This window comes from Sciurus carolinensis, unplaced genomic scaffold (assembly GCF_902686445.1).
Source record: "Sciurus carolinensis unplaced genomic scaffold, mSciCar1.2, whole genome shotgun sequence".
Taxonomy (NCBI): Eukaryota; Metazoa; Chordata; class Mammalia; order Rodentia; family Sciuridae; genus Sciurus; species Sciurus carolinensis.
This window is the reverse complement of record NW_025920234.1, coordinates 291,270-363,358: the sequence shown is the minus strand read 5'-3', so window position 1 is coordinate 363,358 and position 72,089 is coordinate 291,270. Positions and strand designations below refer to the sequence as shown.

The 72,089-nt window shown below is 37.4% G+C and overlaps 2 protein-coding genes and 2 pseudogenes across 2 annotated transcripts; 2 read left to right on the top strand and 2 right to left on the bottom strand.

Moving 5' to 3' along the window:
* Positions 1 to 17,734: 17,734 nt before the first annotated feature.
* On the bottom strand, positions 17,735 to 26,968 carry LOC124975264 (vomeronasal type-1 receptor 90-like; the record flags this gene model as incomplete). The annotated part of the gene is made up of 3 exons (XM_047538059.1): positions 26,927 to 26,968; positions 18,189 to 18,384; positions 17,735 to 17,994 (listed from the first exon to the last, which is right to left on the bottom strand). Coding segments are annotated over exons 1-3 (498 nt in total), but the record flags the coding sequence as incomplete, so codon positions are not given.
* Positions 26,969 to 27,883: 915 nt separating this feature from the next.
* Positions 27,884 to 35,627, top strand: LOC124975263 (vomeronasal type-1 receptor 90-like; annotated as a pseudogene).
* A 5,603-nt stretch (positions 35,628 to 41,230) lies between these two features.
* On the top strand, positions 41,231 to 42,313 carry LOC124975268 (twinfilin-1-like; annotated as a pseudogene).
* Positions 42,314 to 60,352: 18,039 nt separating this feature from the next.
* On the bottom strand, positions 60,353 to 65,637 carry LOC124975261 (uncharacterized). Its single transcript, XM_047538058.1, is given in 4 exon segments — positions 60,353 to 62,001; positions 62,004 to 64,227; positions 64,261 to 65,243; positions 65,319 to 65,637. Coding segments are annotated over 4 exon segments (5,175 nt in total).
* Positions 65,638 to 72,089: the final 6,452 nt, after the last annotated feature.

Genomic DNA, 72,089 nt, shown 5'->3' with positions numbered 1-72,089 from the left:
ATCAATCTAACAAAATAGGTGATAGGCCTCTGCAATGAAAACTACAGGACACTAAAAACAAATTCAGGAAGAGTTTAGAAGATGGAAAGTACTCCCGTGTTCATAGATAGGCAGAATTAATATTATCAAAACAGCCATACCTCCAAAGGCACTATACAGATTTAATGCAATTCCAATTAAAATCTCGATGACATTCCTCATAGAAATAGAGAAAGCAATCGTGAAATTCATCTGGAAGAACAAAAGACCCAGAATATCCAAAGCAATTCTGGGCAGGAAGAGTAATGCAGGAGGTATCACAATACCAGATGTTAAACTGTATTATAGAGCAACAGTAACAAGAATGGCATAGCATTGGTACCAAAATAGACATGTAGTCCAATGGTACAGAACAGAAGACACAGAGACATACCCACATAAGTACATAATTACAAAGGTGCCAAAACGTAAATGGAGAAAAGATAGCTACTTCAACAAATGGTACAGTAACTTTATTCTCTGATCTCTCTAGACTTCATATCAGATAACATTGATTTCAACCCAAAGTTCACCAAAAGGGACCAAGAAGGACATATCAGTGTGCTTAAAGGAATTATACATCAACCACACATAACAATCATAAATATTTATGACCCAAACAATAAAGTATCTATGTACATCAAACAAATCCTTCTCAAATTCAAGAATGAAATTGACCACAATAAAAAAATACTGGTTGATTTTAACACACCTTTCTAGCCACTGGATATATTCTCCAAACAAATGCTAAACAAATAAAGTATAGAACTAAATAATGCAATTAATAACTTTGAATTAACAGACATAGAGTATTTCATCCATCAATGATTGAATATACTTCTTTCTCAGCAGCATATAGATCCTTCTCTAAAATAGACCATATCTTAGGCCACAAAGTAAATTTTAGCAAATACAAAAATGTAGGGATAATACCATGTATTCTATCAGATCACAGAGGAATGAAATTAGAAATCAATAATAAAATAAAAAAAGAAGTTACTCTACAGCCTGGAGACTAAGTAATACACTATTAAATGACCAATGAATATCAGAAGAAATCAGGGATGAATTAAAAACACTCAGAGGTAAATGAGAATATAGATGCAACATGTGAAAATATCCATGAGACTATGAAGGCAGTTCTAAGAAGAAAGTTCATTGCACTGAGCTCCTTTATTAAAAGAATAGAAAATCACCAAATAAATAACCTAACATTGCATCTCAAAGATTTGTAGTTCTTGGACTTCCATATTGTACCAGGTCTCATAAATCTTCATATAAATATGTAAAAATTACTAAGGAAACAAATATTCATTTTTATTGTTCCTTTCAGAGGAAATGTATGCCTTTAATGAGGATGAAGGATGATCCCTCAGGTTCCCCACAGAGTGGAGTCTAGTTCAGACTCTACCTGGGCTTCAAGTGTATTCTGTCTGCCTGCTATTACCTCATCCAAGCCTCCAGAACTGCCTCTGTTTTTCTATTTTTTTTTAATGTTCACTTTCATGTGATACAGAGCTTGAATCCAGAAATTTTCAGAATGGAAATCATGGAGTACATGAGTAGTATCATCAGGAAACAAGGTGATCCACATAAGAATGGAGTGGAAAAGAGGACATTGTATTGAGAGGAACTTCAGAGCCACAGGAGTTGTGGGACATTCTCACCCCAGAATTCAGGCACCACAACATGTGGAATGGGCATGAGATCATTTGAATTTCAGATCAAATGAGAAGTTGTGTTGTATAAATGATTGGCACATCTTTGTCAAGGGAACTTGGAGGAAATCATGAGCTCCATTCTCCCCAGATGGCTATTATCCAGAGCAGAATCCAATCAAGGGTCAGCTAAAATGTTCCACTAGGGACTCCACAGTCCTGTGCTCAACAGTGGGATCATGTCAGCTTACTAGAGACACTAAAAATGCAGGCTGTAGAGAGATGAGCTCACAGCACCCTTTCCTTAAAACTTGCAGGTTATTCTCAGGTTCACCAAGAGTCCTCATCCAAGCAGGTAAGTGTCTCTCAGTTCCACAGATGTAATGAGGGACTGTGTGGGGCATCTAGGATGGAAGGGGGCAAATTGGATCTTTTAGTTATGTTTTTCATGGCTTGAGAAGAAACATCCAACTCTAACCACTCTACTCAGCCCAGACAACAGTACTCTTTAAAATGCCATGTGGGAAGTTTTCCAAAATTATGTCATCCACTAAATTAGAGACAGAAAATTAGTCAGTATTTTCCATTGGAAATGTCAATTATGTCATATTTCTGTGTAATTTTCATCAGACAACTATAGCAGTATTCAAGTTATGTATGCTTTCTATATGCTCATGTTTCCCTGTCATATTTTATTAAAAATACTATGTTTCTTCCCTTATCTCCTTGAAAAAACAGAACTATTATTGATATTGAGGAAATAAATAATAATTTGACATACTCCAGAAGTTAATAAGGGTAACCTCATATTGCTGCAATCATCTATTTTAGATTCTCATAAAATCTTTCTTGTTCAACTTATAACAAATTGAAATTCATGCTTCCAGTCCAATGCATGTGCACTTCCAAATACCAAATTTCAAGCGAGAAGGCAGTGATCCTGATGAAATCTTCACATAAAATATTGTAAAGATAACTGAACCTGATGGTGGATACCTTTTCCTTGTTCCAAAAGACCCTGAAATATAAATTGAAATAGCTCAGTGGGAATAATATTTAGCTCCATTAATCTTTTTCTGTTTTATTATTCATTTGAATAATTTCCTTCACAATTCCATAACAATGAATATTTCTGAAAAACATTTTGATAGGAAGAATACTTGGAGAAGTTGGAACTCACCTGTTCAGTTCTGTGTTCTCAAGTTATATATTTTTAAGTCCCATGCACATGCATTTACACAAAACAACATAACAGTGTCTCATTTTCTTCTTTCCAAAGCAATATGGACTTGATTGCTATCATTATTCAGTTGATCATGGAAACAGATACTGATGAAGTTATGTTTCGGTTTCCCATTAATGGAAGTTTAGTGTCTTTGATGAAACTGCTTGGCAGTTTCCTGTTGATGTTACAAAAGTAATATTTCTTCTCATGTTTCTGAATACAGGCTTTAAATTATTGTTAGTGTCTTATGGGCAGTGTGAACCCTGAGCTGCACTTAGATTTCCAATTTAAGAACAAATGGATTATTTGCAGGCAGATTTGTCAGGAATACTTGTCATTTGTTTGCTCATACCTTCTCCAGGTTTTTCTCCTCCATATTCCTGGAGATTGTATATTTCCTGAGTCTTTGCACAGAGCATGGTACTGGTTGGGGATGACTGAGTCCTCCCAGATGTGCAAGCTGTTTGTCCCTAGTGCTCTTCATAGTTTCCCAGCTAGAACTGTGCCACAAAATAAGAGCTTGCTGCCAGAACTCATTTGTCCATTTTACCTTAGCAGACAGAAGGCCATGTAAGCGGTAGTGAAGTTTAACTGTGGGCCATGAGAAAATAAAGTGTGCTCCTTTGTTGTTGTTGTTGTTATCATTATTATCTTAATACCCAGGAATTGAACCCAGAAGTGCTTATACACTGAACCCCATCTTCACCCTTTTTATGTTGTATTTAGAGACAGGTTCTTGCTACATTACTTAGACATTTGCTAAGTTGTGAGGCTGACCTTGAACTTGAGATCCTGCTGCCTCATCCTCCCAAATCAGTGGGATTTCGTTAGTATCTATTTTTCATATCTATATGTTCCTTAACTACTTAAACCTTAAGACATTGTTTTTCAGATGATATTATGGTTTAATATATGAAAACACAAATTAAATCTTAATTATTACATATATGAGTAAATACATACATTGTCCAGGAAAATATTCTGCCAGTAAGTTAATACAAAATTTTCTAGAAGGTAAGGTGGGGGCACATCTCGGGTGTACAGAACATACCTAGAATATGTGGGGTCCTGGACTTGATCCTCAGCATTGCAAGGAAGCAGAATCTAGTATCAAATTTATACATGGACAACATGAGTCTGGAGAAATACAAGTGGTTTCTGAAAGGAGGGAAGAAAACCTGGCCTCCTAGAAGATTCACATTTCAAGGTTAAGTTGGATACTTTTCCTTTAATGAACACTTTACAATGGAGTAAACTTGAAACTATTTTAAGTATAATGCTGTTTACCAAAACGATTTCACATATTTGACTAAAAAAGTCCAAGTGTATTCCTGCTGTTATTTAATAACTGAAATTGGCTTGCATAGGACAAATTCTGACCTGATTAAAAATATTTTAAAAATATAACTGTATAGATGGATTCAAATAGTCCCACAGTTCCATCATTTTTCTCTGAACAGGAATTGCCAACAGATTCTAATATTCTGGTAATTTTTAACCTCTGTGAAATAGGGATAGATTTGACCAGATGATAAGAGAACTCTATGAAGTCTACCAACTTACATCAATAAGGATCTGCACAATTTTGAAAAATAGAACAATTCCAGCATAACCATTCTTTGCAGGAAGACTTCCATGTTTGGCACATATGCTTCATCCTGTTTAAACCACTGTGTCTCCAGCACATACATAATGAGACTGTGCTGACTATGTAGATGAGATGAACACAGAGCTCAGGTCATGGGCTTCTCAAGGTTGTATACTTATACTTTATGTGGATGATAATATAGGTACATTCAAGCTATCTGACTTCAGAGATTGCAATTCTTAGCATTTTCTCTGTGAATACATTAACAAAAGTACATGTGTTCATGAACAAAAGAGAATAAAGGTAACACAAAACCAATGTAAATATGCATTGTCTAAGACATTGATTCTCTTTGGAGGATTTTATTTCCAATGAAATCCCAATAATTTTAACTTACCAAAAAGTACACAGTCCTTACTATATTCCTGAAATTCAATCAAGATTATGGTCAGCACGAAAACAAGAGCTCACTCTTGCAGTAAGCCCTCACCATGAAAAATGCAAGGTCATAACAGGAAAAAGTTTCTATACAATGTGGTAATTTTTAATTTAGAGTGAAAAATTTTGTACTTTTTATCAAGTATAATCCAGACATGATTGGGAAATGGTGGAAAAAGTGTGAAAGAGGGAGGCTTCAAAAGGGCGCCAGGCAAAATTGAGTATCTGAGGGGGAAAAGGCTCATTGGAACAGGTCCACAAGGTTTCCTCAGGGACTACTATTGACTGAGTTGGATGAAACTTAATATTTATGATAATGAATTTCCTTACTTTTCTTCTCAAATATGTATTTCATGATTCCTTATCCCCAAAGATGGGAAAATACAAAAAATACAAAGATGGGAAAATACATGACATTATTAACATAAGAAACGCCTTTTACTCTGAAGTTGGGATCAGGATCTTGGCCAACACCATCCTTTTTCTGTTCCACCTCATCAAGTTTCTCTTTGACAGAAGACTCAAGAACACTGACTTGATTACTGGTCTCTTGGTCATAACCCACCTGCTGATGCTGCTCGCCATGGGGTTCATAGCTACAGACACTTTTACATCTCAGCAGGGTCTTTGGGATGACATTACATGTAAATCACTGATCTACTTGTACAGGTTTTTGAGGGGCATCTCCATGTGTGCTGCCTGCCTGCTGAGTGTCGTCCAGGCCATCACTCTTAGCCCCAGAAGTTCCTGTTTGGCAAAGTTCAAACATCAATCCCCACCTGAAAGCTTGAGTTCCCTTGTTTACCTATGGCTTTTTTATATGTCCTTTAGTGCTCACTTCTCAATATCTGTGGTTGAAAACTACAATGTGACCTCACACAGCCTGATATTTCTCAGTAATTCCTGCACTGTATTACCCATGGGTTACTTGCTCTGGCATGCATTTTCCATACGTTTCAGGATGTCTTTCTTTTAGGGCTCATGGTGCTCTCGAGTGGGTATATTGTGACCCTGCTGTGCAGGTATAGGAGGCAGTGCCAGCACCTTCACAGCACCAACCTGTCTCCAAAAGCCTCCCAAGAAGAGGGTAACCAGGACCATCCTGCTGCTCATGGGCTTCTTTGTGCTCATGTACTGTTTGGACTGCATTGTCTCCTCCTCTAGAACTCTGTGGAACAATGACCCTGTTTGTTGTTCTATCCAGATAATTATGTGCAATGCCTATGCCACAATCAGTCCCTTGGTTTTCATCTGTACTGAATAATGAAGTGAAATGCTTATAGTGGAAGAGGAGTAAATGTTATTCAAGATGAATAAATTATCTTAATTCACCACTGCACAGATTTGATACAATTAATCATGGAGTGATGCATATGCTCTTTGTTTTGAATGAGTAGATGAAGTGGGGTATTTAAAATGATTACTTTGAAATCTGTGAATGAGAAATACATCTCAGATTATTATCCAAATGTCTCCAACATAAACTAGAAACTTCATATTTCTGATTGATGATTCAAAGGGAGCTCTGAAAGGCAAATATCACTTATATTATCAGTATTAGTCCACATGTGAGAGAATGGAGCAATGCCTAATAAATCAATAGTCTCAGTAACCTCTGTTATGCCTAATAGAATGTAAATATCTCATAATACATTGGTCAAATGTACATTTATGAATACAACAAAAAATTGGATACAGGGACACAGATTAGCATTTGAAAACCATTGCTCATGGAAACAGTCTAATATCCACAAGCATATAAATGTATATCCACAAGCATATAAATGTATATATGGACATACCACTCAGCAGTAATTAGGAAGGTGATTCTGATGCAAAGGTAACTACAGATTAATCTTTAAGTTATAATGCCAAGTGAACCATCATTTACAATAGAATCAACACTATAAATCTACACCTAAATTGTGGAACTTGAGGTAGTATGAATAATAAAGACAATACAGCATATTCCAGCAGTTAAGGAAGGAGTGCATTTGGGAATTCTTGTTTTATGGATACAGAGATATATCAGGAAGCAGAAAAAGTGGGAAAGTAGTGGAGATTATGCTTGTACCCAAACTTGAATTTCCTTAATTCCACTGATCTGTATTTTTAAACGTGGTTAAATAGTCAATTTTATCTTTTCTGTATTTAATCATAATAAAATGTTTCAATAACCTTGTAGTCAATGGTGAGAAAAACATTCCCTGAAATTACAAAGAAAGGAGAAAGGTTTCTCAAAGTGCCAAAATATAATTTTGTAATCATTTGAAAATCTTTCTGCAAAACTGTGCCAAACCACCCATGCACAGTGACTTAATCCTAGCAGCTGGGGAGGCAGAGGCAGGGGAATCATTTTTGAATGTCAGCTTCAGCTAAGTAGTGAGACTCTACACAACTTAGCAAAACCTTGTCTCTAAATAAAGTTGGGAAAAGGGCTGGGGGTGGGACTTAGAGGTTAAGAGTTCATCAATGGTCTTACAAAAAAGATAAATAACCTACCACTCCATTCTCATGTAAAGGAATACTAACCAAAAGGGATAAGGTCTCACAGCAGCCCCATGAATGCCACAAACACTTGAAGTCTTTGTTGCTTCAAAACCTGCAGGCACCCAAGTCCTGAGAAGTTTAGGGAGCTGCTAGGAAATCTGCAACACTGCACTAACACAGAACAGAAGCCCAGCCATTGAAGTCCTCCCTCCACCCACAATGATGCTAAATGCATAAAGGAGGGCAAATGGAAGGTCCTGAGAAATGAGAATGGGTACATTGTGTTATGTGAATATATGAATGTGGCATCAGCAATCCCTCTATTTTAAATAATTATGATGCACCAAGAAAACCACCAGATGGATTCATCTGATGGTGATTCATCACCACCAGATGAGTTTCAGAAGAAATGCCTGAAACTTTTAAGTCTAGAAGTAAAGGAATGATAGTATTCACCATGAAAACATAAAATCAGGTCTTGATCCATTAGGAGTTGCCTTTTCTATTTCCTTTCCTTTACAGGGGGAGACAGAGATTAGGGTCATGTTTCGATCTTCCTTATATGGACATTCAGATTACCAATCAACAGTCATTGACGAGACTGTCTTTTCAACTATAGATTTCTAGCAGTCTTTTGTGAATATATTGGCTATAGATTATAGATACAGATTTATTTCCATTATCTTCACTGTGATATAAGGTATAAAATCCCATATAAAAATATGCAAACAGATATAATATATAGATATATACAAATATGAGTGTATAAATATATAAATAAAGAATGGTATTGCATAATACACATATGCACATGTATTTTTGTATACATATACATATATATTCTGTATATATTTAATATATACATGTGTATACATACATATATTTACACACATACATATATACATATATATTTACATGTATATATGTATAAGTTTGTGAGTGTGTTTATGTCAATACCATGTTGCTGGTGAACTAGATGCAGACATGAAAATAGGTATCTAATAGAACAAAAGAGGAAAAAACTTTCAGTACATTTCAACAATAAACTTACCAATATTCAATATCACAACCATGAACATGGGAAACAAAAGCCAAAAAAGTGCATGGAGATGAGATCCAACTCTAAAGCTTCTACACAACAAAGGAAACAATCCACAGAGTGAATTGACAACCTACAGAATGGAAGAAGATATTGGGGAACAATTCATTTGGTAAAGGATCAATATCCTAATGATAATGACCATAACAACAACAACAAAAAGTCATTCAATTGAAAAGTAGGCAAATGATTAAAATAATGAACAAATATAATTTAAATGTTCAATATTTTAGTCATAAAGGAAATGAAATCAATATTACAATGACATATAATCTTGTTCTAGTAGCACAGTTATTATACAGAAGAAACTACTAAATTGTGGTAAAGATGTGGAGGAATAAAGGAGCTCTCATAGTGAGTGGGAATAGAAATCAGTTCAACCATTAGGAAGAGAAGTATGCAAGGCTTTCAAAAAAATTTAAGTAGATCTACCAAAATGATCCAACATTCTCATTTCTGGATATATCCCAAAGGAATGAAATCATACATGATTGCCAATGTTTATTGTAGCAGTATTCAAAACAGCTGAAATTTAATAAGCCCAGGTACCAATCAACAGATGAATGCATGAGATTCACACACACTGGAATTTTATCCACCATAAATAAGAATGATTTGCTGTTATGTGAAGGAAAATGAAAGAAATGCAGGACCTTGTTAAGTAAAATACACCAGACACAGTAAGACAGGTACTACCTGTCCTCTCTCCTTGGTAGATAATAAAGAGTCAAAAGTCAACCTGAATGTGACACTGCAATTAATAGAGATTAAGAAAGTGTGGGGGGTGGATCAATAGAGACTAGATTTGATTAGTGAATTCTGCACACATGCATGGAAGGGTCACAGTGGACCCCATCAATATGCATGATTAACACATGTTAATAAAATAATTTGAAAGCACATTAAATTTAATAGCTCATTGGTTTAGTATTACACAACTGAGTAAAGAATCAAACCTCATCACTATAGAAGACCAACAACCAGAAGAATATGTAAGAGAGAAAGAAAGGGTATACAAAAATGGACAAGGAATCTAAATTAAGAAAATAATTAAATGAAAAAATAATTCTTATGTGTATCAATAATAACCTGGAATGTAAATTTCTCAATAAGAAACATAGAGTATAATGATATTATACTAGACTCTTGTCTACAAGATACATACATTCTTAATACAAATTCTGAGTTATGTAAAAATATTTTCTATTTTCTTGTTATTATAAACACCTTGATGATAACACACAAACAAAGAAATGTGCAAAAACCAAATATACAGCTCTATGAATGCAATATGGGAGACTCAGAAAGACAAGTAACATGTGTCCTCTCTCCTAGGGAGATGTTAAAGGAAAAAGTCAAAATTCAAATTGAATATGTAATAGAAATGAACATGAATTTTTCCTGGTGATTATTTGTATACCTCCAACTCCCTGCATGTTCAATGATTCCAAATCAAACAGTATTTTTTGTGTTTGGTTTCTTTTTCCCTTTTATCCTAGGACTATGTTTCCAATATTTTAACAAAATCCCAGAGGGCTTTCTGTGGGAATTTGGGTTTCTATTTCCCTGCTGGCAGCCTCTTTCTCTAGATCAATTTTTTGTTGTTGTTGTTTTATTTAGAAACTCAATCCCCCTTTTGGAGATTTCTTGCACTCATGTCTGTCACACTGTCAATCTCCAGGATGTCCTGACCACCAAGGAAGTACTTCATTCTGGAGAATACATTTTTCCTACCTTGTTCTGTGCATGGAGTTACCTGGAGTTACCTGGGGCCCTTGCTCACTTGGAATTTTTCCTTGTTCTACAGATCTGCTTTTGATTTGGAGTCTGATTTGACTCAAGAATCTGGTTTCCTCCTCCACACTGACACTGCTGCAAAAAAGGTAGCAGGTCTGTCTATGCGGATGTGGTCCCCTCTGCCTCCTAGATGATGTATGTAATATTACATACATTATGTAACTAATATTATTGAAAATATGGGGCCAGGGCCTCCAGTCATGACCTTTTGGAGCAGTGGAAATGTTACTGTGATGCATAGGGACACAGGCACTGTGCTTCTGGGGTATCAGCAAAGTTTTCTCAATCTCTGTTAAAACCTATGGACAGGGAAGGAAAATGGAAAGCACAGGTCCTTCCCATGTCTGTGTCATACCATAAGAATCTGTGACTGGATCCATTTTATTTTCTAAAGTGTTAAATCTGATACTTTCTTTGCCTTCTACCTGTAGGCATTTAATACCTAATAAAAAGTTACAAAATCTTTGTTTCCTGTCCATTCTATGTATATCCGTGCACCTCTGTATATGGCATGGTGTGTCTACATATGTAGTTGTGTCTACATCATACATGCTACCAAATTAGCATATAGATACATGAGTGTTTAGAAATTTTAATGCAGAGAATGGATTCAAATAATTTTCAGTTCAGGTGTCTTTAAGTGGTTAAATAATTAAGAGTAAAGATATCTTTAATATTGCTAATCCACACGATTTCTTGACCACTTGTCAATCAAGAGATCATTGATTTCTATAAAATACTTAAAGTATAATGTCCTCTGCCTTTAAGGATTTTTCTTTGGCAGGAATTACTGATTAAATTGTCAACTATACTTATCTGATACCTGGTTTTTTATGGGTAACCTAGGTTAAAAATATGTAAATGAGTTTTAACATAAATGCAATTGTTCTTCTTAAATGTGTTTTCATAAGTTGTCAGTAAATGGGAAAACAGTAAGTTTGCTGTTTCTGGGCCTCCACTGAAAACAATGTTACTAAGAATTAAAATATGAAAGGTATAATCTTAAGTGTGAAAAGTACAGTAGTTCCAGTTGTGCTTTAAGTACTGTGAAACAAAGTATTACAACTTATTAAAAATGAGTAATTTGTATAAATTCAGATATTTTTAATGATGGCTTCTGAATGAAAATTTAAGAAAGGGTCTCACACTGGAAAAGAAATACAAGAAAGTACAGCTATGAAAATATATTTTAGTATGGAAAAGTAGAAAGCATGATAAAGTAATATTTTTATGCTGAGTTCCAAGATGAAAAAGAGGACAAAATAAGGACATTCTACAAAATAACTTGTAGAACATCTAAGAAAGTTGCCAAAGGATTGTGGAAAGTAAATCTGAAAAAGTTCTTGTATGGGATTAGTTAACTTAATCAGCAGAAAATTGTGCATGTTTCTCATTCCTAACCTCTGATGTACTAATTCTCTATGTTTAGAAACAATGGCACCTTAAAATGATGATCTGCCTTTCACCATCAAGATAATTTCCTGTGTCTGCTAAACTTTTTTTTTTTCATGGGCAAAACATTTATGAGACTGGAGGTTTAAAATACAAGAAAATTGAATCTAACAACATGTCAAGAGAGATTTAACCCAGAAAAGAATGTTCTTTCACATATTCAAGCTGATATAAAGCTTATGTCCATTCCAGGGTGCATTTCCAACACCTCTGAACGGACAAGAAATGAAGGTACACACCCTTTCATAACCCTACAGTGCTTTTCTCAAGAAAAAGAGGTTACTTGCTGAAGTAACACACAACTGTGATTCCAATGGCTAAGGAGGCTGAGGCAGGAGGATCACAAGTTCAAAGTCAGCTTCTCTGCTAATCTTTTAATATAAAATTTTAAATCTTATTCTAAACTTAGCATTAAACTTCAAAGTTAATTACTAAGGACATCAGTGACCCTAACCATTACTGATATCTTTGTATATGAGATGAATTACACAAGCCTTTTAAAATTTAATGCTCAGAAGAACATTGTTCTCCAAGCTAAAATTGTTTTTAACAATAGTCTACTTCAGATTTATAGAGAAAATAAATAATTTATTATCGATTATTATTATTGTAGAATTAATCAAATTTAATTTTTAACCGGATAAAGGTAGTCTGCTATCTTATATGTGTATATTTTGATATATATATATTTGATAAATATAATTTTGCATTAACTCTATTAACTGAATTGGAAATTTAAATGCATTTTTAGAATAAGCAGAGTCTGATTTGTTGAAGTTTAGAGCTTTTCTTTTCTAAAATAAATATTTGTTACATTTTTATCATTTGTTCCATTTAGTTATAAATGAGAGCAGAATGCATTTTGATTCATTGGACACAAATGGAGTACAAATTTTCATTTCTGTGGTCTTACACAATGTAGAGTCACACCATTCCTGTAATCATGCATATACATAGGTCATGAGGTTTGTCTCATTCCACCATCTTTACTTCCCCCACTCCCAAACTCTTCCCTCATTTCCCTCTACACAAATCAACTTTCCTCCATTCTTCCCTTACAGTCCCCCTCATTATGTGTCACCATTTGCTTATCAGAGAAAACATTCAGCCTTTGACTTTTTGGGATTGGCTTAATTCACTTAGTATGAAATTCTCCAACTCCATCAATTTACCTCCAAGTACCAAAATTTATTCTTCTTTATGGCTGGGTAATGAACCATTGTGTATATTTACCACAGTCTCTTTATCCATTCATCTATTGAAGGGCAACCAGGTTGGTTCTACAATATAGCTATTGTGAATTGAACTGCTATAAACATTGAAGAAACTGCATCAATGTAGTATGCTGATTTTATGTCCTCTGGGTATAAACCAAGGAGTGGGCCACTGGGTCAAATGGTGGGTTCATTCCAAGTTTTCTGAGGAACCTTCATACTACTTTCCAAACTGGTTGTATGAATCTGCAGCTCCACCAACAATGTATGAGGGTACTTTTCCCCACATCCTCATCAACACTTATTATTACTTGTATTCTTGATAACTGAAATTCTGACTGGAGTAAAATGAAATCTTAGATGTGTTTTGATTTGCATTTTTCTGATCTTAAGAGATGGTGAACAGTTTTTCATGTTTGTTAATCAATTATACTTCTTTGAAGTGTCTGTTTAGTCCCTTAGCCCATTTACTGATTGGGTTATTTGTTTTCTTGGTGTTAAGTTTTGTGAGTTCTTTATATATCCTGGATATTACTATGGATCTCTCTCAGCCTTTCTGTTTCAGGTATGTTTCAGAAGAAACATTATATTATGTTAACTGATATTCAGATAGATTCAGGAAATAAAATGGCAGAATATTGTAATGTGATATTTAAGTAAAAGGATTTAGAAATAAAGCTCATTACCTTAATTTGTCATTGCCTCACCACACCTGAGTTAAGGCTCTGCCAACTCACCCTACTCCATGTTAGGATGACTACAAAGAAGACCAAAATTAAACACACTTAAACTTATGCTCAAAAAATAGATTTTTTTTGTTCTAAATTTTACCATGATCTCAAAATAAACAGGTATATTATGCATAACTAATTGAAAGACTGGGATAAAAATATATTTCTTGGTTCATAGCTGTTAGAAAAACTGAATATGGTTTTGCCCTTTTGTGTTTCCTTCTGCATTTTCCTTGTAAAATTTTGTGACTCTTTCCTATTGGTATTTGGAACAAGCACTACTTCTAAAAGAACAACCTGAGTTAATTTGAGATGATAATACATCAACCATAGGACACATAAAGCTGACTTCCAGTCCTATTAGTGACCCCAATTACATTGAAGTGTTCACTGTAAAATTACAGTCATTGTAGTTAAAACCAGTACATTACTTCAACATGGGTGAAAGTGACCTGCTGGATGTTTAAAAGCTAAACCTAGAGACCACAGGTGAGGAAGTAAAAGGGCCAAGGAGAAAGCAGCAAATAGTTGGTTCTTGCCCTCTAAGGTCAGCCAGCAACCAGGGAACAATGGGACCCCCAATGACCCTGCAATACCAGTGAGTCACCAGGCTCCCTGATCAGAGGGACTGAAATGACCCTAGGAAAGAGGAAGACAAAGAATGCACATTCTGAAAAAAGGAGAGCCACTAGAAGGGAAATGTCTCTCATACTTCCAAGGGAAGCCAGATGTGGTCAGCAAAACTCTAACCCATCCTGCCAGGTGGCACAACTGTTAGAGAAATATCTAAAGAAGTCAGGGGCCTCTCCAAGGTGCCCAAGATTTGTCCCTGACAAAGCTCAGCTGATGCTAAGAGAGGAAAATGTTCAGTTGTGAGCAAATTGGTCTAAGACAACTAATAGGAGGATATAACCACAGTCACACATTGACATTTAAAAAATAAGTACATCTTTTATTGTTACATGAGATGTACCTTTGTGTCAGTCCTTCCAAAAGTAAGTGAAAGTGGGAAGGCATAAAGCCAGGGTTTTGATACAGGAGTGCCTGATAAATATCACAAAAATTTCTGTCTAAGTGGCAAGTCTCTTTTGTGTCAATCTGAGACCTACGAATCTTCCTAATGCCATGCATAGACCAACTTCATCTCTATTTACCTTGTTTGCTGTTATGATTATCATGAGCTGCTACTCAGATTCCTTCTCTGGAGTTTGTGATCCATCACTTGCAGTCTGGTTATTTGATTTAAATAAAGACCTATAAAGAAGACAAGTTTCAAAGCTGGAGAAGACATTACTGAGGACTCCTATTTCCTGGGATGAGTATCCAAACTGCTAAAAAGGTAGAAATCTTTACCATGTGTGAATTCCAAATCAAAATATTAATATATCTAAGATGCCTGGGAATTCCAAAGGGTACATGAACAAAAGTGAAAATAAGACCAAATGTTAGCAAGGAATAAAAGGGGAACTTGGGTGAAATATGAAGTCTGGTACACAGTTTTAGAATACAGCATGTAGGCTTAATTGGGATGCTAGATCCAATCATAGGCATTTTGAACTTTCCAACCTGTATCCAATCATGGGCATTTTAACAATAGGTTTTGCCTTTGTCCTCAACAATTTAAAAATTATTCGATCACATTGATCATTAGTGTGGGTTCCTCCTATCAGAACAAGAGCAATGCTGTGGTGGGACAAAAACTCGGATGGCCTGGCCAGGAGTGCACAAGGACAGCATACAGATCTCCTTGCCAGGTTTATTCAGCATCACAGCATTCTGCAGAAGTCAGGTTTGCCTTTCCCAGTTATTTCTGAGCATGTGTTTCATTCCCGTGGTAACCCAGTATTTCTAAAGCTATGAGGAAGACTGTTTTGTGGCTCTTTTTATTTAATGATCTTAAGTTGGTCCTTTGTTGAAATACTGTCCATGTCACAAAAAGTCCAGATGGATACATTTACACTCACATCCCTCACACATAGCAATAGCTTCTCCCATTGTGATGAGGTCACAACTGTGGAGTTGAGGTGAGAAAGAACAGCTTGAGGGACAGGCAATGCTATAGCCTCAGCACTGATTTGAATCTTCCATAGTATTTGAGCTGATCACAGCACTGTGGAGTTGTGGTTACAGTTACTCAGGCAGCTTAAGCAGTAGGCTCACTGGAGCTCAGGAGTTCAAGAACAGTCTCTGCAACAGAGTGAGATCCCATCAGAAAAATTTTAAAAATTGTATTTGAATATTTTCTGGTGTACAGTATTTATAACTGATATTGAGAGAGGCAAATAAGGCACCAAATGCCTACATTCATCCTCTGGCTAGGGTAGACATTTGAGGAGTCCGAAGAATTAGCAGCCTCCTGTGTCTTTGGGATCAACATCCTTGGGAGTTTTCCACAGGACCCTCAGGAGTAGAGTTGGTATCTCCACATGCTACTGCATAAGGAAGGGGATGTCTTTGGCAGTCCTCCAGAAGTTCACCAGTTCTGCCACTGAACAACTTTCACATTGACCTTGTAGACTTCAATCCAGCAGCCTGAGTTCTTTAGTTATGCCCATGTAACTATAGGTCAAAACACATATCTACCTGCCACATATAGCTATGTTTATGAGCTGCAAGGATGGAGTACTGGGGTTGGGATTTTGTACATTGGTTGTCTGCACCATTGCTGGGACTCTCATGTGCCACTTTAGAATGAAAGTCCTTGTAGCAGCAGCAATACTGATCATTGGCTAGGTGCTGGAAGCCCAGGCCTTGCAGCCTGGCTGTCAGTGGTCAAATTCAGAATTTCTTCACATATATTATCAGCAATTCATTTACTTAATTTATCTGGGACTTAGTTTTCTGCACTATAAAGAGGAGATCATAATACCACAATTCTCATAGCATTACTGTGGTCATTAAGAGTTAATATATACACAGGCTCTGCGTGCACACAGATAGTAACTGCTGTTCTTATTTTTTCAATGTGGATTGCTTTATAAATGACTGTCATCCTTGTGCAGGGGCCATAAGGGACTCTTCTGCACCCTGCCAATGTCAGTATACATGCTGCCAAATGAACACTATTGTTAGCTCTCACCCACGTCAACCATGAGACAGATTTTGTCTCTGTTCTACAACTGAGGTCAAAGAGTAAGATCACTGGTTGGAGGCCACAAAGCCAACAGAAGGAGAACCTGGGTATGAATTAGGTCTGTGTGTTTCCAAGACACCTGAGCTCTCTCCTGTACTGACTCTGTTTACCTGCTGCTATTTTTCCTACCCTCACTGTTATTTGGATGAAAATAAAATAATATTGAAATGAATTAATGTATGAAAATGCAATTGAAAGAAATATTTGGAGAATTCAAGGTACAATTATGATTACAAAAGACCCTGGAGTTAACATGGAGGAAATTTAATTATCCTTACTTACACTGGTTGCTCTAATCAAAGAAATGAACCATAATACTAATCATATCAGGCACATAAAGAGAGTTCTATTTATGCAAATTTTTTCTCTTGCTATGACAAAATACTTCTTCCAAAATGCATTTCTCCAGCCAAGGGACAACTTAGGACACTGAAAGATATCTGATTTAGTCATGCATCATAACAAAAGAGTTCACCAGTTATTTTCCTTTTTTTTTTTTTCTACTAGGGATTGAACCCTGGGAAACTTCACTACTGAGAATATTCCCAGGCCTTTTTATATTGTATTTACAGACAGGATTTTACTAAGTAGTTTAAGGCCTAACTAAGTTACTGAGGCTAACCTCAAACTTGAGATTCTGTCTCAGGCTCCAGAGACACTGGGTTTACAGGTGTGTTCCACAGTACCTGGCTAGACTTAGCAACTTTACAAAGAATAATTGTTCACATTACAACTCCTTCATGCTCATTTGGAAATTCCAAAATACAAAATGTGGAATGACCAAAGGAGGGTTTACCCAGCACTACATAAACATTTCCTTTCCTTCCCCAATATGGATTGGAAGAACTTGATTATCTGTTTTTCAGTGCTAATTAGCATCAAAGCACTGACAGCAGCATAGCCATTGCCCACCAACATGTGGACCCCAAGGCGAGCTGGATCATTCTTCCACATCATTCCAGAGGAGGATGAGAAAATGCAGTCCACAAAGTACATGACCACAAAGGAACCCATGAGCAGTAGGATGGTCCTGTTGGCCCTCAGCTCTGGGGATCCTTTTGGACACAGACTGGTGCTGTGAAGGTGCTGGCACTGCCTCTTATGCCTGCACAAGAGGGTCACCATGTACACACTGAAGAGGGACATGAACCCTATAAAGAAAACATCCCAGAGTGTTCCTATCAGGGAAAAGAGGTGTTGAAGTAGTGACTTGTGGAGGAAACCCTGCCAGATTCACTGAAAAACAGTAAAGCTGATGTATCATTGCTGGGTCCTCCAATGTAGACTAAAACATGAACATTAATGAACATGTTGAACACCCAGAAAATGAGAAAGCAACACAGACTCTTCTGTGGAGATGTCTGTTTGAACTTTGCCAGAAAGGAGCTTCTGGGGCTGAGGGTGATGGCCTGAAGGACACTCAGCATGCAGGTGGTGCTAAGAGACAGGTTCCTCATTAACCTGTACAGGTAGACAACTGCTTTACATGTGATGTCATTCCAAATGTCCTGAACCCCAAAAATGTCTATATCCAGGAATATCTGATTAATAGCATCAGCATATGAATTAGTGCCAAGTGAGCGATAGTGAGATCAGTCAGTTTGGGCCTACACTGTAGAAGGAATGTGACTTTGTGGGAGAGAAGCAGGAAGACATTGGCTGCAATCCCAACGACAATTTTGGAGGAAAGGGCATTTCTCAGAGCAATAAAAGTGTAACCTGGATTGCTTTTTGTCATTTTTTGGGGGGTCAATATCTGAGGATAACATGAAGATAAATTCTCTGCATCACAATTATTACAAGCTTCAGCATTCCCAACAACCAAGAATTTCCACATCAATATATGTGAGTACTCTTTAGTGCACCCTTTCCAAACTCTTTTAATACTCAAGTCCAGATTCTTCTTTTTAACACTATGCCTTGTTTTCCAGGGTAAGACAACATTAATTTGTATTTTTGTGTGCAGAAACCTCTTAAAAACCTGAGCATGGTAGCATTTTAAGTGAATTCAAATGAGGCAGATTGCAGGAATGTCCAAATAGAATTCCCAAGGAGAGGGTGTCAATGGGGCAGCCTCATACAGGTCTACACATACAGTATCCTCCACTGTGGACTGTTCATCACCAGATTGTAAGCAAAATATTGATATATGTGGGCTCTGACATTAGATGCTTGCATTCATTTACTTACTTTTTGGTTGTGGGAATTGAACCCAGGTTTGCTCAACCACTGAGCCTTATCTGCAACTCTGTTTAAGTATTTTACTTAGAAACACGTTCTCATTGAGTTGTGCAGGGCCTTGCTAAGTTGCTGAGTCTGCCTTTAGACATGTGATACTCCTGCATCAGCTTCACAAGCTGCTGGGGTTACAGGTGTGAGCCACTGCATTCCACGCAACTTAAATAGTTTGTGGGGCACACTTTTCAGTGTTTTAAATAGGAGACAGGAATGTACCCTGGCCTTGAGACAGGCATTTCCATAAGATATCAAGTTTTTATATCTTAAGAAAGGAATGGTATTTCTACATAAGAGAGAGAAGAAAAATCATACTAAACAACTTGGTGATGACATCCTCATGTAATATTTCCCTATAGAATGAAAGTATTAGTTTTATATCAATTTTAATTTGAGGTATATACCTATGATGTACACAACATTTTAAATGAGACTTGTAGCATATTTGAACAATTATATCATCTGATAAACAAGTGGGTAAGACTATCAGATAATTTCCTACTTACCCAAAAATTTATCACTACAATCAGTTACTAATGGTGAACAAAAGTGACAAAGAGTGAAGTATTGCAAGGCTAGTAAAATAATTGCTTTGAAAACTTTGGAGATACGATGGTCTAAAGTGGAAAGTGAATAGTCACTTTAAAAAATTTAATTTCTTGCAAATGATTAATTTAGTATAAACAATTCTGTATATACACCTTCAGCTAAAAGAGATCTACTCCTTTGGTGTGTGCAAAAGAAATAGAAATAAATGCTAATATAAAGATCCAGTGGTCTTCACATTTTGGGAGCCACCGACTGTCATTTGTAGCACAGTACTACATGGTTTCAGTCTTCTGTGTTGCTTTAACTAGAATATACCCATTTCTGCAGCCTATTTCAAGTAAGATATAAGATATACAGTGCTGTTTTGATAAAATTTCTTTAAGACAAAATAAACTGGATATATAATATTTCATGATGCCCTTTAAAATGATATAAAATGAAATTACTGATTCCCTTCTACACTGTTACTTCTGTGAAATACAGGTTTTTCTTGAATTCAGTTGAATTTAGTTTAAAAAATAAACCACAGACCATTTGCCTGCCTCTCACCAGTCCATCGCCTGCCTTACACCTATCCATCACCCAACACAAAGGGTTCACCTCCTGATCGTCCAACAACAGTCAGCAAATTGATCGCCAACCACCAGTGGAGCACCAGCTGCCTGCTGTTCCCTGGAAGTTTACTGTTACAGGACCTGCAATGACCACGTGGCTGTGGTCATTTTTGAGACAACAGCCAGGCCCAGTAGGACCCCTGGTCGGACTGACTGAGAGCTGTCTCCAGGATCCCTCAGCCTGACTGATCACTCCCTGCCTTGGGGGCCCTCACATCGACTGAATGTTCCCTGCTGCCAGGACCCTCAGACCAACTGACTGTGCCCTATCACCAGGACCCCAGACTGACTGATTGCAACTGACCTCCAGGATCCCACATCCACACCAAACACACCAACCTCCAGGACCCCTGCATGACCAACCATATCCCACCTCCAGGACTTCCTGTTGGCCAACACTGAGCTACAGAAACCCCATTTGCCAACATATTTCAAAGCCAGAGTGACCATATTGAATAATTCTGGAAACCATAGCTCCAGTCTTTAGGGGGGCAAAATCCATCCTGAGATGCCTGCTGGAGGCTTGAAGCTCATTGTCAGGTACCTCTCTTGCATAAGCCTACTGAACTCTGGAAGATTTCATTACTATATAACTGTTATACTGTAGATTTTCTTTTTGCTCCTTATTGAAAAAAATTGTTTTTATTTCTTTACTTTTCTTGCTCTCTTTTCTTTTCATTTACCTGTTCCCTCAGAGACTCTTTCTCCCTTTTTGCATGCTAACATACAATTTCTTTTGATTACACTCTCAAACTTTCTATTATCTAGAACTACTGTATATTCTTTTCTTATCCCATTAACAACCACATATTACATCCCTCTGCATCCACTTTGTCCTCCATTAGAAACTGCAGACCTTATTGCAAATCTGTTTGTTTTATTGAAGATAATATTTGAACTCATTCTGTTTATTAGGACAATTTTGTTATTGTCCTCATTGGGGCTATCTGGTCTAGGATTGCATAGTGTCTGAATTGGGAACTGCTAATATTGATCTCCCCTTAAAGAAAGGGTTTTGGAAACCTATAAGGCCACTATAAGCCTATAGGGGGAAATCTGTAATACCCCAGATCTGCACTGCTAGAGGGGAAGATACATGAACATGAAAAAACAAGGGAAGAAAATGATCCAAACAAATCTAGATTCTATATTAATAGAATCCAATGACAGTATGTTAGAAGAAATGTCAGAAAAGGACTTCAGATTATACATGATCAAGATGACTTGCGAAGCAAAGGATGAGATAAGAGACCAAATGCAGGCAATGAATGATAATACCAATAAGCTGAAAGAGCACTTGCAGGAAGCAAAAGATCATTTCAACAAAGAGATAGAGATTCTCAAAAAAAACCAAAATGGAAATCCTTGAAATGAAGGAAACAATAAACCAAAAAAAAAAAAAAACTCAATGGAAAGCATTACCAAAAGACTAGATCACTTGGAAGACAGAACCTCAGACAATGAAGACAAAATATTTAATCTTGAAAATAAAGTTGCACAGAGAAGATGGTAAGAAATCATGAACAGAATCTCCAAGAACTATGGGACATCTTGAAAAGACCAAATTTAAGAATTATTGGGATTGAGGAAGGCACAGAGAAACAAACCAAAGGAATGAACAACCTATTCAATGAAATAATATCAGAAAATTTCCCAAACCTGAAGAATGAAATGGAAAATCAAATACAAGAGACTTACAGAACACCACATGCACAAAATCACAAAAATCCACACCAAGTCACATTATAATGAAAATGCCTCACATTCAAAATAAAGATAAGATTTTGAAGACCGCGAGAAAAAAGCATCAGATTACATATAGGAGGAGACCAATACAGATAGCAGTCGATTTCTCAACCCAGACTCTAAAAGCTAAAAGGGCCTAGAACAAAGTATTTCAAACTCTGAAAGAACATGGTTGCCAACCAAGAATCCTATACCCAGCAAAACTAACCTTCAGATTTGAAGATGAAATAAAATCTTTCCATGATAAACAAAAGTTAAAAGAATTTACAAATAGAAAGCCTGTGCTACTGAATGTTCTTAACAAAATATTCCATAAGGAGGAAAAGAAAAACAACAATGGAGGTCAGCAAAGGGAGGAACTACCTTAGAGAAAAACCACTCAAAGGAGAAACCAAGCCAACATAAAAACCAAAAATAAGACAAATGACTGGGAATATAAATAATATCTCAATAACAAGACTGAACATTAATGGCATAAACTCATCAATCAAAAGACAGAGACTGACAGAATGGATTAAAAAGAAAGACCCAACAATATGCTGCCTCCAAGAGACTCATCTCATACAAAAAGACATCCACAGACAAAAGGTGAAAGGATGGGAAAAAACTACCATGCACATGGACTCAGTAAAAAAGTGGGGGTTTCCATCCTTTTATCAGATAAAGTGGACCTCAAGACAGAGTTAGTCAGGAGGGATAAAGAAGGACTTTTTATATTGCTTAAGGGAACCATAAATCAGGAAGACATAATGATAGTAAATATTTATGCCCCAAACAATGGTGCATCCCTGTACATCAAACAAATCCTTCTCAATTTCAGGAATCAAATAGACCACAACACAATAATTCTGGGTGACTTTAATGCAGCACTGTCACCACTAGATAGATCTTCCAAACAAAAACCAAACAAAGAAATCATAGAACTCAATAACACAATCAATAACGTAGACTTAATAGAAATATATAGAATATTCCATCCATCAACAAGCAGATTCACTTTCTTCTCAGCAGCACATGGAACCTTCTCGAAAATAGACCATATGTTATGCCACAAAGCAGCCCTTAGGAAATGAAAATAATAGAGATACTGCCTTGTATTCTATCAGATCATAATGGACTGAGAGTAGAAATCAATGACAAAATAAAAAACAGAAATTACCCCAACACCTGGAGAATAAATAATATGCTATTGAATGAAACATGGATAAGAAAAAAAAATCAGGGAGGAGATAAAAAAATTCTTAGAGGTCAATGAGAATGATGATACAACATATCAAAATCTCTGGGACACTATGAAAGTGGTACTAAGAGGAAAATTCATTGCATGGAGTGCATTCCAGAAAAGAATGAAAAGTCAACAATTAAATGACCAAACATTACAGCTCAAAGCCCTAGGAAAAAAAGAACAGAAAAATAGCAAAAGTAGTAGAAGACAGGAAATAATTAAAATCAGAGCTGAAATCAATGAAATTGAAACTAAAGAAACAATTCAAAAAATTGACAAAACAAAAAGTTGGTTCTCTGAAAAAATAAACAAAATAGAAAACCCCTTAGCCACACTAACAAAGAGAAGGAGAGAGAAGACTCAAATTACTAAAATTCATGATGAAAAAGGAAATATCACGACAGACACCACTGAGATATAGAATATAATGAGAAGCTACTTTGAAAATCTGTATTCCAACAAAATAGAAACTAACGAAGACATTGACAAATTTCTAGACACATGCTCCTCCCAAACGCAACCAGGGGGACATATACAATTTAAACAGATCAATATCAAGGAATGAAATAGAAGAAGCCATTAAAAATCTACCATCCACAAAAAGCCCAAAACCAGATGAATTCTCAGCCGAGTTCTACAAGACCTTCAATAAGAACTCATTCCAATACTTCTCAAATTATTCCAGGAAGTAGAAAAGATGGGTACCCTACCGAACTCATTCTATGAAGCTAATATCACCATCATACCCAAACCAGGAAAAGATACTTCAGGAAAGAAAATTTTAGACCAATATCCTTGATGAATATAGATGCAAAGATCCTTAACAAAATATTGGCAAACAAAATTCAAAAACATAATAAGAAAATTGTGCACCACGACCAAGTGTGGTTCATCCATCGAATGCAACAATGGTTTAACATCTGTAAATCAATAATTGTAATCCATCATGTCAATAGACTTAAGGATAAGAATCATATGGTTATATCCATTGACGCAGAAAAAGCATTTGACAAAAGACAACACCCCTTCATGCTCAAAACACTAGAAAAATTAGGGATAGTAGGAATATACCTGAACATTGTAAAGGCTATTTATGCTAAGCTCATGGCCAACATCATTCTTAATGGAGAAAAACTGAAACCATTCCCTTTAAAATGGGAACAAGACAGGGATGTCCTCTTTCACCACTTCTATACAACATTGTCCTCGAAACTCTAACCAGAGCAATTAGGCAGACCAAAGAATTTAAAGGGATACGAATAGGAAATGAGGAACTTAAGCTGTCATTATTTGCTGATGACATGATTCTATATTTAGAGGATCCAAACAACTACTCCAGAAACCTTCTAGACCCCATCAATTAATTCAGCAAAGTAGCAGGCTTTAAAATCAACATGCATAAATCTAAAGCATTTTTATACACAAGCAATGAAACAGCTGAAAGGGAAATGAGGAAAACAACTCCATTTGCAATAGCCTGAAAAAAAAAGGAACTTGGGCAGCAATCTAACCAAAGAGGTAAAAGATCTCTACAATGAAAACTACAAAATATTGAAGAAAGAAATTGAGGAAGACCTTAGAAGATGGAAAGATCTCCCATGTTCTTGGATAGGCAGAATTAATATTGTCAAAATGGCCATACTACCAAAGGTGCTATACAGATTCAATGCAATTCCAATTAAAATCCCAATGATGTATCTTACAGAAATAGAGAAAGCAATCATGAAATTCATCTGGAAGAATAAGAAACCCAGAATAGCTAAAGCAATCCTTAGCAGGAAGAATGAAACAGGGGGTATCACAGTATCAGTACCTCAACAATACTTCAAAGCAATAGTAACAAAAATGGCATAGTATTGGCATCAAAATAGAGAGGTAGATCAATGGTACAGAATAGAGGATATGGACAGAAACCCAAGGAAGTACAATTTTTTAATACTAGACAAAGGTGCCAAAAATATCCAATGGTGTAAAGACAGGCTGTTTAACAAACAGTGCTGGGAAAACTGGAAATTCACACACAGCAGAATGAAAATAAACCCCTATCTCCCACCTTGCACAAAAAGCAACTCACAATGGATCAAGGACTTTGAAATCACACCAGAGACCCTGCATCTCCTGCATCTTATAAAAGAAAAAGTAGGTCCAAATCTTCAATTTGTTGGCTTAGGTTCAGACTCCCATAGCACAAGAAACAAAAGCAAGAATCAATAACTGGGATCGATTCAAACTAAATAGCTTTCTCTCAGCAAAGGAAACTATCAGCAATGCGAAGAGAGAGCCTACAGAGTGGGAGAATATCATTGCCACTCATACTTCAGATAGAGCACTAATTTCCAGAATATATAAAGAACTCAAAAACTCTACACCAAGAATACAAAAAACCCAATCAACAAATGGGCTAAGGATATGAACAGACACTTCACAGAATAAGATCTACAAGCAATCAACAAACATATGAAAAAATGTTCAGCATCTTTAGTAATAAGAGAAATACAAATCAAAACTACACTAAGATTCCATCTCACCCCAATTAGAATGGAGATTATCAAGAAGACAAGCAACAATAGGTGTTGGTGAGGATTTGGGGAAAAAGGTACACTCATACATTGCTGGTGGGACTGCAAATTAGTGCAGCCATTCTGGAAAGCAGTGTGGAGATTCCTTAGAAAACTTGGAATGACCCAATATTTGACCCAGCTATCCCACTCCTAGTCCTATACCCAAAAGACTTAAAATCAGCATACTGCAGAGATACAGCCACATCAATGTTCATAGCTTCTCAATTCACAATAGCCAGACTGTGGAACCAACCTAGATATCCTTCAATTGATGAATGGATAAAGAAACTGTGATATATATATATATATATATATATATATATATATATATACACACATATAATATATACACACATATATATATGTACACAATGGAATATATATATAAATGTACATATATATGTATATGTACACAATGGAATATTACTCTGCTATAAAGAATAATGAAATTAGGTCATTTGCAGGCAAATGGATGAAACTGGAGAATTCATGCTAAGAGAGATAAGCCAATCTCAAAAATCCAAAAGATGAATGACCTTACTGATAAGCAGATGATGACACAAAATGGGGGATGAGAGGGGGGAAGAGTGGAGGAAGGAGGGATTGTATATAGGGAAAAGAGGGGTGGGAGGGGTGGGGGGAAGGGAAAAAATAATAGAGTGAATGAAACATCATTACCCCATGTAAATGTATGGTTACGCAAGTGGTATACTGTTACTCCATGTACAAACAGAAACAACATGTATCCCATTTGTTTACTTTAAAAATAGATTTAAAAAATAAAAAATAAATAATATAAATCACAGAAGACCAAAGTTCAGGAGGAATTGTCTTTCTGAATTATCTGTAGACTGTAGAATGAGGGCACAACATTGCTAAGGGGCCTCCAACCCTGTCTGCTTGATCATGGGAAAGAAGGTTTGAGCTGGAATGTGCCACAGACTTGCAAACATGGGAAGGGAATCATGATTTCAGGGGAGCAGTATCTGAAACCAGTGGAATATTACATTTTTTTTCCTGTAGGAGAGGTATCTGCTGCCTTCCCAGCCCTGGCATGCATATTCCAGCTCTCCTGCTCAGGGGGCTTCAGCCATTCCCATCTGCCACATTTTGCCCTGGGAGACACTGAATCACCTGGCTGGGTGACACTCACCTCGTGCCTGGCACACAGGGTGGCACAGGTTTTCTCCCCCATTTCTTAGGTACTCTTTTATTTCAGAATAGGACAGGGGACCAAGAGCATGTTGATTTTGGAAAGAAATGTAAGTACATGAACACTAAATAATCCAGCATATGAAATATTTTTCTAAGCAAGTGTAAGGAAAGTCAAGAAACAAATGTAACTTTATTTTTTAAATTATTCATTTTTTCTAATAAGTTATACATTACAATAGAATGCATTTGGACACCTCGTACACAAATGGGGCACAATTTCTCATTCCTTCAAAAATGTTAGAAATGAGAAAATATAAATGAGTAGAAGTGTCCATGAATCATTCAGATTATAACTAAACAGAAAAGAAAAAAGGAAAAAAATCTCAATGATAAGTTACAGCACTGTTGCCACTGTAGTTTAGAACATTCTCCATTTTCCATCTTAGTGTGTTAGGTGGGATGCCCCTGAGTGTGATGCCTGCTGCACCCTCAGGGTGGGCTTGCTGGAGTGAGAGAGGAAATTCTACAGGTGAAAATCCTGGATGGGACATGTCGGCTCAGTTAGTCTCCGGGTTCTTCCTTGAATGGTAATTTGTCAGGAGATTTTTGATCTGGTCACCTCCCAGGCCCATCAATTGCTAGTCCATGCTTGATGACAGCACTCCAGGGATCTCCCTTAGGTTCCAAACATTTGATGGAGAGCTGATTCTTAATTCCCTCCATCAGATAAAGACCTCACATTTCCTGTTCTGTTGGATTCAGTCTCCAAATTCAATAACCCCTGCCCATTCCCTTTTACATTGCTAGCCAGATGCATCTCTCCCAGACCACCCTGCAAGCAGCAGGATTGAAAAAAGTGGGGCAGAGTTGAGAGGCATTCCAAGACAAGTATTCCCATGTGTAAACCACTCTCCACATTTGATTTTCTCCTGTTCACTTAGGCCCACACTATGTCATGCAGTGTGGGTTTGCCAGGAATTGGCTGCCCAGCTGCCATCCTGCACCTCTCTACAAAGTGTTTCCTTCCTCTGTGTTCTGCAGTCTGCAAGAAGGGAGTGATACAGCTTCTATTCTGCGGAAGAATATGGTAAGGTATCTTTTTTTTGAGACATTATATATGTATTTATTTATTTATGTTTGTTTCTTTTTTATTTTTACTCATTATTTTAATTTTTATTTTTACAGACTGCATTTATATTCATTGTACACAAATGAGGTACAACTTTTCATTTTTATGGTTGTTCACAATGTAGATTCACACCATTCATGTAATCATACGTATACATAGGGTAATACAGTCTCAGTAAACCATCTTTCCTTCCCCCATCCCCTCCCACCCCATTTTCCTCTACACCATCTAAAATTACTCCATTCCACTAATACCTCTCCATCACCCCATCCCGTTATGTATCATCATCCACTTATCAGAGAGAACATTCGACCTTTGGTTTTTTGAGCTTGGCTTATATCACTTAGCATGATAGTCTCCAACTCCATCCATTTACCAGCAAGAGCCATAATTTTGTTCTTCTTTATGGTTGAATAATATTCCATTGTGTATGTATACAACCGTTCTGTATTCATTCATCAACTTAAGGGCATCTATGTTGGTTCCACAATCTAGATATTGTGAATTGAGCAGCTATGAACATTGATGTGGCTGCATCACTGTAATGTGCTGATTTTCAGTCCTTTAGGTATAGGCCAAGGTGTGGGATGACTGTGTCAAATGATGTGTTCATTCCAAGATTTCTGAGGAATCTCCATACTGCTTTCCATAGTAGATGAACCAATTTGCAACTCCACCAGCAATGTGAGTGTGACTTTTTCCGCACATCCTCGCCAACACTTAATATTGCATGTGATCTTGGTAATAGCCATTCTAATTAGAGTTAGATGAACTCTTAGGGCGGTTTTAATTTGCATTTCTCTAATTACTAGGGATGATGTGCACTTTTTCATGTATTTGTTGATCACCTGTATATCTTCATCTGTGAAGTGTCTGCCCATTTCCTTAGCCCATTTATTGACTGGGTTCTTTGTATATTGGGTGTAAAGTTTTTTAAGTTCTTTATAAATTTTGGAGATTAGTGCTGTGTCTCAAGTGTATGTGGAAAAGATTTTCTCCCACTCTTTAGGCTCTCTTTTCACATTATTCTTTGCTGAGAAAAAGGCTTTTAGTTTGAATCCATCCCATTTATTGATTCTTGCTTTTATTTCTTGTGCTTGGGGAGTCTTGATAAAGAAGTCTGATCCAAAGCCAACATGATGAAGATTCAGGCCCACTGTTTCTTCTATTTGGTGAAAGGTCTCAGATCTAATTCCTAGATTCTTGATACATTTGAGTTGAGTTTTGTACAAGGTGAGATGGGTTTAATTTCATTTTACTGTATATAAATGAGGAAAACTACTGTGCTCACAATAGTCTCAAAAAATACTTGGGAATCAATATAACAAAAATGGTGACAGATCTCTGCAATGAAAATTACAGAACATTACAAAGAAATTCAGGAAGGCCTTAGAAGTTGGAAAGATCTCCCGTGTTCTTGGGGAGATATATTATCAAAATGACCATACCTCCAAAGGCACTATATGGATATAATGCAATTCCAATTAAAATCTAAATAACATTCCTCATAAAAATAGAGAAAGAAATCATGAAATTCATCAGGAAGAACAAAAGATGCAGAATATCCAAAGCAATTCTGGGCAGGAAAAGTGATGCGGGAGCTATCACAATACCAGAACTTAAACTCTACTATAGAGAACAGTAACAACAATGGCATGGTATTGGCACCAAAACAGACATGTAGACCAATGGTACAGAACAGAAGACACAGAGACAAACCTACATAAGTACATAAGGACAGAAAAAGGTGCCAAAAACAAACAATGGAGAAAAGATAGCTTCTTCAACAAATGGTACAGTAATTTTATTCTCTGATCTCTCCAGACCTCATGTCAGATAACATTGATTTCAAGCCATAGTTCACCAGAAGGGACCAAGAAGGACATATCATAGTGCTTAAAGGAATTATACATTAACCACACATAGGAATCATAAATATTTATGCCCCAAACAATAAAGCATCTATGTACATCAAACAAATCCTTCACAAATTCAAGAATGAAATTGACCACAATAAAAAAATGGGTGATTTTAACACATCTCTCTAGCACTGGATAGACTCTCCAAACAAAAACTAAAGATAGAAAGTATAGAACTAAATAATGTAATTAATAACTTTGAATTAACAGACATATATAGAGTGTTTCATCCATCAATGATTGAATATACTTCCTTCTCAGGAGCATACAGATCCTTCTCTAAAATAGACCAAATCTTAGGCCACAAAGTAAATTTTAGCAAATACAAAATTATAGGGATAATACTATGCATTCTATCAGATCATAGAGGAATGAAACTAGAAATCAACAATAAAATAAAAATAGAGGTTACTCTAAAGTCTAGAGACTAAGTAATACACTATTAAATGATCAATGAATATCAGAAGAAATCAGGGATGAATTAAACAACACTCAGAGGTAAATGAGAATATAGATGCAACATGTGAAAATCTTCATGACACTATGAAGGCAGTTCTAAGAAGAAAGTTGATTGCACTGAGCTCCTTTATTAAAAGAATAGAAAATCACCAAATAAATAACCTAACATTGCATCTCAAAGGCTTGTAGTTCATGGGCTTCCATATTGTACCAGGTCTCATAAATCTTCATAAAAATATGTAAAAATTGCTAAGGAAACAAATATTCATTTTTATTGTTCCTTTCAAAGGAAATGTATGCCTTTAAATTCTCCATTAAACAGGATGAAGGATGATCACCATGTTCCCCACAGAGTGGAGTCTAGTTCAGACTCTGCCTTAGCTTCAAGTATGTTCTATCTGCCTGCTATTATCTCATCCAAGCCTACAGATCTGCCTCTGTTTTTCCATTTTTTTAGTGTTTGCTTTCCTGTGATACAGAGCTTGAATCCAGAAATTTTCAGAATGGAAATCATGGAGTACATGGGCAGTAACATCAGGAAACAAGGTGATCCACATGAGAATGGAGTGGAAATGAGGACATTGTATTGGGAAGAACATCAGAGCCACAGGAGGTACTGGGACACTCTCACCCCAGAATCCAGGCATCACAACATGTGGAATGTGTATGAGATCATTTGAACTTCAGATCAAATGAGAAGTTGTGTTGGATAAATGATTGGCACAAACTTTCTTTTTCAAGGGAACTTGGAGGAACTCTTGAGCCCCACTCTCCCCAGGTGACTATTATCCAGAACAGAATCCAATCAAGGGTCAGATGAAATGTTCCACTGGGTCTCCACAGTCCTGTGCTCACCAGTGGGATCTTGTCACCTTTCTAGAGACACTAAAATTACAGGCTGTGGAGAGATGAGCTCACAGCAACCTTTTCTTAAAACTCACAGTTTATTCTCAGGCTCACCAATTGTCCATATCCAAGCAGGGGTCTCTCAGTACCACAGTTGTAATGAGGGACTGTGTGGGGTTTCTAGGATGGAAGGGAGCAAATTGGGTCCTTTAGTTATGTTTTTCATGGCTTGAGAAGAAACATCCAGCTCTAACCACTCTACTCAGCCCAGACAACAGTGCTCTTTAAAAATGCCATGTGAGAAGTTTTCCAAAATTATGTCATCCACTAAATTAGAGACAGAAAATTAGTCAGTATTTTCCATGGGAAATGTCAATTATTTCATATTTCTGTTTAATTTTCATCAGACAACTATAGCAGTATTCAAGTTATGTATTCTTTCTATGCTCTCATCTTTCCCTGCCACTTTTTATTAAAAATACTGTTTTGCTTCCCTTATCTTCTTGAAAAAACAGAACTATTATTGATATTGAGGAATTAAAAATAATTTGACATACTCCAAAAGCTAATAAGGGTAACCTCACATTGCCGCAAGCATCTATTTTAGATTCTCATAATTCTTTCTTGTCCTACTTTTAAAAAATTGAATTTCATGCTTCCAGTCCAATGCATGTGCACTGCCAACTACCACATTTCAAGGGAGAAGGCAGTGATCCTGATGAAATCTTCCCCTAAAATATTATAAAGATAAGAGAACCTGATGGTGGATACCTTTTCCATGTCCCAAAAGACCCTGAAATATAATTTGCAATAGCTCAGTGGGAAGAACATTTAACTCCATTAATCTTTTCTTTTTCTTATTCATTTGAAAAATTTCCTTCACAATTCCATAATAATAAATGTTTCTGAAAAGCATTTAGTTAGGAAGAATACTTGGAGAATTTGGACCTCACCTGTTCAGTTCTGTGTGCTCAAGTTATATTTTTTTAAGTACATCTTCTCATGCACATGCATTTACAGAAAAGCCACATAAAACTATCTCATTTTCTTCTTTCCAAAGCAATTTGGACTTGACTGATGTCACTATTCAGTTGATCATGGAAACAGACACTGATGAAGGTATGTTTTGGTTTCTCATTAAGAAAAGTTTAGTGTCTGTGATGAAGCTGCTTTGGAGTTTCCTGTTGATGTTAGAAAAGTAATCTTTCTTCTCATGTTTCTGAATACAGGCTTTAAATTATTGTTAGTGTCTTACTGGCAGTGTGAACTCTGAGCTGCACTTAGATTTCCAATTTAAAAACAAATGGACTATTTTCAGGTAGATTTGTCAGGAATACTTGTCTTTTGTTTGTTCATACCTTTTCCAGCTTTCCTCCTACATATTCTGGGTGCTTGTATTTTTCCCGAGGCTCTGCATGAAGCATGGTAATGGTTGGAGATGGCTCTGTACTCCCAGATGTGGAAGCAGCTTATCCCTAGTTTCTTCATAGTTTCCCCGCTAGAACTGTGCCACAAAGTAAGAGCTTGCTGCCAGAACTCATTTGTCTATTTTACCTTAGCAGACAGAAGGCCATGTAAGCAGTAGTGAGGTTTAACTGTGGGCCATGAGAAAACAAAGTATGCTCCTTTGTTGTTGTTATTGTCATTATTATTTTAGTAACCAGGAATTGAACCCAGAGGTGCATATACAATGAACCCCATCTTCACCCTTTTTATGTTGTATTTAGAGACATGTTCTTGCTACATAACTTAGAGTCTTGCTAAGTTGTGGAGGCTGGCCTTGAACTTGAGATCCTGCAGCCCATCCTCCCAAATAAGTGGGATTTTCCTAGTATCTATTTTTCACATCTATATGCTCCTGAACTACTTAAACCTTAAGTCTTTGCTTCTAAGATGATATTATGGTTCAATATATGAAAACACAAATTAAATCTTAATTATTACATATCTGAGTAAATACATACATTGCCCAGGAAAACATTCTGCCAGTAAATTAACATAAAATTTTGTAGAATGTAGGGTGGGTGCACAGCTCAGTTGTACAGAACATTTCTAGAATATGTGTGGTCCTGGACTTGATCCTCAGTACTGCAAGGAAAGAGAATCCAGTATCAAATTTATACATGGACATCTTGAGTCTGGAGAAATACCAGTACTTTCTGAAAGGAGCGAAGAATACCTGGCATCCTAGAAGATTCATATTGCAAGGTTAGGTTGGATATTTATCCTTTAATTAACAGTTTAAAATGGAGTAAACCTGAAACTATTTTAATTATAATTCTGTTTACCAAAATGATTTCATATATTTAACTAAAAAATCCAAGTGTATTCCTGCTATTATTTAATAACTGAAATTGGCTCCCATAGGACAAATTCTGACCTGATTAAAAAATAATTAAAATTATAACTGTATAGGTGGATTCAAATAGTTCCACAGTTCCATCACATTTCTCTGAACAGGAACTGCCAACAGAATCTAATATTCTGGTAATTTTTAACCTCTGTGAAATTGGCATAGAATTGACCAGTTAATAAGAGAACTCTATGAAGTATATCAACTTATGTCAATAAGGATCTGCACAATTTTGAAAATAGAACAATTCAATAGTGCCCATTCTTAGCAGGAAGACTTCCATGTTTGGCACATAAGCTTCATCCTTTTTAAATCACTGTGTCTTCAGCACATACATAATAAGACTCCTGACTATGTAGATGAGATGAACCCAGAGCTCAGGACGTGGGCTTCTCAAGGTTGCATGCTTATCCTTTACATGCAAGATCATATAGGTACATTCAAGCCATCTGACTTCAGAGATTGCAATTCTTAGCATTTTCTCTGTGAATACATTAACAAAAGTACATGTGTTCATGAACAAAAGAGAATAAAGGTAACACAAAACCAATGTAAATATGCATTGTCTAAGATATTGATTATTTTGGGGGGATTTTATTTCCAAAGAAATCCCAATGATTTTAATTTACCAAAAATACACAGTCCTTACTATATTCCTGGAATGTAATCAAGATAATGGTCAGCATGAAAACAAGAAATCACTCTTGCAGTAAGACCTCACCATGAGAAATGCAAGGTCATAACAGGGAAAATTTTCTAAACAGTGTGGTAATTTTTAATTTAGAGTGGAAAATTTTGTACTTTTTATCAAGGATAATCCAGCCATGATTTGAAATGATGGGGAAAGTGTGAGAGAGGCAGGCTTCCAAAGGGTGCCAGGGAACCTTTAGTATTGGAGGGGGAAATGGGCATTGGGACAGGTCCACAAGTTTTTCTCATGGACTACTATTGGCTGAATTGGATGAAACTTAATATTTATGATAATGATTTTCCTTACTTTTCTTCTCAAATATGTATCCCATGATTCCTTACTCCCAAAGATGGGAAAATACAAAAATTACATGACATTATTAATGAAAGAAATGCCTTTTACTCTGAAGTTGGAATTGGGATCTTGGCCAACATCATCCTTTTTCTGTTCCATCTCATCAAGTTTCTCTTTGACAGAAGGCTCAAGAACACTGATATGATCACTGGTCTCTTGGCCCTAATCCACTTGCTGATGCTGCTTGCCATGGGGTTCATAGCTACAGATACTTTTACATCTCAGCAGAGGCTTTGGGATGACATCACATGTAAATCACTGATCTACTTGTACAAGTTTTTGAGGGGCTTCTCCATGTGTGCTGCCTGCCTGCTGAGTGTCCTCCAGGCCATCACCCTCAGCCCCAGAAGCTCCTGTTTGGCAAAGTTCAAGTATCAATCCCCACCTGAAAGCTTGAGTTCCTTTTTTTCCTGTTGCTTTTTTATACATCCTTTAGTACTCACTTCTCAATATCTGTGGTTGCAAATTCCAATGTGACCTCACACAGCCTGATATTTCTCAATGATTTCTGCACTATATTACCCATGAGTTACTTGCTGAGGCATGCATTTTCCTTACTGGGTATATTTCGGGATGTCTTTCTTTTAGGGCTCATGGTGCTCTTGAGTGGATACATGGTGACCCTGCTGTGCAGGCATAGGAGGCAGTGCCAGCACCTTCACAGCACCAGCCTGTCTCCAAAAGCCTCGCCAGAACAGAGGGCCACCAGGACCATCCTGCTACTGATGGGCTTCTTTGTGCTCATGTACTGTTTGGACTTCATTTGTCTCCTCCTCTAGAACTCTATGGAACAATAACCCTGTTTGTTGTTCTATCCAGATGATGGTGTCCAATGGCTATGCCACAATCAGTCCCTTGGTTTTCATCTGTACTGAAAAACAAAGTGCTAACTTTGTGAAATGCTTATGGTGGGAGAGGAGTAAATGTTCAATCTTTGCAGATGGATAAATTATCTGAATTCACCACTGCACAGCTTTGATACAATTAATCATGGAGTAGTGCATATGGATTGTGTTGAATGAGTAGATGAAGTGGGGTATTTTAAATGATTATTTTGAAATCTGTGAATGAGAAATACATCTCAGATTATTATCCAAATGGCTCCAAGACAAACTAGGAATTTCATATTTCTGATTTATGATTCAAAGGGAACCCTGAAAGGCAAATATCACTTACATTATGGGTATTAGTCCTTATGTGAGAGATTGGAATAATGCCTAATAAATCAATAGTCTCAGTAACTTCTGTTATGCCTAATAGAATGTAAATATCTCATAATACATTGTTCAAGTGTACTTTTATGAATATAACAAAAAATTGGATAGAGGGACACAAATTACCATTTGAAACAATTGGTCATGGAAATAGTCTCATATCCATAAGCATATGAACGTGTAGACATGTGATCTGGATATATCTCAGCAATAAATAGGAAGGAGATTCTGATGCAAAGGTAACCACAGATTAATCTTCAAGTTATAATGCCAAGTGAACCATCATTTACAATAGAATCAATACTGTATAAATCAATACTTAAAGGGTGAAACTTGTGGTAGTATGAATTATAAAGACAATATAGCATATTCCAGTAGTTAAGGAAGAAGTGCATTTGGGAATTCTTGTTTGATGGATACAGAGATAGAGTAGGAAGTAGAAAAAGTGGGGAGAGAGTGGAGATTATGCATGTAGTCAAATTTGAATGTCCTTAATTCACTGATCTGTTCTCTTAAGCATGGTTAAATTGTCAATTTTATCTTTTCTGTATTTAACCATAATAAAATGTTTCAATAACCTCGTAGTCAATGATGAGAAAAACATTCCCTGAAATCACAAAGACAAGAGAAATGTTTCTCAAAGTGCCAAAATAGAATTTTGCAATCATTTGATAATCTTTCTGCAAAACTGTGCCAAACTACCCATGCACAGTGACTTAATCCTAGCAGCTAGGGAGACAGAGGCAGGGGAAGCATTTCTAAAAGTCAGCTTCAACATCTTAGTGAGGCACTGCGCAACTTAGCAAAACTCTGTCTCTAAATAAAGTTTGGAAAAGAGCTGGGGGTGGGACTTAGAGGTTAAGAGTTCATCAATGGCCTTACAAAACATGCAAATCACCTACAACTCCATTCTCATGTCAAGTACTACTAACCAAAAGGGATAAGGTCTCACAGCAGCCCCATGAATGCCACAAACACTTAAAGTCTTTGCTGCTGCAAATCCTGCAGGTACCCAAGTCCTGAGAAGTTTAGGGAGCTGCTAGGTACTCTACAACACTGCAATAACACAGAACAGAAGCCCAGCCATTGAAGTCCTCCCTCCACCCACAATGATGCTAAGTGCATAAAGGAGGGCAAATGGAAGGTCCTGGGAAATGAGAATGGGTATGTTTTGTTATGTGCACATATGATTGTGGCATCAGCAATCCTTCTATTATATAATCATTATATAATTATAATATATTATATAACATATTATATAATTATATTATATATTTTATTATATAATTATGATGCACCTATAAAAATACTGATGGATTCATCACCACCAGATGAGTTTCAGAAGAAATGCTTAAAACTCTTAAGTCTAGAAGTAAAGGAATGATAGTAATCACCATGAAAACATAAAATCGGGTGTTTGCTGCATTAGGAGTTGCCTTTTCTATTTCCTTTCCTTTACAGGGGGAGACAGAGATCAGGGTCAAGTTTCAATCTTCCTTATATGAACATCCAGTTTACCAATCACCAGTCATTGACAAGACTGTCCTCTCAACTATGGATGTCTAGCAGTCTTTTTGTGAATATATTGGCTATAGATTATAGAAACACAGATTTATTTTCATTATCTCCACTGTGATATAAGGTATAAAATCCCATATAAAAATAGGCAAAGAGATATAATATATATATATATGTATTGTGTGAGTGTTTATATATATATATATACAAAAGTAAGTATAGAAATATATGTATGGCATAAATCATACATATGCACATATATATTTTGTATACATATACATATATATTTTGTATATATTTAATATATACATGTGTATATATACATATATTTACACACATAACATATATACATATATATTTACATGTATATATGTGTAAGTTTGTGACTGTTTATGCCAATACCATGTTGCTGGTGAACTAAATGCAGACCTGAAAATAGGAATCTAATAGAACAAAAGAGGAATAACCTTTGAGAATATTTCAACAGTAAAGTTACTACTATTCAAGATCACACCCATGAATATGGGAAACAAAAGCCAAAAGAGTGCACAGGGATGAGATCCAAGTCCAAAGCTTCTACACAACAAAGGAAACAATCCACAGAGTGAAGTGACAGCCTACAGAATGGAGGAAGTTATTGGGGAACAATTCATTTGGTAAAGGATTAATATCTGAATGATAATGACCACGTAAACAACAACAAAAAGTCATTCAACTGAAAAGTAGGCAAATGATTGAAACACTGAACAAGTATAATTTAACTGTTCAATATTTTTAGTCATCAAGGAAATGAAATCAATATCCCAATGATTTGTAATCTTGTTCTAGTAGCACAGTTATTATGCAAACAAACTATTAAATCCTGGTGAAGATGTGGAGGATAAAACAAACTCTCATAGTGAGTGGGAATATAAATCAGTACAACCATTAGGAAGAGTAGTATGCAAGGTTTTCAAAAAAAATTAAGTAGATCCACCAAATGATCCAACGATCTCATTTCTGGGTATATCCCAAAGGAATGAAATCATACATGCATGCCAATATTTATTGTAGCAGTATACAAAACAGCTGAGATTTAAAAACCAGGTACCAGTCAACAGAACAGATGAATGCTTGAGATTCACACACACTGGAATTTTATCCACCATAAATAAGAATGAATTGCTGTTATGTGAAGAAAAATTAAAGGAAATGCAGGACCTTGTTAAGTAAAATACACCAGACACAGTAAGACAGGTACTACCTCTCCTCTCTCCTAGGTAGATAATAGAGTCAAAAGTCAACCTGAATGTGACACTGCAATTAATAGAGGTTGAGAAAGAGTGGGGGATATATTAACAGAGACTAGATTTGATTAGTGACTTCTGCACACATACATGGAAATGTCACACTGAACACAATCAATATGTATTATTAATATATGGTAATAAAATAACTTGAAATCACAAGAAATTTAATAACTCATTGGTGCAGTAATACACAAATGATTAAAGAATCAAACCACATCACTATAGAAAACCAACAACCCGAAGAATATGTAAGAGATAAAGAAAGTAACAAAGGGTATACAAGAATGGACAAAGAATATAAAACCAGAAAACAATTAAATGGGAATATAAGTTCTTATGTATATCAATAATAACCTGGAATGTAAATTTCTCAATAAAAAGACAGACTATAACATATTATACTAGACTCTTGTCTATACATACATACTTTCCTAATACAAATTCTGAGTTATGTGCAAATATTTTGTATTTTCTTGTTATTATAAACACCTTGGTGATAACATGCACATAGAAAAGTGTAAAACCAAATGTACCACCCTATGAATAAAATATACCCGACTCAGAAAAACAAGTACCATGTGTCCTCTCTCCTATGGAGATGTTAAAGAAAAAAGTCAAAATTCAAATTGAATATGTAACAGAAGTTAAAAGAGATTGAGAAATATTTGCTGATACCCCAGAAGCACAGTGTCTATGTCCCTTTGCATCCCTGTAAAATTTCCACTGCTCCATGAGGTTGTGACTGGAGTCACTGGCCCCATATTTCTAGCAATATTAGTGCCCAAAATCAGGTTCCATACATCGTCTAGTAGGCAGAGGGGACCACATCCACATAGACCCGCTGCCTTTCTGTAGCAGTCTCAATTGGAGGAGGAATCAAGATTTCTGAGCCAAATCAGATGCAAAATGAAAAGCAGATCTGCAGAACAAGGAAAGAGACCAAGTGAGCAAGGGCCCCAGGTAACTCCAGGTAACTCCATGCACAGATCAAGGTAGGAAAAATGTATTCTCCAGAATGAAGTACTTCCTTGGTGGTCTGGGCATCCTGGAGATTGTGAGTATGACAGACATGAGTGCAAGAAATCTCCAAAAAGGGGGATTGAGCCTCTAAATAAAACAACAACAACAACAACAACAAATTGATCTAGAGAAAGAGGATGCCAGCAGGGAAATAGAAACCCAAATTCCCACAGAAAGCCCTCTGGGATTTTGTTAAAATATTAGAAACATAGTCCTAGGATAAAAGGGAAAAAGAAAGCAAACACAAAAAATACTGTTTGATTTGGAATCATTGAACATGCAGGGAGTTGGAGGTATACAAATAATCTCCAGGAAAAATTCAAAACCTATGGACAGGGAAGGAAAATGGAAAACACAGGCCCTCCCCATGTCTGAGTCATACCATAAGAATCTGTGAAGGGTTCATTTTATTTTCTAAAGTGTTAAATCCGATACTTTTTTTCCCCTTCTATCTGTAGGTATTTAATACCTGGTAAAAAGTTAAAAAATCTTTGTTTCCAGTCCATTCTATGTATATCTGTGCACCTCTGAGTATTGTATGTTGTGTCTATATATGTAGTTGTGTCTATAACATACACGCTACCAAAATTAGCATATAGATAAATGAGTGTTTAGAAATTTTAAAGCAGAGAATGGATCCAAATGCCTTTCAGTTTATGTGTCTTTAAGTGGTTAAATAATTATGAGTAAAGATGTCTTTAAGATTACTAACCCACACTTTTCTTGGCCACTTGTCAATCAAGAGATCATTGATTTCTATAAAATATTTAAAGTACAATGTCCTCTGCCTTTAAGGATTTTTCTTTGGCAGGAATTACTGACTTAAATTGTCAACTAGACCTATTTGATACCTGGTTTTTCCTGGGTAACCTAGGTTAAAAATATGTAAATGAGTTTTAACATAAATGCAATTATTCTTCTTAAATGTGTTTTCATAAGTTGTTGGTGAATGGGAAAACAGTAAGATTGCTTTGTTTCTGGGACTCTGCTGAAAACAAGGTTACTAAGACTTAAAATCTAAAAGGTATAATCTTAATTGTGAAAGTACAGTAGTTCCAGTTGTGCTTTAAGTACTGTAAAACAAAGTAATAAAACTTATTAAAAATTAGAAATCTGTATAAATCCAGATATTTTTAATGATTGTTTCTGAATGGAAATTTAAGAAAGAGTCTCACACTGGAAAAGAAGTACAAGAAAGTGCAGCTATGAAAATATACTTTAGTATGGAAAAGTAGAAAGCATGGTAAAGTAATATTCTTATGCTGAGTTCCAAGATGAAAAAGAGGACATTCTACAAAAGAAGTTGTAGAAAACCTAAGAAAGTTACCAAAGGATTGTCAAAAGTAAATCTTAATAAGTTCATATATGGGATTAGTTAACTTAATCAGCAGAGAATTATGCAAGTTTCTTGTTCTTAACCTGCAATATACTAATTCACTATGTTTAGAAACAATGGCACCTTAAAATGATAATCAGCATTTCACCATCAAGGTAATTTCCTGGCACTCAGTGCCGGAGCCAGGAGTCTGCGGCCGCCACCATGTCCCACCAGACCGGCATCCAAGCAAGTGAAGATGTTAAAGATATCTTTGCCAGAGCCAGAAATGGAAAATACAGACTTCTGAAAATATCTATTGAAAATGAGCAACTTGTATTTGGATCATGTAGTCAACCTTCAAATTCTTGGGATAAGGATTATGATTCCTTTATTTTACCTCTGTTGGAGGACAAGCAGCCATGCTATATATTATTCAGGTTAGATTCTCAGAATGCCCAAAGATATGAATGGATATTCATTGCATGGTCTCCAGATCATTCTCATGTTTGGCAAAAAATGTTATGTGCAGCAACAAGAGCAACTTTGAAAAAGGAGTTTGGAGGTGGCCACATTAAAGATGAAGTATTTGGAACAGTAAAGGAAGATGTGTCATTACATGGGTATAAAAAATACTTGCTGTCACAATCTTCCCCTGCCCCACTGACTGCAGTTGAGGAGGAATTATGACAGATTAAAATTAATGAGGTACAAACTGATGTGGGAGTGGACACTAAGCATCAAACACTACAAGGAGTAGCATTTCCTATTTCTTGAGAAGCTTTTCAGGCTTTGGAAAAACTGAACAACAGACAGCTCAACTGTGTGCAGTTGGAAATAGATATAAAAAATGAATTTATAATTTTGGTCAATACAACAAATACAGAACTGAAAGATTTGCCAAAGAGAATTCCCAAGGATTTAGCACGTTATCATTTCTTCCTGTATAAACATTCCCATGAAGGAGACTACTTAGAGTCCATAGTTTTTATTTATTCAATGCCTGGATATACATGCAGTATAAGAGAATGGATGCTATATTTTAGCTGTAAGAGTCCTCTGCTAGAAATTATCGAAAGACAGGTACAAATGGATATAATCAGAAAGATCAAGATAGACAATGGGGATGATTTGACTGCAGATTTCCTTTATGAGGAAGTACATCCCAAACAGCATGCACATAAGCAAAGTTTTGCAAAACCAAAAGGTCCAGCAGGAAAAAGAGGAATTCGAAGACTAATTAGGGGTCCAGTTGAAACAGAAGCCACTACTGATTAAAATTGTTGTATTAAACATTTCAATACTAGTTTTTTAAAAGTACAGCTTTTAGTACGAGAGAACTGAAATCATTCCATGTTGATAAATAATGAGAAAAATTGTACTTTTTGAAAAAAATAGCAATTTTTACTTCTGTGTGTTTTTAAAATTAACGTTATAGCAGACCCATGATTTCTATTTTTGAATTAAAGCTAGAAAATATTTCAACCTAGTAATGTTTAATTTTGCCACACTGTTTTCATAGACTATTGATTCCACACTTTCACATAATTCTTAAAATTTTATATAGATGGGCCAGTTTCCAGAAAGTCTGATGTCTTAAAGTGGGATCTACTTATATTATTCTTTGGTGAGACATCTGAATTTTTTTTTAGGGGAAGCAGAAAGACCTTAAAATATTCATACTACTTGATAAGTACTTAAGGACCAGGTTAGATTATTTTCTAAGATGAAAATTTAGTATGTCTAGGAAAACATAGAAAGTTGCTTACTTCAAGGAGCAGTGCTGACAGACTGTGATCATGTCTGCAACTTTTAGAAACAGTGCTTTACTGCAGCAGTCTTTTCTATTTGACTTTTTGTTTTTTTAATGGCATTAAAATTTCCGAAGATCAGCTCACTCTGAAACTTTAAGGGTACTAGATGTTTTCTATATTGCAGTATCTCTGATAATATCAAAAGACTTTAAAAACTTTAGTAAGTTCTCTTTTTAGTGCTTTAAAAAAATCTATTTTCAAAGTGATTTATTTCATTATAAGTACTGTGAAGCCAAAATGTTAATGTGCAGATTGAAATTTAAATTAATGTAATTCAAAATGTATACCAAACTAAAAGTAAAATATGTTGAAAATTGTTTAAACTTTTTTTTCTCTAAAACCATGTAATTATAGGCAGTTTATGTTCTATATCACTTTCAAGCAAATATTTAGATACAAAAGTGGTTTGAAGTTCTAGAGGTTAATAACACAGATAAACAATTAGCTTAATTTTGTTTCAATGAGTATCTTATTTCAAAACACATTGAACTGTTCTCTAAATCTTTGCATTTCCATTTATAATCTAGAGAGATTTTTAGCCTCATATTTCTTTGATACTTGAAATAGAGGGAGCTAGAACACTTCATATTTAATCTGTTAAACCTGCTGCAGAGCCATAACTTTGAGGAGTTTTCAAAATGAACTGTGGGTATTCAGAATTTGGAATTTCTTGACCTAAATTTCATGCTGCGTAAAACATCAGAAATGCACATTTCACAGAATAAAATATGAAGCACTCATTGCTAAACCTTATTATCTAAGATAATACATGCACCTTTCAGAAATTCAGTGTGTGTTTAAGTAAAACATATAAGAATAATTATGGGTTGAAAGATTTTAAAATAGATTAAAGAGTACTTGTGTGGGGCAAGTACTCTTTAATCTATGCAAAATAGTTGACAGTAATATTGCACTTGTTTACTAAAGATACACTTTTAAGTTGTTCCATGGGTGTACCAGTAGACAAACATACAGAAATTATTGTAGTAAGAATCTGGAAGCTATGTTGCAGACCATAGCTGATGCTGTCATTTTTCAATCAGGAAGAATATTACCTGTCATAAAGATATAAAATAATTTAGTAGTGAATGTTTTTCTGTACCATCCATGTGCAATTATACTCTAAATTCTGCTACACTACATGAAAGTAAATGGACATTCCAGAATATAGATGTGATTATATGATCTTTAATTATTATGAAATCAATGATTGCTGAGAAAAAAAAGATAATTTCCTGTGTCTGCTAAATTTTTTATATAAAAATTTAAACCTTATTTTATACTTGGTGTTAAACTTCAATGATAATTACTAAACTTAGTTAATAAGGACATCAATGACCCTAACCATTACTGATATCTTTGTATATGAGATGAATTACACAAGCCTTTTAAAATGTAATGTTCAGGAGAACATTTTACCAAGTTGGTGTTCTTCAAGCTAAAATTGTTTTTAACAATAGTCTAATCAGAATTATAGAGAGAATAAACAATTCATTATAGATTATTATTATTACAAGAACTAATCAAATTGCTTTTTATGTCATTTAACATTTTTTAACTGGATAAAGGTAGTCTGCTATCATGTATTTATTTTGATATATATATATATATTTGTTAAATATGATTTTGCATTAACTCTTTAAACTGAATTGGAAATTTAAATGCATTTTTAGGATAAGCAGAATCTTATTTGTTGATGTTTAGAGCTCTCCTTTTCTAAATAAATATTTGTTACATTTTTATCATTTGTTCTATTTAGTTATAAAAGAGAGCAGATTGCATTTTGATTCACTGGACACAAATGGAGTACAACTTTTCATTTCTGTGGTCATACACAATGTATAGTCATACCATTCCTGTAATCATACATATACACAGGGTCAAGAGGTTTATCTCATTCCACCATCTTTATTTCCCCCACACCAACCTCTCCCCTCATTTCCTCTACACAATGCAACTTCCCTCCATTCTTCCCTTACAACCCCCTCCCTCATTATGTGTCAGCATTCACTTATCAATGAAAACATTTGGTCTTTGACTTTTGGAGATTAACTTAATTCACTTAGCATTAAATTCTCCAACTCCATCCATTTACCGGCAAGTACCATAATTTTATTCTTCTTTAAGGCTGAGTAATAAACCATTGTGTATATTTACCACAGTCTCTTTATCCATTCATCTATTGAAGGGCAACTAGGTTGGTTCTACAATATAGCTATTGTGAATTGAGCTTCTGTAAACATTGACATGGCTGCATGAATGAAGGATGTTGATTTTATGTCCTTTTGGTATAAACCAAGGAGTGGGCAGCTGGGTCAAATGGTAGGTTCATTCCAAGTTTTCTGAGAAATCTTCATACTGCTTTCCAAACTGGTTGTACCAGTCTGCAGCTCCACCAACAATGTATGAGGGTACTTTTCCCTACATTCTCACCAACACTTATTACTTGTATTCTTGATAATTGCAATTCTGACTAGAGTAAAAAGAAACTTTTTATGTGTTTTGATTTGCATTTTTCAGATTGCAAGAGATGGTGAACAGTTTTTCATTATGTTTGTTAATCAATTATACTTCTTTGAAGTGTCTGTTTAGTTCCCTGGCCCATTTATTGATTGGGTTATTTGTTTTCTTGGTGTTAAGTTTTTTGAGTTCTTTATATATCCTGGAGATTACCGTGGATCTCTCTTAGTCTTTCTGTTTCAGGCATGTTTCAGATGTAATGTTATATTATGTTTATGGATCTTTAGATAGATTCAGGAAATAATATGGGAGAATATTGTAATGTGATATATAAGTAAAAAGCTTTAGAAATAAAGCTCATTACCTAAATTTGTCTTGGCCTCACCTCACCTGAGTTAAGGCTCTGCCTCTCAGACTGTTCCATGTTAGGATGGCTACAAAGAAGATCACAATTAAGCACACATAAACTTATGTAAAAAATATTTCTTTTGTTCTAATGTTTACTGTGATTTCAAAATAAACAGGTATATTATGCATAACTAATTGAAATACTGAGATAAAAGTATATTTCTTGGTTCATAGCTGTTAGAAAAACTGAATATGGTTTTGCCCTTTTGTGTTTCCTTTTGCATTTTCCTTGTAAAACTTTGTAACTCTTTCCAGTTGGTATCTGGAAGAAGCACTGCTTCTAAAAGAACCACCTAGTTAATTTGAGACAATAATGCATCACCTATAGGACACAGATATAAAGGTGACTTCCAGTACTATTAGCGACCCCAATTATATTGAAGTTTTCACTGTAAATGTACAGTCATTGTAGTTAGAACCAGTACTATACTTCACCACTGGTGAAACTGACCTGCTGGATGTTTAAATCCTAAACCTGGAATCCACAGGTGAGGAAGTAAAAGGACTAAGGAAAAGCAGCCAATAGTTGGTCCTTGCCTTCTACAGTCATCCAGCAACCAGGGAACAATAGGACCCCCAATGTCCCTGCAACTCCAGGGAGTCACCCAACTACCTGGTCAGAGGAACTGATGACTCTAGGAAATAGAAAGACAAAGAATGCACATTCTGAATAGTGGAGAGCCATTAGAAAGGAAATGTCTCTCATGCTTCCCTGGGAAGCCACATGTGGTCAGCAAAACCCTAACCCATCCAGCCAGGTGGCACAACAGGTACAGAAATATCTAAAGAGGCAAGGGCTTCTCCAAGGTTCCCAAGATTGATCCTGGACAAATCTCAGTTGATGCTAACAGTAGAGAGGAAAAAATTCAGTTGTGAACAAATTGGTCTTAGACAACTAACAGGAGGATACAACCAAAGAACAGTCATACACAGACATTTAAAAGATAATACTTCTTTTATTGTTACATGAGATGTACCTTTGTGTCAGTCCTTCCAAATGTAAGTGAAAGTGGGAGGGTATAAAGGCATGGTATTTACTCAGGAGTGTCTGATATATATCACAAAAATTTCTGTCTGAGTGACATGTCTCTTTTGTGTCAATCTGAGACCTACAACTCTTCCTAATGCCATGCAAAGGCCAATTTCATCTCTTTTTACCTTGTTTGCTGTTATGATTATTATGAGTTCCTGCTCAGACTCCTTCTCCGGATTTGCAATTCATCACTTGCAGGCTGGTTATTTGGTTTGAATAAACACCTATACAGAAGACATGTTTCAAAGCAGGAAAAGACCTTACTGAGTTCTCCTATTTCCTGGGATGAGTAACCAAACTGCTAAAAAAGGGAGAAATCTTTACCATGGGTGAATTCCAAATCAAAATATTAATATATCTAAGATGCCTGGCAATTCGAAAGGGTATATGAAAAATAGTGAAAATAAGACCAAAAGTTAGCAAAGAAAAAAGGGGGACTTGTCTGAAATATGAAGACTGGTACACAGTTTTAGAATAGAGCATGTAGGCTTAATTGGGATGCTAGATCCAATCATAGGCATTTTGAGCTTTTCAATCTGTATCCAATAATGGGCATTTTGGCAATATTTTTTGCCTTTGTCCTCACCAATTTCAAAATTATTCGATCACATTGATTGTTAGCTTGGGTTCCTACTATCAGAGCAAGAGCAATGCTGTGGTGGGACAAAAGCACGTGGATGGTCTGGCCAAGAGTGCACAAGTACATTGAGCAGATCTCCTTGGCAGGTTTGTTTAGCAGCACAGCCTTCTGCAGAAGTCAGGTTTGCCTCTCCCCATTATTTCTGAGCACGTGTTTGATTCCCGTGGTAACCCAGTATTTCTAAAGCTATCAGGAAGACTGTTTTGTGGCTCTTTTTCTTTAATGATTTTAAGTTGTCCCTTTGGTAAAAGACTGTCCATGTCACACAAGGTCCAGATGCAGACATTTACACTCACATCCCTCACATATAGTGATAGCTTCTCCCACATCGTGATGAGTTCACAACTGTGGAGTTGAGGTGAGAAAGAACTGCTCGAGGGAAAGGCAATGCTGTAGCCTCAGCGCTGATTTGAAACTTCCATAATATTTGAATTGATAACAGCGCTGTGCAAATGTGGTTCCAGTTACTCAGGCAGCTTAAGCAGTAGGCTCACTGGAGCTCAGGAGTTCAAGAACAGTCTCTGCAACAGAGTGAGATTTCATCTCAAAAATTTTTAAAAATTATTTGAATATTTTCTGGTCACAGTATTTATAACTGATATTGAGGCATGCAAAAAAAAAAAAAAAGCACCAAATGCCTACATTCATCCTCTGGCTAGCGTAGACATTCCAGGAATCAGAAGAATTAACAGCCTCCTGTGTTTTTGGGATCGACATCCTCGGGAGTTTTCCATAGCACCCTCAGGAGTGCAGTTGGTATGTCCACATGCTACTGCATAAGGAAGGGGATGCCTTTGGCTGTCCTCCAGAAGTTCACCAGTTCTGCCACTGAACAACTTTCACATTGACCTTGTAGACTTCAATCCAGCATCCTGACTTCTTTAGTTATGCCCGTGTAACTATAGGTCAAAACACATATCCACTTGCCATCCACCTATGTTTATGAGCTGGAGGGATGCAAGACTGGGGTTGGGATTTTGTTCCATGGATGTCTGCACCATTCCTGTGACTCTCATGTGCCACTTTAGAATGAAAGTCCTTGTAGCAGCAATACTGATCATTGGTTAAGTGCTGGAGACCCCGGCCTTGCAGCCTGGCTGTCAGTGATCAAATACAGAATTTCCTCATATATTTTATCAGCAATTAATTTACTTAATATTTCTGGGACTTAGTTTTTTGCACTATAAAGAGGAGATCATAATACCACAATTCTCATAGCATTACTGTGGTCATTAAGATTTAATATATACACATGCTCTGCGTGCATACAGATAGTAACTGCTGGTCATTTGTTTTTCAATGTGGATTGCTTTATAAATTTGACTGTCAACCTTGTGCAGGGGCCATAAGAGACTCCTCTCCACCCTGTCAATGTCAGTAAACATGCTGTCAAATGAACATTATTGTTAGCTCTCACCCACATCAGCCATGAAACAGATTTTGTACCTGTTCTATAACTGAGACTGAAAGAGTAAGACCACTGGTTGGAGGCCACAGGCCAACAGAAGGAAAACCTGGGTATGAATTAAATCTATGTTTCCAAGACACCTTAGCTCTCTCCTGTACTGACTCCTGTTTAGCCACTACAGATAAAGATAAAATAATATTGAAAGAAATTAATACATGAAAATGCAATTGAAAGAAATACATGGAGATTACAAGGTACAATTATGATTGGAAAAGCTCCAGGAGTTAACATGGATGAAATTTCACTATCCTTACTAATACTGGTTTCTCTAATCAAAGTAATGAAACATAACACTAATCATATCAGGTACATAAAGAGAGTTGTATTTATGCAAATTTTTTTCTCTTTCTATGACAAAATGCTTCTTCCAAAATGCATTTTTAAGTCAAGGGACAACTTGAGTACAATGAAAAATATTGGATTTAGTCATGCACCATAACAAAACAGTCCATCAGTTAGTTAGCTTTATTTTTCTTCTAGGGATTGAACCCAGGGAAACTTAACTACTGAAAACATTCCCACCCATTTTTATATTGTCTTTAGAGACAGGATTTTACTAAGTAGCTAATGACCTCACTAAGTTGCTGAGACTTCAATCTTGAGATTCTGTCTCAACCTCCAGAGGCACAGGGGTTACATGTGTGTTCCACTGTACTGGGGTAGACTTAGCAACTTTACAAAGAATAATTTTTCAAATTACAACTCATCTTTTTTTAACATTATGCCTTGTTTTCCTGGGTAGGGCAACACTTAATTTGTATTTGTGTGTGCAGAATCCTGATAAAACCTGAGTATGGTAGCATTTTAAGTGAATTCAAATGAGGCAGATTGCAAGAATGTCCAAATAGAACTCCCAAGGAGAGGGTCTCAATGGGGCAGGCTCATACAGGTCTATACATTCAGCATTCTCCACTTTGGACTGTTCATCACCAGATTGCAGGCAAAATATTGATATATGTGTGTTCAAACATTAGATGCTTGCATTCATTTACTTACTTTTCGGTTGTGGGAATTGAACCCAGGTTTGCTCAACCACTAAGCCTTGTCCACAACTCTGTTTATGCATTTTACTTAGAAACAGGGTCTCATTGAGTTGTGTATGGCCTTGCTAACTTGCTGAGTCTGCCTTTGAACATGTGATACTTCTGCATCAGTTTCACGAGCTACTGGGATTACAGGTGTGAGACACTGCATTGCATACAACTTAAATAGTTTGTGGGCATACTTTTTAGTGTTTTAAATAGGAGACAGGAATGTACCCTGACCCTGAGACAGGCATTTTTATAAGACAGCAACTTTCATATCTTAAGTCAGGAATGGTATTTCCACAGAGGAGCCAGGAGAAAAGTTATACTAAATGATTTGGTGATGACATCCTCATGTAATATTTCCCTATAGCATGAAGGTATTAATTTTTTTTCAGTTTTAATTTGAGGTGTATACCTATGATGTACACATTTCAAATGGAGATTTGCATCAGTTCCTACCCTGAGCAAGAAATGTGCATTCAAACATCTGGTTCTGGGTTAGAACTAGAAATATAGCACCAAAGAAGAGAGTCTCCATACTAGCAGAGCTCATGTTACAGTTGGGAAACAGAGACCAAAGAATAAGTATATAATAATTTTAGATAGGAATAAGTACAGTAAAATAATAAGAGGAGAGTGGGGAACAAGGAAAGTTGTTTAATGTAGGATCTGCCAGAGGGGGCCATTTAAAGGAGGGGACAGTTTAATGTATTGAAGTGAGGAAAGAGCTTAAATAAAAACATTTCAGGGAGGGATAATAACAATAGTGAACACTTAAGTAGAGCTTACATATGTAACACTTTTCTAGACTCTAAATACTTAAAACAATCATTTAAAATAAGTAGCACTGTCTTCATTTTTATAGAGAATAAAACTCACAAAGATTATTGATTTGCTCAACTGAAATGTGGTAGAGACTGTGGATTTGGCCAATCTGATTTCAGAGTCCATGCTTTACATGGCTATATTTTTCTTTCCAGACCTCAGGACAGGGCTTTGAGGTGGAAACAAGACTGAAGTGGTCAAAACACAGCAAACTGAGAGTTTTATGAGCACAATAATAAAGGGGTAAGGTGGTGGCAGATGAGGGTGGAGGGCCTCCCAGGAGGAGGAGGCTTTGTAGGCTACAGAGGGCTTTGTAGGCTTTTTGAAGTAAAGATAGTATTCTAATTTTACTGTAAAATTACTGGCAAGTTTGCATCTAGGGAAGGCATCTAACTTAAGCTTTAGAGTAATGGGGTAAGAGTGAAATAAAAATGGGGAGATAGGAGGTTATTGCAGTGCTTTGGGGGGCCAACAGGGTGATATTGAAGTTTGGGACAGGTAGTGGTAGAGATGATGTGTTAGGATATGTAACATATTGACAGAAATTAGTGGGGAGTGTGAGGAAAGGGAGAAGTAATAAATTCTTAATTTAAACTGGAAAACCCAGGAGAGTAGTGGTACAGTTTACTAAAATGAGAGGACATAGAGAACACGATTTTGGGGGGAAAAGTATAAATTCAGCTTCGGGTAAGTTTTAGATGCTTATTAGACATAGTAATAATAATATAAATGCTATTAATACTTAACACAGTAAGTGTAAGCTGTTCTAGGTAGTGTTTCAAGTGTTTTTGCATATTTTTTAATATAGTCCTCAAAACAGTTGTATATGGTAGGAGTTGGTTTTGTCCTCATTTTACAGATGAACAAAGAAGGTACAGAAAACCTCCTTAACTCACCCCATTCATGAGTGGGAAAACAGATTCACATCCAAGCATTCTCCGGCTTTGGAGTACATGCAGTTAATCTCTGTGACTGCCTCCATATGGATGGGGTGAACATGATGAAATATGAATGTGGAACTTGGGAATGATCAGGGTTGGAGATACACATTTATATTTCTAAAGAGAAAACCTGTTTTTGTTCTACATCTAAGCCTGGTTGTCAGTGGGAGAAAGGATCATAAGGAGTGGAGATGTACTGATGGGTTTTGCATTACTTGATTTGGTTCATGCAGGCAAAATACTGTCTTTCCTGATTCATCCCACCACTGTATGTTCCATGAGGGCAAGGTTTCTCTCTAACTTCTCCATCTCAACTACTTATACATTTCCTGTCATGAAGTAGTTGTTAAGGATGACTTAACATAAAGGGCATTTAGTTGGTTGTGGGAGTTCAGGGATAAACAACCAAAACTCTCTTTCTTCAGGAGCAGAGTATGAGAAAAAACCTGTGGGAAAAAAAGTTTAGACTAAATGCATAAATACATGCTGATTAACTCATTCTAGTTTTCCACAGGCCCCCTTCACTCTACCCTGTGACTTGAGAGATGAGGCAAGAAAAGGGTAAAGGAACCAAAGAATGTCTAAGCAATTGCAATAATTTAAGACTCTCTAAGAGTCCTTTTCAGCAAAGTAGTTACTCAAAGTCTTGCATATTTTACTATGTTTGCATCAGTTTTATTTAGCACTGATATGACTTTTACTAAATGAAAGAAATTGTGCTGTTTGACTATCATTGCAGAGGAATGACTTTTTCCAGTTCTGTTATCTCAGTGTTAACAGGGCTCACAAGTGAAATAAGGAAGTTGGCTTGAACTGTTGCAGCTTGCATAATAGAGTGTGATGGAAGGGCTATGTGTGAAGTAGTTGGTCAGGTTTCCACTAGTTTAAATCACACCAGAATTCTATATATTGGAATAAGTTTGAATTTCTCCAATCCAGTCTTTAACATTGAGATACATTTTTTGTTGTTGTAGAAAAGGAATCTGGCAATATATGTCATAGGGGGAGTTATAGTTTGTCTTATATTGGGAACATAAGAGAACTGGAGTAGACTAGACATCCATCCTCCTCCCCGCAAGTGCATCTTGTTTCTGTAGAATGGTTTCAGGCATACCCAGACACAGTTGTTAAAATTTTATCACTTACTAACATGAGTATTTCAAATTTGAACCATTAAAAAGTTATTTAAAATTGCACTAATATAGGGGCTGTGGTGGTGGCTCAGTGGTAGCACATTTGCTTCACATGCATGGGGCACTGGTTTTGATACTCAGCACCACATAAATAAATAAAATAAAAGTATCATGTCCATCTACAACTAAAAAAAGTTTAAAAATTGAACTAATGTATATTTTATAATTAATTTCAGAATTTTTTCTTTTAATGCATAAAATTACATTACATTTTGTTTACCTATTCAATTTTTTATTGGGACAGTTGTTCTGAATACCCAAGTTCATCATTGCTCCAACAGGAACCCTCCACAAATATAAATGTAAAAGTGGGCCACCTCATTTTGCAGTTCAGAAAATTTTAACTCTGCTTGTGTAGCTTCCCTAATTTAATGGACTTGAAATTATTGGTATTTATTTATATTACTTTTGCAGTTAGGTTCCCTAAGGAACATCAAATACCCATATATGTTATAAAGTAGAAATACCTATTGGCCTGTTGATGAAACAGGTTTTGTGGAATTTTAAGTTCAGGCTCACTGAGGGCAGGTTGATGATTCTTTGATTGTGTCAGGTAACTCCCAGAAGAGCAAGTGTGATAGTAAGTCCTTTTTGAAGATAAGCCACTCTAACACTGAATATGTGAAATATAGTATCATATATAATGAATGAAATTCAAATTCCTTTTAAAATTTATACTTGTACGAGCAAACTTTAAAGCTCATTTGATGTAAGATTGCTAATACAAATATATGGAAACTTTTTGTGGTAGAAAACAATGTGTATAGTCAGTGATGGAACATACCAAGCATTTAAATATAGTTCATAAAATTCAACTTTTTCCAGATACCTTTATTTTTACGTATTACCTTTTTCCTCATTTATATTAGGAGTTATAACTGGATACTACTTTTTGTACTTTTGACACTGTAAATGTTTGAATAATTTAAATAATTTATGTAAATTTAAATAAATTTTGAATTGTAATTTATAATTTCTTAGAAATTAAAGTCTCTAGCTTGATTTTTTTTTCACATAAACACTAATGGATAATCATGAGTAACTCTGGGTGATATTAAGCTTTAATGACAAGTCAATCAAGTTGTCACCCCACAAGAATAACCAAAATCAAATTCTTAGTAATAACATAAATCATTCCTTTCCTGTTGATCGAAGGCATAGCTTAAGCATAGATACTACTATAAATATAATTATCTTTAAGGCATTACTATCCCACAGGCATCAATTATTTGGTTCTTATGTTTCAAAGCTCCATTCTGAGTCACTAATCTGGAGAGCGGTAAATGTGAGATAAATATTGGAGTATGGTAGTATGAATTTAGACCAGTGGGAGGATAATTTTGTCTTATCCAACCCACCTTAGGGATATTTTGCAATGTTTAGAGACATCATTGTGCCAGCAGTGTGTGTGGGTATCTATTTGGTTGATGCCAGAAATATCCTGCAGGTCATCGAACAACCTCCCAATAGTAGTAAAAATTAACAAGTTAAAAATGTCAGTGCTGTTGATGTTGACAAATTGTATAATTTCTTATCATTTCATTTTATTTCATCCCTCCTTTTCTCTCCTCTTCTGTCCTCTCCCCTTACATTCCTCTCCCTTCCTGGGTTACATTTCTATCACTGAGACAGTATCTGAGATAAACCTAGGGTTTCAGTGTAGATTCAGTTCAAGATTGCTTGCCCCATTGCCTTGGGTCTGTGGTGACACTGTACTTCCTGGCGGGAGTGCAGAGTGGAGGAGGTCTTTGTGTCTCATGGTGGCTGGGGAACAGAATGGGAGAGAAAGGGAGGGAAAGGAAGGAAATTGGATTACAATATCCCTTTCAAGGACATGCTTCAATGACCAGACTTTCTTCCACCAGGCCCCATCACCTAAAGTTTTCACCACCTCCTAGTAAGGCCACAGACTGGCATCCAAACCTTTATCACATGAACCTTTGGGGGACATTTATGAGCAAAGCCATTATTCTGTTCCATTCTGCTTTGCTCTGCTCTGCTCTCCAACTCTCCTTTTTTGTTAGGCTGTCTTTGTGATTTAGATAAAGCAATTTTATGTGAAAACTCTTGAAAAAATATAAATCCTGATTCTTAATTTTGGTTACAGGCCAAATTTCTGATGTTTGATGATCACCAACTATATTACTATTAACCCAGTATTAAAATTAATGTTAGAGTACTAGTTATGAAAGAGCAATTGTTTATCTACCACATGATATTCAGTATGCTTATCCTTATTTAAACTTTAAAATATTATACTTAATTAGTACTTATATTTTATATTAAAACAATGTCATTGATTCCTGAACAATGTTATTGGGTTTATTTCTGTGCTATGTATGGTATAAAATAATGGATTTTTAAATGTGTCTCTCTGCACATATCCAGTGACTAGATCAGCCTTTATTGCCTAATGACCTGATTTTAAAAAGGATCCCAGGTTAGGTAGTCTTCAGTAATAAATTGGGAAAATAGGATTGCATGCATGCTTTTCAATAAAAACTTTGTTTTCTAGTCTTTGCTAATACAGTATGTAAAATGGTATTTTTGGTTTAATTTGCTTTATTTGATTGCTGGTGAAGCTGAACTTCTCTTTATTTACTTGTTAGCTGTGTGGATTTGGCAACCTGTAGTTGCCAAATTTAGCAAATAAAAATTCAGGATTCCCTTTTAAATGTGAATTTCAGGTAAAGCACAAATAATATTTTTGTATTTATCATGAAATATTTGGGATCTATTAGTGCCTGAACAATATCTATCTGAAACTCAAATTTAATGGGGAATTCTGAATTTTCTCTGGTAATTCTCGTTTTACTTTCTGAAGAACATTTTTTACCAGTTGTATTTCCTATTCTTTATTGGAGTACTTGGCATATATTGGATATTAGTCCCTTGTCTTTTTTAGATGTTACAAATATTTTTCAAGTGTTTTGACTATATTTTAACTTTATGTTTTCCTTTGTTGATAAGTCCTTAATTTTGACAGTCAATTCCACTAAAATTCCCCCATGCTCCTTATACTTCTGTTTTCTTTAAGTCATTTTCATCATCTACAATTGCAAATGTGTTATTCTACGTTTCCTTTCATTGGTCTTATAGCTTCATTCCTCACATATATGTTTGTAATCTATTTGGTTTTATTTCCAGAGAAGAGCACTGATGATTCCAGACATAAATGACCAGACTTATGATGGTTTGATTCAAAGATTTTTCAACTTGAAAGCTTTTCTTATGATAGCCATATGCGGCGTGATATTTGTTTTGGGGGGAGAACAAATTAGACCCAGTGGTTATTATCACTGAGATACATCCCAGCTCCTTTTATTTTGAGACAGGTTCTTGATAAATTACACAGACTGACCTTTAACTTGAAGTCCTCCTCCTCAACTTCCTGAGGAGCTGGGATTAAAGACATGTGCCATCACATCTGCAGGATATTCTTTTTTGATACTGAGCAATAGCAGGGAGCTGAAGAACTCAGTGAGCCACCAGGTCATGAAGATAAATGACTGGCACTCTACAGTGTGATTTTCTGCTAAGCTGTGATGTCTGATAGGTCTGGTATTAAACATATTTTTGAATTATATTTTAGAGTCATGATAGGTTTGCGATGTAACCCATTTTAAGTCGAGGAGCAAGGGATGAAGTTAGAGAGTTAACCGGAGAGATAGAAGTGGGAAGATTTGGAAACTGTAGTGAGGACTTTGGTTTTTATTCTTACTGATATCAAGCTTTGAACAGAGGTGTCATAGTCTGAAAAATGCTTTTAAAAAGAAACTTTCTGAAGACTGTTGATGAAAGATGGTTTGAGGGTATGGCAGATAGAGCTAATTCTTCTCCATTTTCTAGTTCCTGTTTTCAGTCTAGATTTAGAATGCCTATGGTTTAGCTGGGAGCATGGCTACCTAAACTTAGACACTCTAAGTTTTGTCTTCTTTTAATGATAGTTATGACTGTGTGCTTAGTTCTGGGCCAGTTATATGAACAGAAGTGAAATATGCAGTTTCTGGATTGTCCTTTTGAAGGTGCTTGTCCTGGATTTCATCTTCCCATCCTCTTTTCCCTCCCACTGTCTGGAATGACAACAACAACCTTGAACTCAGATAAAAGTCTTGCCTGTGGATATCAGCCCTGGGAAACCTTGTGGAGAAAACTACTACTTGCTCTTCCCCCCAGCCCCCTGTTTATCTCCATGTAGTTTCATTTTTTCTTGTTTGAGCCATTTCATTTTGGTATGACTTCATTACAACTATTTTACTAATACTCTATAAAATGCCAAAATTTAATACCGAAATGGGTATTCTATAATAAAAAGCTTAAAGGCATGACATTGGCTACGTGGTTGACTGACATACTCTAAAAATCTTTACAAGCTAAAAAGTAGTGACCTTTAATTATAAGTGATAAAATATTTGGTGAAACTGTCACCTCTGATAATTTTTATAAGGCATCAATTTCTCTATCTAGACTATACCAGCAGGAATATTGTTATAAAGAATCAGATTGCTGATATGAGTTGTGTGCTGCTTGCTTCTTTAGCAGGAACTACAAGCGAGCATCAAGGCACAAGTTAGTTTGTATTTAGAATTCAAAGGGAGTCTAAAGTTTATCGCTATTAAAGGTACTTTTTTTCCCCTTTATATGTAGTCTGAACTGACTGGAATGTGGGGCATTGCAGGGTTAGAAAAATTAAATTGCTTCTGTGTGCCAAACAGTGAGAGGTAAGCTTGTCATTCTCAAAAATCTCCTGCTAGGTTTTCAAGACTCAACTGTGGAAGCTAGCCAAGGCAAAAATTAAGGATTTGCTTTTTCACTTGAAGCAGTCAGTTAAACTAAGAAAAAGCTGCAGTTTCAAATATGAAGTTTTAATTCCTATAAAATAAAGGTTTATTTCTTACTCATGATATGTTGGCTGTGGCTGTGTTCCACATCCTCTGTCATACTGAAAGACCCTATGACCCCCTGTCCAAGGAAGAACTCATGTAGTCACTGGCTGCAAAAGCAAGAGGCAGTTTATTGTCACACAGGCGCCTGCGGGTGCTCAGCAAAATCCTCAGCCGGAGCTTCGGTGAACTGGCACACCAGGCTTTGGGGTACAGGTTTTTTATAGGGTAAAGGGGCAGGTTTTGTGCGCGTGGTAAGCAGCAGGTTTCTTATCTTCAGGTTACCTCCCTTTCCCGCTGAGACCGCTGCAGCCAACATTTCAATGCAGGCTTCAGCAAGGCCAGGAAAGGGGGAGGGAGGATCACCCAGGACTTTTTAGCCCTTTTTCTTAGCAGCCCAGAAGTTTAAAACAGACACCCTTTCTTCTTTCTTTTTTCCTTATGCCTCGGGAAAAAGACACAATTGTTGCTTGGTATTTTATGGTTCCCGCTTATCAGTTCCTGATTGTGCAGGCACTCCCTAGGACCCGATGATCTATGCTTTTCTCCAACCGCCCTATTCTTTTTCAATCTATTTATCTGTTTAAAGACCTCCGGGGAGGTTGTGCAGCCTCCCCTGTGTCATGGGTTTAAGACATGGAGCTGGGGCCTTTCATTTCCCCCCTTTTTCTTTATCATGGATAGAATCTTATATCCATTCGTTCATTCTGCTGCGGCTATGGAGAGTATTCATTAGTCTGCTTAATCATTTGGTACTGTTGAGTGAGGACCATAGTCTGGATTGTGGAAAGTCGGTCCTTTATAAACTGCACTAGTCTGTTTAAGATACAGGGCCCAAAGGTGAAAATTAGTAGTAAAATGATTAGAGGGCCAGCTAGAGTAGATAGCAAGGTAGTCAACCAGGGAGACTTACTAAACCATTGTTCAAACCACCCTTGTTGTGCTTCAAATTCTTTTTGCCGTTTGGCTAATTTTTCTGTTACTTTTTCCATGGTTTCTCTGACTACTCCTGTATGGTCAGCATAGAAACAGCATTGTTCCTTTAGGGCCACACAAAGGCCACCTTTCTGTAGGAACAGTAGGTCTAATCCCCTTCGATTTTGCAACACAACTTCAGAGAGGGAAGTAAGAGATTTTTCTAGGGCTGTAATAGATTTTGCCATAGCAGTTAGGTCCTCATTCATGGCGGCCTGTAGATATAAGTATTGATTTCCCTGTACTATTGCAGCTGTTCCTGTACCGATTCCTGCAGCAATTCCCCCAACTCCTAGCAACAGGGCTATAGTTAGGCTAATGGGCTCCTGGGGGTACCTTTTTTGGCCTTCTAGGTGACCCAGAACATATTCTGATTGTAGGTAGGATATCCTAGGCCATAGCTGGACTAATACACAGAAATCGGTTGTTGCATTTAGAACGGCAGTGGACACACAAGGGGTTAGTCCTGTGTTACATGTCCAGTAGGTTCCATTAGGTCCCCAGATATATTGATGGTCATTCTGAATTGGGAGGGTCTGATTACAAAGGGAGCGATGTGACCCAGGTACCTTGCCTACACATAGGCCTTGCCCACTGACTTCAGGGATCGTAAGTTTGGAGCTAGGTAGGGATGAACACTTACTATTAGGGGTACTACTATTCGTCCAACTAGCTGTGGTGGCAATTCCCTCATAATAAGGTGGGCTAGAGGCTAGACATAACCAACAGTCCAGGGTTTTATTTGGATAGGTGGTATTGAGGGCTTGATAGGCTCCCTGGACTAGATTGAATAGCCGATCTCCAGCTTCAGGAATAGTGGGAGACGGAGTTGAAACCACAGAAGTAGTTGATGTTATTGGGGCCGGGGCTACCTTGGGTGGTGTTCTGGGTGGCAAGAGAGCTTTCTGATCCCCTAGTACAGGATTTGGCCCTATGGGAAGGTTTACTTTTGGGAGCTGTTTTAATTTAATTGTAAAAGTCACTCCTTTATCAGTCCCTGGTAAGTACCACTTAAGCCCCCATGTTCTTCCTGTAATCCAGGGCTTGAGTTTTGTTTTACCCTGGGGGATGAACTGGATTTTAAGGGGAAGTGAGAGGCTCAAGGAGAATTGGGAGCTTGACTCGGCACAGGGGTGGGGGTCATTGTCTGAAAAACTGGGGTAATCTTGGGGGGTAGAGAAATTTTTGGTTACTCATATTAGATCCCATGAGGAAGTTGGTGCCCAATATGCATCTCCAGTGGTTTCACACCCCCACTTGGCACAAAAATATTCTTCATATTCTCCACATTTACGTGCTAGGGACCTGCTCCTGCCATCTCGGGGGCATACATAGAAATCAGATTGGGCCAACCGGCACCTGGCGGTTGGGGTTGAGCATCCTGGAACGGTGTCTGTCCTGTTGGGTCTTAGGGGCCATATTAGAACTGAGTTGATTGGGTTGCTGGTTGGGTATATCCCACCAGTCTATGCCCGCAGCTAGTTGACAAAAATCCGGAGTTAGATCAGGCCACCATGTTCCTGGGGTATGGACTGCAGTAGTAGTCCAAACTATTTCTCCAGTTTGAGAGTAAACTTGCCAAGTTAGTTGCATAGGGGTATGGGGACTACGGCTGGTTACTATGAAAGGAAAACAAACAATAAGGACAATTAAATGCGAGCAAGTCTTATCTTTAGAGGATTTTGAGTGCGTTGTAATTTCCATGTTGATTCTTGGGATGTAGGGATGGAGTCTTGTGGGTGTGCCGCTTTTGCGTGAGATGCGTGGATCCAGGCTGCAATGCCGTCTACCTTGATGGCGGTGGGGGTGGTCAGCAGGACGGTGTAAGGTCCTTTCCAGCGAGGTTCAAGGTTTTTGCTTTGATGCCTGCGGACCCAGATGGTGTCTCCTATCTTGAAGGAGTGTGGTACTGTTGGTTTCTCTAGTTGTTCCTTGTAGGCTGTCGCTAGGGGTTTCCAGACTTCATTTTGGACTAACTGCAATGCACGTAAATGGGTCTGCAGGGTAGGGGTAAATAGAGCAGAAATCTCAGTTTCATAGAAATTAACAGCAGGTGGTGGGGCACCATACAGAATTTCAAAGGGGGTTAGTCCCTGAGGGCCAGGGGTGTTCTTGGCCCTGTACAAAGCTAATGGCAGGAGTTGCACCCAGTCTCTAGTGCCAGTTTCAAGCGTTAATTTAGTTAAAGTCTCCTTGATAGTTCTATTTATTCTTTCTACTTGCCCTGAGCTTTGGGGTCGGTAAGCACAATGTAATTTCCAATTAATCCCCAATGTACTGGCCACTAACTGACTTACCTGGGAGGTGAAGGCAGGCCCGTTATCTGAACCAATAGCCCCAGGTACACCATACCTTGGAAAGATTTCTTCTAGTAGCTTCTTTGCTACGACTTTAGCAGTCTCATGCCGAGTAGGATATGCTTCTACCCATCCTGAAAAAGTGTCCACAAAAACTAAAAGATACCTGTATCCATACATACCAGGCTTGATTTCTGTGAAGTCAACTTCCCAACTGGTTCCAGGCTTGTGCCCTCTGGCCCGGATTCCAATTCCAATTTTTATTTTACCTGCGTTAACCTGAGCAAAAGCTTGACAATTTCTTACAACTTGCCTGATGATTGAGTCTCTGTGGGGTAGGTATAGATTTTCTTCTCCACGATCCAAGAGGGTTCTCATCTTTTTAGCTCCCAAATGAGTAAGTTTGTGCAAGGACCTTATTAATTCTTTGGTGTTTTTGATAGGCATTATAGTTTTTCCCTGGTATTCCCATGTGCCTTTAGCCGGGTTATAGGTGGCTTCTAAGTGTTGCACAATGTCCAAATCTGGGTCCTCATAGACCCAATGTTCATCGAAGTTCTCAGGTGGCTTTTTAACTTTTTGTGGCAATAGGGTGGTTACTAGGAGTTGTGGTCCTAGAGCCGCACTCCTTGCAGTTTCGTCTGCCAGCCTGTTCCCTTTTGCCTCTGGGTAATTCCCCTTCTGGTGACTAGGACAGTGTATGATGCTTAGTTTCTTTGGCAAGAATAAGGCTTTTAGTAAGGCTAAAATTTCAGTTTTATTTTTGATCTCCTTTCCGTCTGAAGTTAGTAATCCTCGCCGTCGATAAATTTTTCCATGAATGTGGGCGGTGGCAAAGGCATACCTACTGTCTGTATACACATTGAGTTTTTTTCCTTCAGCTAGTTTTAATGCTTGTGTTAAGGCTATTAATTCTGCCCACTGAGCTGAAGTTCCTCCCGGTAATGCACTTGCCCAAATTACCTCTGACTCGGTGGTGATGGCTGCTCCCGCCTGCCGTTCCCATCAAGTAGATAACTGCTTCCATCAGTGTACCATACCAGCTCTGCGTCCTTCATGGGTTGATCTGTGAGATCTGGTCGGGTTCCTTGGGTTTCTGCAAGAATCTGCTGGCAGTTATGGGGGGTGGGTCCTCCTGGAAGGGGCAGGAGTGTTGCTGGGTTTAAGGTAACAATGGGGCCGAATTGGATTCGGTCTGTGTCCAGCAGCAGAGATTGGTAGTGGGTGAGCCGGGCATTAGAAATCCAGTGGTCGGGAGGTTGACGAATAATGGCCTCGATGGTATGGGGTGTTAGTAAAGTTAATGGTTGTCCCAGAGTTAATTTGGTGGCATCTTTAATTAGGATGGCGACTGCCGCCACCATCCGAAGGCAAGGGGGCCATCCTGATGCTACAGGATCCAATTTCTTGGACAAGTAGGCTATAGGACGCCTCCAAGGTCCTAATTTTTGGGTTAGGACTCCTTTAGCATAGCCTTGTTTCTCGTCTACAAACAGATCGAAAGGTTTGGTGACATTTGGCAGACCCAAGGCAGGGGCAGATAGGAGGGTCAATTTAATTTGATCAAATGCCATCTGATGTTCCTCAGTCCAAGTAAATGGGTTGTTTTGTTTTGTCAGTGGATACAAAGGGGCTGCAATTTCTGCGAACCCAGGAATCCATAGTCTGCAAAATCCTGCAGTTCCCAGAAATTCCCGCAGCTGCTTGGGGTTCTTGGGGACTGGGATGCTTGAAATAGTCTCTTTTCTGGCTGAAGTTAGCCACCTCTGGCCATCACGTAACTCATAGCCAAGGTAAGTAACTTTGGTTTTACAAATTTGTGCCTTTTTAGCTGATGCCCGGTACCCTAGTTGCCCTAGGGTTTGCAATAACGCTTTCGTTCCTTCCAGGCACTCCTCCTTGGAGGTGGCTGCCAATAAGATGTCATCTACATATTGGAGCATTATTAAGGAGGGGTGTCTTACCCGGAAGTTGGCCAAGTCCTGGTGTAAAGCCTCGTCAAAGAGCGTTGGGCTGTTCTTGAATCCCTGCGGTAGTCTGGTCCATGTCAGCTGCCCAGAGAGCCCCTTCTCAGGATCCCTCCATTCAAATGCAAAGAGGGCCTGGCTTTGGGGGCTTAACCTTAGGCAGAAGAATGCGTCCTTTAAATCCAATACTGTGTACCAAGTGTGAGTGGGAGGCAGGGTGCTCAGGAGGTTGTAGGGATTAGGCACCGTGGGGTGAATATTTTCTACCCTTTTATTTACTTCTCTTAAGTCCTGAACTGGCCGGTAATCTTTAGTTCCAGGCTTCTTAACTGGGAGTAAGGGGGTATTCCAGGGCGATTGACAAGGGGTTAGAATGCCTTGGTCTAAGAGCCGCTGGATGTGTGGCTTAATGCCTTGGTAAGCCTCCATTGACATGGGGTACTGCTTGATGTTAATAGGGGAGGCAGTAGTTTTAAGTGGAATCACTATAGGGGGCTGGCATATTGCCATCCCCATTTCCCCGGTTTTTGCCCAAGCTTCTGGGAAAGTAGTAATCCAATAGTCCATGTTTTGATCGGGTTGTGGGGTGCTATCAAATAGCCGATACTCATCTTCCAATTTAAAGGTTAGTACATGTAAAGGATCCCCGTTTGGTCCGCTGACTGAGGCTTTCCCATTTTCAAAATGAATTTGGGCTTTCAATTTAGTCAGTAAGTCTCTTCCTAGTAGCGGGTATGGACAGTCAGGTACATGTAAGAATGAGTGGGAGACTTTACCTGAGGCAAGATGCACTTCTCTTTTGGTGGTCCATTGGTAAGATTTGCACCCAGTGGCTCCTTGGACCCATGTGGTCTTGCTGCTTAAGGGCCCTGGAGTTTGGGTTAGTACCGAATGTTGGGCTCCGGTGTCTACTAGGAAAGTAATTGGTTGCTCCCCTACTTGAAGAGTTACCCGGGGTTCAGGGGGGAGCTCCTGGCCCTGATGCCCCTAATTTTCATCATTTAAGGCCAGCAATTGGGGGGCTCGGTTTGGGTACTGTCTTAAGTTGGGGAGCCTTTTTGGATTCTTTGGACAGTCTTTAGCCCAGTGTCCTTTTTCCTTGCAGTAGGCACATTGGTCACGTTCCACGGGGGGCCTGCTTCGCCTTTTTTCCTTTTCTGGTTTATTCTCCCTTTGTCCTGCCTGCATGACCGTGGCCAGTATTTTACTTAATTCTTTATTTCTCTTTCGATCTCTTTCCTTTTCCCTTCTATCTAATTCCTCTTTGTATTTTATATCTTTTTCCTCCTGCACTTTCCTAATTCTTTCTTCCTTTTCCTCTGGAGTCTCCCTCTTATTAAAAATTTTTTCTGCTTCCTTCAGTAAATCTGCCAAGGAATAGTCCTGCACATTATCCAATCTTTGTAACTTGCTTCTTATATCTGGGGCTGATTGCCAGATAAATGCCATGGAGACGTTACCTTTCTGTTCCTCACTATCTGGATCGAAGGGAGTAAATCTTCGATAAGCCTCTTTTAACCTTTCTAGAAATGCGGTCGGGGTTTCTTCCACCCGCTGGATAGTCTGTCTTACCTGGGCCAAATTAGTGGGTCGTCGCCCTGCTCCATGGAGACCTGCTATAAGTAACTGGCGATAGAGACGTAGGTGGTTCCTACCTTCATCAGTGTTATAGTCCCAATCTGGCCGGGTCAAAGGAAAGGCTTCATTGATCAGGTTTGGCAGCTGAGTGGGACGCCCGTTATCCCCTGGAACATTTTTTCGAGCCTCTAGTAACACTTTTTGTTTCTCCTCAGAGGTGAGGAGAGTTTGGAGAAGTTGCTGACAATCATCCCAGGTTGGCTGGTGGGTCACTAGAACAGACTCAATCAGAGAAGTTAAGGCAACTGGGTCACTAGAGAAAGAAGGGTTATGAGCCTTCCAATTATAAAGATCAGAGGCAGAGAATGGCCAATACTGGTATGGACCATTGGGACCTCCGGTCTGGCGCAAGGGGAAGGCTTTCGAAGTTTCCCCCAGATTTGGGGGTTCTCGGCGTCCCCGGAGTCGCCCCACCATGGGGGATGGGTCTGGAGGGGCACCGGCAACAGGTGATTTCTCCTCTTCTTTGGAGGAATCTGAATGGGGAGCTAGAACTGGAAGAGGTTGAGGTGGATAGGGTGGGGGTTCCTCTGTCATCAGGTCTATCAGGATGGACTCCTCGGGTGGAAGGATCGTCTGCGGCTTTGACCTGCTTGAAGCTGGGGGTTTAGACTTATCTAATATGGGGTACAATCTAGAACTTTGGGTAGATGGTGCTGGAATGGGAGCAAGGGGTGCAGACAGAGGAGGTGAGGGGCTAAGAGGAGAAGGGGGAGAGGGCTTAAGTGGGGAGAAAGGGGTGACCCATGGAGGTGGGTCAGAGACTAGATTTTCCCAGATCATGATATAAGGGACTTGATCTGGATGTCCTCTGGGTCCTAGAATGAAAACTTGGGATTTAACCTGTGAAATGAGGTCAAGATTAAAGGTTCCTTCTTTGGGCCAACCGACATTAAAAGTTGGCCATTCAGAGGTGCAGAGTGCTATCCATTTTTTCTTCATGATCTCGACCGACATGTGGTTGGCCCGGCTCCGGACATCCTTCCAATGGTCAAGGGTGAGACTTAGAGGGGTTACCAAGGATTGCCCCATCTTTGTTCTAGGATGTAAAAGGAGGTAAAGAAAAGTACACAACAAGACAAAGATAAGACCACAAAAGGCAAACGCTGCACGCTTTCGGCACAAACCGAAAGTATTCAAGGGTGCCAACGAACTGGGGAGTTCTTGGCCAAATCTCAAAGTGGTGTATCCTTCGGAGACACCTAGATCCCTGGGACGTCTCCCAGGGTGGCAGGGGAGAAGTTAGAGTTCGTCAACTCCTTCTCAGTCTGCCCAAAAGTTACAAATGGATCACGCGTGTCCGTACAATCGCTGCGCTTCAGAACTAACAAGACAGAGCAATTACACAAACCAAGACAGACAAAAATAAAAATTCATGCTGGCCAGCTTACCTCCCAGAGTACTTTTGGCCGTTCCTCGGGCAGGGGTTCAGGGTGTCGAGGGGATATCTCGGTGGAACCTCCAAATGAAAGACCCTATGACCCCCTGTCCAAGGAAGAACTACACGTAGTCACTGGCTGCAAAAGCAAGAGGCAGTTTATTGTCACACAGGCACCTGTGGGTGCTCAGCAAAAACCTCAGCCAGAGCTTCGGTGAACTGGCACACAGGGCTTTGGGGTACAGGTTTTTTATAGGGTAAAGGGGCAGGTTTTGTGCGCGTGGTAAGCAGCAGGTTTCTTATCTTCAGGTTACCTCCCTTTCCCGCTGAGACCGCTGCAGCCAACATTTCAATGCAGGCTTCAGCAAGGCCAGGAAAGGGGGAGGGAGGATCACCCAGGACTTTTTAGCCCTTTTTCTTAGCAGCCCAGAAGTTTAAAACAGACACCCTTTCTTCTTTCTTTTTTCCTTATGCCTCGGGAAAAAGACACAATTGTTGCTTGGTATTTTATGGTTCCCGCTTATCAGTTCCTGATTGTGCAGGCACTCCCTAGGACCCGATGATCTATGCTTTTCTCCAACCGCCCTATTCTTTTTCAATCTATTTATCTGTTTAAAGACCTCTGGGGAGGTTGTGCAGCCTCCCCTGTGTCATGGGTTTAAGACATGGAGCTGGGGCCTTTCAATACCCAAGATTTAAGCCAAAGAAATGTTGCCATTATTATTATTATTATTATTATTATTATTATTATTATTTTTGGATTGGGGAACACTGCCATTTCTGTATAGAGGGAAAAGTTTCAGAACCAGTTTCTTGGAAGTCACTTATTACTTTTTAAAATATTTTATTGGCCAAAGCAACCAAGTAAGTGACTTATCCTGAAATCATTCAGGTAAAAGGGAACATCTCAAGTCACTGATGTCATTGGGGTAGAAAAAAATCCTCCTTGTGTGAATCAGATTACCTCAAAATATTTAGCTATGAATGAAGAGAGAGAGGGTTGGATCTTCCATTGGTGCCAGAAAATAAAGAAGAGAGTTGACAAGTTTAAGATCTTTGAGAAACAAGATCTTTAGTTGTGATTACTTTCTTTTGTCATGGACAGATGACAAACAGACCTATTGAGTTTTTATCAAAAATTCAAAAGTTCCTCTTTCAAAACCTGTGATGTTTTGCTGTTATTTGACACTTGAGTTGTCAAGTAAATCTTAGCTCTGGTTTTCACCAGCAGGAAGTAGGCAATTATGTCTTTGCTTCCCTGTTGAAGCACTTTTTATATTCTGTGTCCACTTCATAGATGGCCAGAAAAAGTAATGGAAAAGAAAGAATTTTCCAGAAGTGAAGACAGGGTTCCCACAGGCAAATGGACAAGGAAATTCCCTCTTGGGAACAGAACCTTAATTTAACCAAAAAATCTGCTTTCTGATGGAGCATGGATTACTTGAAGTTCTTTTCCAACAGTATTTCTTTATTGATAAAATAGGTATTTGATTTTTTTACTATTTTTTTATTTTTTGATGGATCTTCTTTACTTTTATTTATTTATATGCAGTGCTAAGAATCAACCCCAGCACCTTACACATGGAAGGCAAGTGTTGTACCACTCAGCCACAAACCCAGCCCTTGGTGTTCTTTTCAGAATGTTAACACTTAATTGAATTAATCTCATTTGTATTTCACCATTGTGCATTGGATGTGATGGTGGTAGTAGATAGCAAACATTGCTTCTATGTTAGTTTATAGGTCACTGGATAGGGAAGGAGCCACATATCTATTGAAGAGTGTTGTCATCAACCCAGATCCTAGACTTGAACAGATTTCAGTAATTGAGTGGATCTTCCAATTGACTCATGAGAAAGGAGGTGACTGTTTCATAGTGGGAAGAAGGACATACTCCCACCTCTGATATTTAGCTAGACTTGTAGCCTCTAGATAAAAAGAAATTCTTTCTCAGGTTTCTTATTTCTAGATATAGTCCCTAAGACAGTTTCTAAGCATTGGCAGTAGGGTGAGAGTGAAAGTGATGTATGCTTCTTCTAAAGCACATTTGTATTTAAAAAGTTGCTTGTCTTTTATAATCTTTTACCCATCCCCTTTCCAACCCATGAAGTTTTGGTGAGCCAGGGAGAGGTATAATGAGACAGGTTTAACTTTAGACTCTGGATGTCCTTGCAGAGCAGAGCTCCCTACCTCTCCCAGACCACTTGTCTGCCCCTGTAATCTTATGAGAGAGAAATGAATTCCTTCTTTTAAGCCATTGTTTGGTTGGTCTTGTTGTATAGCATTTAGCTTATATTTTAATTAATAGACATGGCAATGCTATAAGCAATAAACAAGCATATCAATTTAGAATTGGAATTATTGTGTTTTTTTTAGTTGAAGTTTTTCATTTTTACATTTTTATGAAAATTTATTTTTCAAATTTTCTAATTTTACAAATAGTTTAGAAATGAAGAAATATTACTTAAATATTCTTATAATTATGCAGGTTTCTTTTTATTTTCATAAGTGTGTTATACACATTTGTATTTTTTATCCTGATAGTTTCACATGGTATTCATTTTATTTGTTACTTTATGAGTTCTTACACTTGCAAGTTATTGTTACTGACCACTCAGTTTTACCACATTATATTTAAATTTCTTTTTTTTTTTTTTTTTTTTGCTGTGCTGGGGATTGAACACAGGGCCTTGTGCTTGCAAGGCAAGCACTCTACCAACTGAGCTATATCCCCATTCCTTAAATATTTTTTTATTGTTGGTTACTGTGGACTCAGTTTTGAGCCCCCCAACCCCAAATTCATGTGTGGAAGACCTCACCTACCATGTGATATTATATTAGGTATGGGTCCTCTAAGAGATAATTAAGTTAAATAAGTTTGTAAGAATGGAGCCTTGATCACATAGAACATTCTTAGTCTTAAAAATGTTTATTGCTTGTCTTCTGTAATATTCCTTTCTGATCTTTCCCACTTTTGGGGTCCCTTCTCCCCAGAAGAGGGCCCTTACCAGAAAGTGATCATGTTGGCACCCTGATCCTAGGCTCCCAGACTCCAGAATTGTGAGACAGTACATTTCTGATGTTTAGACAATCTTGTTAAATTTCTGTTGTTGTTGTGACTTGAACTGACAAAAACAGAACCCAGGCTTTTGACTATGTAGAATTTTTGACCACACTGTCAATTGCAAATGGGACTGGGAAGAAAAAAACCAAAGAAAGTAGAAAGATTATCAAGAAGAAATTATATTACAAGAGACAAGAATTTTGAGATTGAGGATGCTAGTATTGAATAATGAGATCTAATAATTTTTATGAATTTTCAGTTGTCTGGGCCTTCTGGAGAGCAGTTTTATTTATATCAGCATAAAATTACAGGTTTGAGAGGGTTAAGTAGTGGATGGGAGTAAAATAAATATGACTTAAATTCTTAATGACAGCTGGCTATGAATGGAAAGGGGCAGGGAGGGCAGTGGCAGGAGAGAAACAAAATTTGGGGTTGTATGTTAGAGTTTCTTTTGTTCATTGTTTTTTGATAGATATGTTTATGTGCAGAAAGGGAAAATTAGAAGTGAAATGAAAGATTTGGAGGGTATAAGTGGATAACTGACAACATCAGATTCCTGAGAAGGTGGATGACTTGAGTATCCAGGGCAGTGATTAAAAGTTAGCTTTGAGCAGGTGGAGGAACACCCTTCCAGCACACTGCCAGGAAGGAGGTGAGAATATGCGTGTGGTTGGTGGTCACAGAGGAAAGCAATCAAGGAAGTCTAACCTAATAACCTATTTTTTGTTCCTGTGGAGGTGATGTTACTTGCTAAGTGAAAGAGGAGTAGGTAGCTTGAAGTAGGTGGTGGAAATTTGAAATTGATTCTGTGAGAAGTAAGGGAGGAAGCTGATAAGGAACCCAAGGAAAAATTGATAGGTAGCAATGAGAAGGGCTGAGATGGGAAACTATGTATATGCAGAGTTCCTGATCCTTATCACCAGGGCTTTTATAGCAGTGATCTCTAGCCCAGATGTGGGAAGTCCATCCTTAGGTTGATCCTTAGGTGTATAGTAGAAGGACAAGCCAACAAGAAAGTTAAGAATTTAGTGTCAGGAAGTAGGCAAATCTTGGCACTGAAATCCTAGTTTATATTGGACAATAAGTGAAGTTTGGAGTATAGATAAAAAGATAGGGGAAAATAAGAGAAGGAAAGTACATAAAACTAGAAGCAAAAAGAGATTTATGTATGGTTTGATTTATCATTCATTCATACAATATATATTCATTAAGCACTTATCTCCTGACACTGTTTGAGGTATTATGGCTACCTAGATCAAAACAGCTCAATTGTGGTAGGAAAATAGATGAAACACACACACACTCACACGCATGCACACACACACACACACACACACACACACACACACACATTTCAGATAGCAAGAAAGTATTAAAAAGAAAAATGAAATAGAAAAGTGGTAACATGCTATTTTGAATAATGTGATCAGGGAAGAGTCAGATGTGACCTCTGAGCGGACACTTGGATATCATCAGATACACAGCACTGCAGGTGTCTGGGACATAGTATTCCAGGTAAGGAAATAGCACTTAATCCTGCAAAGCCTGGGTTGGGTCTTGAGTGAGGAGCATCCATGGCAGTGGGAGGTATGAGTGAGGAGAATGGTAATCAATTTGGGGCATGAGTAGTAGTAATCAATTATGGCCACTGAAAGGATTTGGGATTTTACCCATGTCATAAGAAAGCCATTGGAAGGTTTTAATCAGAGGAGTGACATAGTATTTCTTACTTTGATGAAGACTTACACTGGCTGCTTTTTGGAAAATTGATTGGCATTGGGAATCTGGATAAGAATCTGGAGAGCTAAGAAGGCAAGAGATTGTTGTCCCCAAGTAACATGTTGGAATTTGGATTTCAGCAGTTGAATGATACTGGGTGAAGAATTTGCTGATCCTTTAAGCAGAGGCAACCACTCTGAGGGATTGCTGGGTTTGGTCATATGGTAGTAGTGTTTTAAGTTTATTTAGGAAACTTCATATTGTTTTTCACAATAACTGAATAATTTACATTTCCACCAAATGTATAAAAATTTTCCCTTTTCTTCATACCTTCACCAACACTTATCTCTTACAGCTTATTATTAAAGTAAAATTGTATGAAGAAACAAGTTATATTATTATGGAACAGTTAAAAGCATAGTAGATGAGTATATATATATATTGATGTGGAAGAATTTTTATGACAGAGTATTTCCATGGTATTAGTTTGTTTTTTATTACTGTAACAAAAAATACCTGAGGCATACTACTTTATAAAGAAACAGTTTATTTTGGCTCATGGTTCTGGAGTTGCAAGTTCTGGGGCCATATCTAGTGATAGCCTTCTTGCAGATTAATACTGAGGCTACACAGAGCATCATATGGCAAGAGACAGGGTGTACCATGTGTACATGTGTGTCTTCTGGTGTCTCTCTTTTTGTAAAGCCACCAGGATTCAATCATGAGTACTCTAACCCAGTGAATTATAATCCTAATCACATCCCCAAACCCTCAGCTCCAAACTCCACACATTTTTTTCCACTGTCTTATTACCTCACAATGGGGATTGAATTTAAACACATGGAGTCTTGAGGAACTCTCAAACCATATCCAAACCATAGCACAGTCCTTAAACCCCCCATTGCTTTTCATTTATTAGCACCTCTATTTCTTTATATAGCCTAGATGGTTCAATTCAAATTACTTTCCTGCAAATTTGCTTATTTTCTTTGTTGCTCTTTGGACTTTCCAACCTGCCAAAGCATCAGGACTGGATGAACTTAGGTTTTTTCTCTTTACTGAGGTACTTAAGAGCCTTAAAATTGCCCAGAAATCATCCATGTGTCTCTATTACCTCAAATCCTCACTCCCCACTGCATAACTCCTCCATTCTTCCCAAACCTCTTAATCTCCTACCAGTGTTACTAGACCTGACAGTCATTCTCCTTGGACCTATGCTTCCTTTTGAAAACACTCTTCTCTTGGCCTTTGTCACACCACATTCCTTTTGTTTTCCTTTTTTCATTCTTTTTAACTCTCTTCTCTCTCTTCTATGTTCTTCTG